This window comes from Talpa occidentalis, unplaced genomic scaffold (assembly GCF_014898055.3).
Source record: "Talpa occidentalis isolate TD23 unplaced genomic scaffold, MPIMG_talOcc4v2.1 talOcc4.18, whole genome shotgun sequence".
Taxonomy (NCBI): domain Eukaryota; kingdom Metazoa; phylum Chordata; class Mammalia; order Eulipotyphla; family Talpidae; genus Talpa; species Talpa occidentalis.
In genome coordinates this window covers 15282352-15354440 of record NW_023601851.1, presented here as the reverse complement: position 1 = coordinate 15354440, position 72089 = coordinate 15282352, and the positions used below count along the sequence as shown (strand labels likewise).

Genomic DNA, 72089 nt, shown 5'->3' with positions numbered 1-72089 from the left:
CAATGTTTTCTCAAATCTACATGCCCTAGCGTGGCTCTTTCGGGATGTGCAAGGGGCCCTACATGCTTAAAATGCATTCAGCTTTAAATGAGGACTGCACCAGAGATGGTGATTATATAACCCTACCCAGTCCAGCAACCATTAATTCAGGGCTAATTAGCACACTTCCGTTTCCAGCTGTGCCCTCAATAACATTAGTGCTGACCCACTGTCACCTACAGATGCAAGATAACAGACCTCATCTCTTCTACAACACGATGGGTTTCCTGAAGGAATTGAATCATTTCCCAGGACTGCCTTGGGCAAAGTGGGACACAGAAATGGGGGCTGAATTAGAATGGGGGTGAGGAAGGGGAAGCTGGGCTGCAGGTGAAACATCCAGCACAAGACTTTGATAGACAACTTCATGCTTCCAAGGAGAGCCTGCCCCGGGTGGACTCAGGACACCAAACACTCAGTAGATAATGAATGTCCCTCCACCAAAACATCTGTGCTCTCTAGGTCTAGACCCACCCGTTGAGACTCTCACCTTTTTGTGTCTGCATTATGTTCTGTGACTGACACCACATGGTCACCCTGCTTGCAGTTTTATTATACTAAGAAATCACAGCCTTCCATTGCATAACATTGAATTTATTGAAGAACAAATCTGCCCTGTTTGTTTACATTCTGGACACTGATAAAATAGAATGATTTCAGGTGGTATCTTGAGTGAGTCAAATTTATAATTTATCCCAACTTGATATGCTCCAAAAATGAAAGAAGTGGAAGATTGTGGACAGTATGAAATGACAGCTTAATTGTTAGGAAATGAAAACCCAGATCCATAGAGTTAAAGGTTTTCTTACTGATGTTAAAATTGTTTTCAGAGAGGACAGACATGCAGCATTTGATGCCGAGGAAGACAAGTTTCCTTTGGTGAATAGGGCAGAGAAATAGCCTTTATATGTACATTTAGAACAATTTAAAAAGTGCCCGTTATTTCTGTAAAGGGCTAATACAAGTAGTACAGACTTGAGTGGGGTAGTGCAAATCCAGGAATCAAGGGTCCCTGTATATTAATCTATGACTCACTCCTGATGCTTTATATGAGTTTCACCAAAGCACTTTGGATTTCAAACCATCTCTGCCTTGTACTCTGGGGTCTGTTTTTCTCTCTTGCATGATACATGTGTTAGATTGATACTGATCAGTATGGATGGGATGAGTGAATGGGATATAATGCACTTAACAAACATGTATGATTCCTTCTGCAAGCCCAGCACAGCAGGTGCTCAGTACAGGAGACAAAACCTGGAAGACATGGCCTTGCCTTGTACATATTAGAGTCCAGGGAGGGTAAAGAGAAATCTGCCCCTTAGATGCAGACAGCAAGCATAAATGTCACCCAGAGGATAGAAATTGTCTACCAGGACAGGTTCTGACCTCAAGTCAGTATCGTTTGTGGTCTTACAGGTTTTGTTTAAAAAAAAAATATTTGTTTATTTATGCATACAAGAGCTGGGGTACAGGCCAGCGATGCAGGGATTGTGGGTGGTGAGAGGATCCACCAAAGACAGTGAGAAACAGAACAGGTGGATTGACTGAAATACACCACTCAGGGAAGCAGTTTTGTGTGAGACAGGAGAGGTCTGTTGCACCGTGTGGATATCTCCCTGGTGGGGATTGAACCTGGGCTGCAGTGGCTGAAGACAGTTTCATAGGTTGCATCTAACTCCTTGTGCCACCAGGGAAGCCCCCTTACAGGGTTTTTAAAATTGAATTTAAATGCCCATGGAAGCAATCTCTTCATTTATTTTATTTTTTTTTTAAGATTTTCTTTTTTTTTTTTTCATTTATAAAAGAGCTGGGGTACAGGGCAGATGCACAGGAGGCTGAGAGTATTCACCAGAGACAGAGCAGGGAACAGAACTGTCAGAATGACAAAATAAAATGCTGAGGGGAGAATCAGGGAGACAGGAGAGGTCGGCTGAGCCATGTGGGACCCTTGCTGGCAAGCCAGGATTGAACCCGCACTGCAGAGGCTGAAAACATTTTCACAGTGCAGCACTCAACCACCTGTGCCACCAGGGAGCCCCTCCTCAATAATTAATTAATTTGTTTTCTAAAAAAAAATATTTATTTATTCATTCATTCATTCAAGCACTGGGTACAGTCAGAAGTGTGGGGAGGGTGAGAGAATTCACCAGAGCCAGAGTGGGGAGCAGAGCAGGCAGAGGCATGAAGTACATTGCTGAGGGGAGCAGCAGACAGCAGGAGAGGACTGCGCACCATGTGGTACCCTCTTCTGGTGGCCAGGGAGCAGCCAGGGATCGAACTGGCACTGCAGAGGCTGCGGGCAGCTTCAAAACCTAGTGCTCACCCGCTGAGCCACCAGGGAGGCCCTCTTCCTTTAATTTAAATATCAACTAGTACACTTATATTCATAGACCAAAAATTCCCCTTTTTAAAGTGTACAATTCAGTGGGTTTTAGAAACTCATAGTTGTAGAACTGTCACAACTTAATGTTAGGACATATTCATGAACTTCTGAGGTAATGAAATTTAACCCATTAACAAATCCTCCCTGTGTCCCTACCTCTCTAGTATAGAAAAATCGCCCATCTGTTTTCTGTATGTGTGGATTTATTTATCTACTACAGACAATTCATGTAAATGCAATCACACAATAGGTATAATTTGTGACTGGCTGCTTTCACTTATTCTATTTTCAAGGTTCATGCATGTTGTACAATGTTTGTATCAGCACTTCATTCATTTTCCTTGCTAGATAATATTCCATGGCATAAGTTAGCATGTATTTGTTCTGCATCCCATTTGCAGCACAGATCTTCCAAAACCATGGCAATTTCCTAAGTGATGAGCATGACATTAAGGCATAAAATGCATAAGAGAAAAGAGGCAATGTGCTCACAGATCTCAACCCTTGATCACTTTGATTTTATTCTACCCTTCAAGTTTTCTAGAGGGTACACAGCTCTCTCATATGATGAACACATCATCAGTGTACTCACATCCCCGATCCTTGGCAGGGGGAAAGGAACCAGTAACATGACGATTACTGTAAATCATTCCATTGTGGTCATAGAAGAACTTTTCATAAGGATGAAAATGCGGCCTTTCTGCTAGTCAGGAAGGCACAGGCAGAGTGGCTTCATGTAGAGAGAGTCAAGCTCACCTCAACTATTTCAGTGAAAGGGTTTGTGTTTCTGGCCTGAACCTAGACTCCTGCTCATCTGTTAATACCAATAAATGCATTTTGCCATTTTTTTTAGTTTAATTTCTAAAATTTTAAGTTTATTCTGTTTCACCCAGAAGCTTCATGTTGATTTGATTTGGTTTAAAAAAAAAGTGAAATAAGACACTCTTTCAAAGTCCAGACCCACCCAATTTTCAGACGCAATAGTTGTGAAAGTTGTGCAAGTACATGCCAGTGGAAACGAAAAATGCAAAATGGTGAGTGGAGCCACAACATTTCTTAACACAAAATTTGAAATGACAGGAAGATCCTTGCTCTGACCTGTTCATTGCCTTTATCAAAACACAAACCAGATAAATAGGACAGAATAGAATGAAATTCCTGTTTTCCCAATGAACTCACCCCACGGTGAAAGCCATCCCAGTGTCCTCCCAGACGGCACCCTGTCATTTTCTGTCTCCCCCTAGAGCTGAGATCCTGAGGGCAGCAGAGGGTCCACAGTCAACAACAAAGACGGTGGCGGCAGAACAGAGAGCTCCACTATGCTGAAGTGCAGCGTGGGCTGACTTCCAGGCAGGCTTGCCACCCTACGAGCCCAGAACACCTTCAATAATTTGGGTGCTAAGACACCAATAAGGAAATGAGGAAGGAAAAAAAAAAAAAAAACTCTGCAAATGAGCAGAGCCATGTCAAGGGACCAGAAGTGCACCAACAATATCTAAAGTCCCTTTTTTAAAAAGGAATTGTATCTTTACCTGAAAATATTTAACTCTAAACGAACTGACATCAGCCGACCTCAAAAGAACATCACGAAGACACTGGCAAAGCCTCAGGCGATGTCTGCCCATGCCCTGAATTGTATTTGACATGGAGATTTTTCAAAAATGGCAATGAATGTTCTAATCTAAAGCTCAAACCATCTGAGCAAAATTGAAATGGAACTGTGTACAGATGCCATAAAATGGACATCCTCACCCACATCTCCACCCAAGGACACTTGAGCCTTCCTCATGGATCTTAGAGTGTTGAGACCGTCAGCATCTCTGGAGGAAACGTGGGCTACTTGTCTTCACTTCACTTGGAACGTCCACACCGCCTTGATGCAGCAGGACAATGTGCAGGTGTCGCCACCGTAAGTGAGTCCTGTCATCCCCTTTCAGGGATCCCCCAAGAATTGGAGTGAAGTCACGGTCTGGGCTGTGGACCTGGAGTGGGGGAGGAGAGGAACCTGGTCCTGCAGAACCCAGTGAGGCAGCACCCACTGTGCTTTCATCTGGGCAGAAGGTGAGCCCAGAGGGAGGGTGAGGAGCATCTCCCTGTGGGTAGCTGAAGGCAGAGTGGGGGTGGGTGGGGCAACAGTCTGGAGGACCCAGGGGAGGGAGGGCTGGATGTGGAAAACCACCAGGCTCTGGCAGATTGCATTTTGGGCACGGAGGAGCACAGAGGTCTGGATTCATTCCTGAGCACCCAACTGGGTCAGAACCCACACTGTGAGGGGATCCCCAGGAGACCCACGGGCATGGGAAAGTCTGAAAACTGCTGTTCTCTGAGTGCTCGGAGCAGAGGATACAATGGAACAAGGTAAAAGTGCACCGCGGTCCACCCAGGAGCCTCACCCTGCAGCTGTGTCCACCACACCCCGGGTCCCACTGGAGCTGGTCGCTGCATGGGATGGAAGCTGCACAGACTCTCTGAGCACCTTCGTCCTCCCTGTGGCTGGAAGCCCCTCCCTGGTGATGCGACAACTGCACCCTCCCCTCTGTCCATAAGTGATTAGTGCCCACCTGGCAGGGTCATTCCTGGCATCGAGGACCCTGACAGTTGAGAGAGAGTTGGGCAGGGCTGCACCAGCACTTCCCCCCCAGGGATGCACTTCCACCTGCATTGAGTAAGGGCAGAGAGGAAATGACTGGCAAGAGCGCCAAGAAAACAATCTCTGCCAAAATAGAAGGTTCTAGGCTCAGGAAGGCCCGGGGTGGGGGATATAGGTTTTTCCTCCTATTCCTGAGCCTCGGTTTCCAGTATCCCCTGACTCAAGAGGTAGACACGACCCCTTCACCTGTTGTTGCCAAGCACCCACTGTCTGCTAGATGCCAAGGACACGAGCTGAGCTGAGCCTACATCTCAGAGCACCCTCAGGAGGAATCAGGGCACAGGGAACTTCAACAGATGGTGCAAGAGTTGTGACAAGGAGCTTGAGATGCCACAGTTTTCCCTAGAAGGGGCACCTGACACAGGAGGTTGTCAGAGAGGGGTCGCAGGCCTGAGACAGCAGGAGCCAATGACAAGACTCTCACAAGCTTGTCTGGAGGCTTGGACTTTAGCCTGAGTGTGGTCAGGGGGAGCCACTGAAGAGCTTTTTGAGACTGTAAATAAATGACATGACACAACAGGTTGTCTTTTGTGAGGGAGCGAGGACCGAGGTAATGACTGAAGACAGCCCTCAGAAACATCTGGTTCCTCCCTTTCCTCTCCCCAGGAGGCAAAGAAAGGAGGACATGAACCAGCCTGCCCAGGTCAGCAGCGACATGACCTTGCTTGCCAGGTACAAATTCAGACCCCAGGCCCAGCTTCAGAAAGGACAGTCCACGGATGTGTGGGTCTGGCCCTGCCTTGTTCAGTGGCTGGTGACCAGCCTGCAATCGAGGATCGTGGATTTCACAGACACAGGTGACCAGAGACATGGCTCTAAGTTCATTATCAATTTCCTGTTTTCCGGTTGCATGTTTTGAATTTCCTGAATTAATTCCTCTCTTTGATTCCTTTATAAAGCACACTGGCACTATCCTGCAATTATGTCACCTGAGTGCAACATTTTCTCTGGTGGCACATAAAGCAGATGACAAAAGGACGGACTTACTTACAGTTCCATCAGCAGAAAAGTGGAAGAATATACTAATATATGATCAGAAACTTGTCATCCATTATGATAAAATGCCTTTGCCATTCAATCTGAAACATTCTTTCTTCATCTCTAGAGAACAGACCTACTTTGTGTGTTTTAGAATTTATAGAAAATAACACCTTTTTAGAAATTATAGAAAAAATAGAACCTACTTTTTTATTAACACTCTGTTTTATGAATGTTTCACAATTGGGAAAACATAACAAACCTAGGTGGGACTTCCCATTTTTTGCAATTTAGAGATTCAATGCAATTCCAGTACAAATTACAGTGGTCTTCTTCAATGAAATGGGACCAAAATTGTTCAAATTCACATGGGATCACAAAAAACTCTAGTAGCAATAGTTCTGATAAAAGGGGTATAGAAAGGAGGTATTACACTCCCAGACATCAAACAATATTACAAAGCTATTGAAATGAAAACTTTATTGTAACAAAACCAGACACAGAGAACAATGAGGAACTAACCTATGACACAGGAGCAAAGAATATACATTGGAAAAAGAATTGCCTTTTCCATAAATGGTGCTGGGGAAACTGGATTGCAACATGCAAAAGAATGGAACTAGACCACTACCTCACACTATACACAAACCAACTCAAGTGGATGAAAGACTTACATGTAAAACCTGGCACCATAGAATACACAGAAGGGAACACAGCCAAACACTCCATGACACAATCCTCAGGAACGTCTTTGAGGATTCTTCTCCAGAAGCAAAGAAAACAAAGGAGACTGTAAACAGTTGGGGCTCCATAAACATAAAAATCTTCAGAACAGCAAGAGACAATGATCAAAACAAAGAGACACCCCGCTGAATGGGAGAAAATATTTACAAACCATATGACAGATGAGGGACTGATATCAAAGATCTACAAAGAGCTTACACAACTCAAAAAAACAAATAATCCAGTCCAAAAAATGAGCAGAAATAAAAGGACTCTTCTCCAAAGAAGAAATGCAAGTGGCCAACAGGTACAGAAAAAAGGTTCAGCATCACTAGTATCAATTAAATGCAAATCAAAACCACAGAGATGCCACCTCACTCCAGTAAAAATGCTCCACATTAAAAAAAAAAAAAAAACAAACAAAAAAAAAAAAAACAACAACAACCTGGAAACAACAAATGCTGGAGGAGCAGTGGAGAAAAGGGAGCCTCCTACCCTGCTGGTGGGAAGGCAAACTGGTCTTGCCACTATGGACGGCTGTGTGGAGGTTCCTCAGAACACTGAAAATGGGTCTACACATGATCCAGTGAGTCCACTCCTAGGAATCTACCGAAGGGACAAAAAAACCCCAGGAAACCTGAACTCCTTTGTTTACTGCAGCACTATTTTCAATAGCCATGGCATGGAAACAACTCAAATGGCACAAGACAGATGAATTGGTCAAAATGGTGTGGCGTAGATACACAAGGCAATATTACTCAGCAATGAAAACAGACAAATTCATGCCACAGTTGGTGATATGGATGGAGCTGGACGGGATTGTGCTGGCCACAATAATCAGGAGAAGCAATATCAGATGTGAAATACGGAGAAACTGAACAAAATGTAAAGAAAAAGACAACCCTAGCAGGCTGACCAAGAGCTGAGGCATCTAGCAGGGAGCTGGAGGGAGGGGGCTAAACAGAGGGGAGGGAAGAGCATAAGTGATTGAGGTGATGGTCACAGCTGCTATGGTGGTGGGAGCAATATGGAGACCACCCCTGGGGGAGAAAACAGTAACTAGACAAAAATGAACAAGGATGTAAGAAAGGAAGGAAAAAAAGTGATGGTCTTTAAGGACAGGGGAAACCCTATAACAACATAAAAAAATGAATGCTCTTAAAGGGTTGTGACATCCTGAACAATACTGCAGGCACTACAGAGTGATCCCCTCCTCACCAGATCTAGAATAGTTCTCCAGGAACTTTCTCTGGTAGGTGCAGCAATTAATCCTGCTGTGTTAGAGAAACAGAGAAAAGGCTTTTTTTAAAAGATTGATTTATTTTTATACAAGAGCTGGGGTGCAGGCCAGAGACACTGCAGGGTGAGAAGATTCACCAAAGACCGAGTGGGGATCAGAACAGGCAGACAGACAGAAATACACTGTTGTGGGGGAGTAGCAGGGAGATAGGAGAGGTCTTCCGTGCCATGTGGGTATCTCCCTGGCCGGCTGGAATTGAAGCCACACTTCAGAGGCTATGGACAACTTCACAGCATTGTGCTCAAACCGCTGTGCCATTGGGGAGGCCCGAAAGGGCTATTTTTTTAAAATTTATTTATTTATACAAGCACTGGGTACAGCAGAAGCGTGGAAGGATGAGAGAATTTACCAGTGTCAGAACGGGGAACAGAACAGGCAGACTGACGTAGGACACTGCTGAGGGGAGCAGCAGGTGCGGCAGGAGAGGTCTGTAAGCCCTGTGGGACCCTCGCCAGCGGCCGGGGATGGAACCAGTGATGCAGAGGCAGCAGGCAGCTTCGCAGCCCAGTGCACAACTGCTGCACCACTGGGAGGCCCACTGAAAGGGCTATTTTTAATTGCAGTCTCTCATGACTAGCAATCATGTTTGGGATGAGAGCCATTCTAAAACTTTTAAGTAATTCATGATCAATATTAATGACAGCATCCTCACATGCTAAAATGATACTTGAAAGTTTTGGTCTGTCTCGTTTTAGCCCAAGCTCCTTCCTTATGGAGGAGGACGCCCAGCACCCACAGACCTGTTCTGAGGATGGACGAAAATTGCTTCCCTCCCCCGGTCTCCAAGAGGGTTACAATTTGCCTTCGTTTTAAAACCTGTGGTTCAGTACAAAATACAAAAATTCGGGAGTCCAAAAATAACTGGCCCTTGTGTTCATTTTTTGATCTCAGAGAAGTTACTGATCCCTTTTGGACCACAAGGTCCACAACTACAGTGTAGGAATAATATCTCTATAGCGTCATTAACAGAGATCATGCAACTAAAGCACTGAACTTGTTACACAGGTTCAGATAATCTCCATCAGATGCTCAATAAAGGCTGATTCCTTTCTGCTTTCTAGAGAAATTCAACTTTTCTCCAAAGCAAGCATAACAGAGTAAGTGGCAACACGTTTAAAAGTAAAGTGCAGCGTCCCCCCCACCCCCCGCCGGCGGGTTAGGGGTTAAATCCCAGTGCTGTCACCATGACAGCCTGAGTTCAATCCTAAGCCAGGAGTTGACCCACTAGGTGCAGCAGACCTCCTCTGTCTCACCCGCTGCTCCCCTCAGCAGTGTATCTCAGAAGATCCTCCTGTTCTGCCCCCTACTCTGTCTCTGGTGGATCCTCTCACCCTCCCACACATCTGGACTGCGCGCCAGATTTTGTATGCAATTTAAAAAAAAAAATCTATAAAAAAGGGCCTCCCCTAGTGGGACAACAGTTGAGCGCTGGGCTGCGAAGCTGTCTGCAGCCTCTGCAGCACCAGTTTGATCCCTGGCCGCCAGTGAGGGTCCCACATGGCACAACAGACCTCTCCTGCCATGCCCGCTGCTCCCCTCAGCAGTGTATTTCGTCAGTCTGCCTGTTCTGTTTCCCGCTCTGGCTCTGGTTAATTCTATCACCCTCCCACGCTTCTGACTGTACCCCAGTGCTTGCATAAATAAATATCTTTAAAAATATCTTTAAAAAAGACACATAAAGGGGGTTTTCTCCAAAATATCCTGTTCCCATGAGTCATTGTGGTTTACTCAATCCCTGAAATAGGAGGGATCCTTTTAGCACCATCTATAGAGAAAAAATCTCAAGATCTTAGAAAAGAACCCTTCAGTGTCAAAGATGCTCCGCATTTAGAAAGTTTCCTTCCCTGTAAGTGACAGCGCCCGCTGACCCTGCTGAAAGGTTTCTTGGGTGTGTCCTTTAATGACGCAGAGAGGGTCACTGCTTTCACTGCATGGAGTCGGTTGATAATAACCCATTTAAAAAACCAAACACTGTAGCCAGCGTGAGGCAGGCTGTGTGGCTCCTGGTCACTCAAGATTCAGGGAAGCCTGGATTCTCTTCAAGGGAGAGTGTAAAGTCGCCTCTGGAGGCAGTGGCCAGGGGTCCAAGGTCCCTCTTCCAGGCTCTGAAGTACAACGTCAGCTGCACAACAGGGAAGCAACGCTGCAGACTTCACATGTGGGCCCAAGACCAGCAGGGGCAGCATCTCAGACCGTTTGTGAGAAATGCAGATCCACAGGCAGCAGCAATCCCCTGGGTCAGAACTTGTGCCCCCAGGAGACTGGGACATGACTCTGCACTCCTGCCTGCTGGACCTGGGGTTGGGAGGGGGTGTCAGCCCCAGAGAAGATTACAACATGTAAACTTATAATTCCCCAAATTATATTCCAAGTTCACAGAAATTAAACACACAAATCAGTGGGACACAGCGGGGAGCCCGGCAAACCCACCCCACGGGTGATCAGTGCAGCAGGGAGTCGCTGGGAACAAACACGGGGACGCGCTTTCCGTCAGGGGCGCTGGCCACCCACGGGATCAAACTCAGGAAAGACCTGACCCCCACGTTCCTCCAGGACCCAAAATGACCCGCGCAGAGCTCTGCACCCCCAGCCCGCCCCACCCCGGGTCCCCTGACTGGCCCGCTCTGCACCAGCCACCGGCAGCGACTTGTCCTCACCTCCCTCTTGCTCCGGGTGGTTCCTGAAGAAACTGGGCTCCCGCAGGCAAGAGCTTCACCCCGAGTCTGGAGCAGCGAGTGCCAAGGAGACCCCAGCAGCGGGGGAGGCGGGAGCGGGCACAGGGCCAGGGCTGCAGGGGGCGAGAGTCCGGTCCTGGGGTGTCTGCGATGGTCTGAGGCATCCAGCGGGACCGGGGTGGCTGATGTGCGATTCCCGGGGTCTCTAAACAGCGACCACAGTGGCTGCGGCACCTGCCCGTGCCCTGCAAAGGGGGGAAGCGGGTGGGGCTCGGTCTCCCCCCTCAGACCCTCCCCTCCCCCTCCATCGCCGCCAGGGGGCGCTGCCCCTCCCCCAGGCCGGCCCCCGGCCCCCTCCCACCGCCCCCCTACGTCGCCGCCAGGGGGCACTGCACCCCGCTAGGACTTGGCTCCCGCCCGGGCCTTCCCCGCCCTGGCGTCCCCACCGGCCGTGCCCTGGGCCTGGCGCTGAGATGGGGCGGCCATTGGGGGATCCGAGGGCGGGGCGGGGATCCATGGGCCCAGGAGAGAAGCCGCGGGGGGAGGAGCGAGGGGGGACTTGCGGGGGGAGGCGAGGGGGCTCGGACGCGCAACGGGGCCAACGCGGAGACTGAGGCCTGGGGGCGCCAAACATGCCCCTGGACACCCCGCCCCGCCCCAGGAGCTGACGGGCAGGCAGGACAGACCCGAGGGCACTGGGGTGTGGGGGGTGAGGGCTCAGGCAGGAGGCCCGGGAGGCCCAGCTGGGAGCGGGGGAACAGGTCGTGTGGAACCCGAAGACGCGGCTGGAGGGGGACATGCCGCGAGGAGGCGCTGACCCGGCGCCCCCGTCCCGAGGGCTTCGCGAGCGCCCTCCCGCGGGGCGGGCAGGGAGTCTGGCCTTGGGGCCAGCGTCGGCGGGGTTTGGGGGCGCGTGGAAGACGCTCCAACCCCTCCATGGGCGAGGCCTTCCCCGGCGCGTTATTCAGTCACCAGCGGTGGGAACCGCCTCAGCGACCAGCCAGGAACGCCCCCTCAGAGACACGCCCCGGGACCGCGTTCAGGAGGACGGGGAGTGTGTGTGGGCCGCGGCCGCCTCTGCGCGCCTCCTGCGTCCTGCGTGCGTGTGTGCGCGTGTGAGAGTGTGTGTGTGTGCATGTGAGAGTGTGTGTGCCTGTGTGTGCATGTGAGCGTGTGTGTGCGTGTGAGTGTGCATGTGCGAGTGTGTGCTTGTGGTGTGCATGTGAGAGTGTGTGTGTGTGCGTGTGCATGTGTGAGTGTGTGAGCGCGGTGATCGGGCGCTGAGGCGGGGACGCGCGTGCGGGTGCGGGCGGCTGGGGAGAGAAGTGACCTTGGGCGTCAGGGGATCAGGTGGGGAGTGTGAAGAAGTGGGGCGCAGGGAGCAGGCGGGGCCCCACTTCGTCCCCGCGCGCGCCTGGCTGGTGTGCAGCGGGGCCGAGGGTGTGTGAGGGTGTCTAGCGAGGGGAGGCGGTAACACATTCTCTGTGTGCGCGCAGGTGTGTGATGTAGTGGAAACACGAGGTCAGCACACGTTGGCGACCCCTGAGGCATGAAGTGCCGAGACAAGGACACACCCGGGCCGTGGCTGGAGACGGGACGGGTTGGAAGACCGGCCCCCGCGCAGATCTGGAACGTCTTTCCCGGGTCAGAGAAACGACGAGGCGGTCGCGGATGAGGGGTCTCTCCCATAAGCGGTAACAAGGTGGCCTCTCCCATATTTCTTCCCAGTCCGCCCGTGTTTGACAGGTTCCTTCTTGCATTCCAAGGAGCTGAGAAAAGCAAGCTGGTGCCCACCTGACTCGGGGTGGCCCTTCCTCCTCCCCTTTGCAGCCCCTCTCCCGTCTTCCCCTCTGTCCCCTGGTAGACACACCCCTGCCCTCTGCCCAAGAGCAAGACCTTGTCTTTCAGACATGAGTCTGTTGCCCTCCTTGCTTCTGGACAAATTCAACCACTTTCCTTGTATATGAGGCCGGCGTTCACTCACAATTGGGAGGGTCAGAGCCGGGAGCTGGATGCTACTTGGGCTCTGCCAGCCCAACTCTGACTCTCGGGGAGGGAGCAGTAGCCCATGGCAGTGTGCCAGGCCTTCCCCATCTGCATCAGAGCAGGGGCCTGGGCATCCCGGGTGGCATCCTGACCCCTGTGCTCAGAGGGAGTGCCCTCTCTCCAGGGGGAGGGAGAGTCCCAGCAGCTGTGGGGTATTTCCTCCAGGCAACCTCCCAAGGTCTCCCCAGGAGAGGCACATCATTCTCTGCCCCATGGATTCACTGTGCAGGAGATGGAACCTGGGGGAAGATGGTGGTCCCCAGGAGTGCACACCAATCCCCTGTCCTGCACGCATTTGTGAGGAATCAAAGTCCCCCTCGGAGAGGGATTCCAGTTTCCCTCAGTTTGGGAGGGAGTCTGTAAGTCTCTCCCAGCTGGGGCGCCTTTCCTGTGTCAGGCCCAGTTGAGTGGGAACTGGGGAACATTGGTAATTTTATTTTGGTGTCTGGTATTTGGAATTTCCCTTTTTTTTTTTTTTTCTGGAAGCCAGGGATGTGGTTAATATGGTGAGAGGTGCCGTATCTGTTTCATCTGAAAGCCTCTTGGGGACACTATTAAGTGAGTTGAGGACCTGTAGCTGCCAACCCATGTCTAAGAAGCAGCTCTTGTCACTGTTTCCCTGCAGGAGCCCAGGAGCAGCTGACAGTGGGGGACAGACTGACACTTTTCTAACACAAAGTCCAGGCAGCGTGCGCTCTTTGTCCACACTGGCTGGCTCAGGCATGAGTTCCTTGTGACTCTCCTCTTTTGCAGTCTTACCCTGACATCCAGGGTAAGCTCAGGCACTTTGGCCATGGGCAACCTAGGACAACCCGGACTCTCTGAACACTGGAAGGTGGCTGGGAGGGCTGGATTGTCCCAGTGAGAGCAGTGGGCCTGGACTGGGGCTTCTACTTACCTTACTTGGTCCTCACTTTGTGCAAGTAGTTTTGTGAATCTGAACATTGTGTCTGTGTAAGCAATTCAAGCAAGTCTCCTGAATCAGATCTTGGTTATTTAAAAATTTGGTATTTTTTCTTATTTTTATGTGTTTAGTCAGACAGCCAATTCAGTATCCATCTGTCACTGTGAAAATGGGATGGAAAGTAGGCTGAAGAGAGTGTTCTCCACTTGAAGGAGGCATTTTCTTCCTCTGGTTCCAATTGTGGGCTCTAGAGGTTTTAAAATGATTAAAATGTGACACTAATTAGAACATGTAAGAAATTCAGTTTTCATCTCAAATTAGAAACCTCCTTGATTACCAAAGGGGGAAAAAATAAAAAAGCTTAAATGGCTATATCGACTTAACCTGAAAAACTTAAGTTGTTTTAGGAAATAGTCTAGCTTTGTCTTGAAAAGGTATATAGTTCTGGTGAAACTGACCACCCATCCAAAATCTCTTCTAGGAATTTAAGGAAAAAGTGACCTTAAATGGGCCTCCCTGGTGGCGCAGCATTTGAGTGCTGGGTTGTGAAACTGCTGCGGCCTCTTCAGCACAGGTTCTATTCCCAGCTGCTCCCCGGCCACCAGAGGAGGGTCCCACATGGCACGCAGACCTCTCCTGCTGCCCGCTGCTCCCCTCAGCATTGTACTTCGGTCCTTCTGCTAGTTCTGCTCCCTGCTCTGACTCTGGTGAATTCTCTCACCCTCCCGTGCTTCTGACTGTACCCAGTGATTGAATAAATAATAAAATAAATAAATTAAATCTGAAAATAAATAAATAAATAGATAGATAAATAATTATGGGTTTATAAGATATTATTCTGTTAAAAAAAAGTGGCCTTAAAAAATCTCATAGGGAATATTCTGTCTCACATTCTTTAGAACCAAAGGGCATTCTTACAAATAAAACTTGAGAAATGTTTTCTTATCTGAAAGAATTAGTTAAAAATTATTATTTATGAAATGGTAATGAAAAACCTCCCCAAAAACAAAAGTCCAGGACCTGATGGATTTACAAATGAATTCTACCAAACTTTCAGAGACGAATTAGTGCCTATCCTTCACAAACTCTTCCAAAAAAGTGAGAAGGAAGGGACAATACCAAACACGTTCTATGAAGCCAATATTACACTAATACCAAAACCGAATAAGGAAAACACAAAAAAAAGGAAAACTACAGGACAATCTCCCTAATGAACACTGATGCAAAAATCCTCAATAAAATTTTAGCTATCAGAATCCAACAATGTATCCATAAGATAATTCACCACAACCAAGTTGGATTCATTCCAGGGACACAAGGATGGTTTAACATCCGAAAATCAATCAACGTTATCCAAGACATCAACAAAAAGAAATATAAAAACCATATGATAATATCAATAGATGCTGAGAAAGCTTTCGACAAAGTGCAACACACATTCATGATAAAAGCCCTTGAAATTCTTGGGATACAAGGAACATACCTCAAAATCATAAAGGCCATCTATGACAAGCCAACAGCCAGTATCATTCTCAATGGTGAAAAGCTGAAAGCAATTCCATTAAGATCTGGAACAAGACAAGGATGTCCACTCTCACCACTGCTTTTCAATATAATACTGGAAGTCCTAGCCAGAGCAATAAGACAAGAGAAAGACATCCAAGGAACCCAAATAGGAAAAGAAGAAGTCAAACTATCACTATTTGCAGATGATATGATAATATACATAGAGAACCCCAAAAACTCCACAGAAAAACTAATTCAACTCATCAATCAATTCAGTAAAGTGGCAGGATACAAAATCAACACGCAAAAGTCAGTAGCCTTCCTATACACAAACAATAAATCTGAAGAAGAAATAAAAAAAAAATCCCTTTTATTATCGAAACAAAAAAAATCACATATTTGGGAATAAATCTAACAAAAGAGGTAAAGGACCTATACAAAGACAACTATAAAACACTGTTAAAAGAAATAGAAGAAGACACAAAGAAATGGAAAGACATCCCCTGCTCATGGATTGGAAGAATAAACATTATTAAAATGGCCATCCTACCAAAAGCAATATACAGATTCAATGCTATTCCAATCAAAATTTCAATGTCATTCTTCAAAGAAATAGAACAATTATTGATGAAAATCATAGGGAATCACAAAAAAACCCCGAATAGCCAAAGCTCTACTGAAAAAAAAAAAAGAAGGAAATGATGGAGGCATCACACTCCCAGACTTCAAACTATACTACAAAGCCATAATCATCAAAACTGCATGGTATTGGAACAAGAACAGACATACAGACAATGGAATCGAATAGAAAATCCAGAAATAAACCCACAGATTTATGGTCAACTAATCTTTGACATTGGAGCAAAGAAAGTTTGTTCAATAAATGGTGCTGGGAAAACTGGGTCGCTACATGCAAAAGAATGAAGCTTGACCACTACCTCACACCATACACAAAAATCAACTCAAAATGGATTAAAGAACTAGACATAAGACCTGAAACCATAAAATACATAGAAGGAAATATAGGCGAAACACTACGGGACTTGCACATCAAAGACATCTTTACAGACACATCACCCAAAACAGTGATAGTGAAGGCAAAGATAAACAGCTGGGACTACATCAAATTAAAGAGCTTCTGCACAGCAAAAGAGACAATAACCAAAACAAAGAGAAACCCCACCAACTGGGAGAACATTTTTGCACCCAACACTAATGATAAAGGACTGATCACAAAAATCTGCAAAGAGCTGATGAGACTCAGCAACAACAAAGAAAATAATCCAGTCAAAAAATGGGCAGAAGAGCTAAAAAGAAACTTCTCTGAAGAGGAAATGCAAATGGCCAACAGACATATGAAAAAATGTTCAACATCACGTGTAATCAGGGAAATGCAAATCAAAACTACCCTGAGATACCATCTTACACCAGTGAGAATGGCACATATTACAAAAACTAGCAACAACAAATGTTGGCAAGGGTGTGGAGAAAAAGGAACTCTTCTGCACTGTTGGTGGGAGTGCAAACTGGTCCAACCACTATGGAGAGCTGTGTGGAGATTTCTGGACCTACTAAACATAGAGCTTCCATATGATCCAGCAATTCCACTCCTAGGTATTTACCCAAATGACACAGAAACATCAATTCCAAAGAACACCTGCACCCCTATGTTTATAGCAGCACTATTTACAATAGCTAAGCTTTGGAAACAGCCCAAATGCCCAAAAATATATGACTGGATCAAGAAGATGTGGTCCATATACACAATGGAATATTACTCAGCATTCAAAAAAGATAAACACATGCAATTTGCAGCAACATGGATGGCGTTGGAAGGGATCATGCTCAGCGAAATAAGCCAAAAAGAAAAAGAAAAATACCGGATGGTCTCACTCATAGCAGGAATCTAGAAAACTTAAATAAGGGACCAGGAAAATGAATATAAGAAAGTGAAAATCAAAATCAACAAAAAACTATGAACCAGAGACACTTTTTGGGGGGTGGGGGGCGGGAGGGGAGGGATTGGGGTCAGAATGGGGGGGTTGCAATTGTATGGGGGAATATAAAAATAAAATTTATTATTTAAATAAAAAATAAATAAAATATATCATAAAAAAATATTATTTAATGGCCTCCCCTGGTGGTGCATCGGTTGAGCGCTGGGCTGCGAGTCTGCCCGCAGCCTCTGCAGCGCCAGTTCGTTCCCAGCCACCAGCGAGGGTCCCACCGAAAAAAAAAATAAAAACATTTAAAAATAAATTAGTAATTGTTGTCAGTCTTGTCATAAATACTGGTAAAATAACTTTCTCTAAAAATTAGTGCAATGGTCCAAAATCTAAATGAGAGATCTGTGTGTGTGTTTTCACCTTTGTGTCTTTTGTCTCCAGAGGGTTGCCGGGTTAAAATGGTGCCATTATATATTCTAAGATTTATTTATTGATGCATACAAGAGCTGGCATACAGGCCAGAGATGCGGGGAGTGAGAGGATTCACCAGAGACAGAGCAGGGAGCAGAACAGGTAGATTGACTGAAGTACACTGCTGAGGTGAGCTGCAGGTGAGACAGGAGAGGTCTGCCTCGCCATGTGGGTCTCTCCCTGGCTGGCTGGGTATCGAACTCGTGCGGCAGAGGCTGTAGATTGCTTCATAGTGCGGTGCTTAACCCCTTGCACCACCAGGGATTCCACCACAAAAACGATTTCAAAATGCAATGGTTTAATTAAAGCACTGGTGAGCACCTTCATTGATATTTCCTCCCCTTGTCCTAGCAAAAAAAATAAAATAAACAAAAATCCTCTGGCATATGAATTTGTTTCATTTGTAATGCTGCATTTTGAACTTCGCATCCTAAGAAAAACTAGAGCTTCTTCTGGTTTCTCTATCTTAAATTTGTTCTATCATTATTTACGTGGTGGTATATTTCTCCTATAAAACTAAGGATCTCCTAAGTTCAATAAAATGAAAATTTGACTACTTAATGAGCTTTTGGTTTATATTTTGCTTCTTAATATAGGAAATCTAAACTTTGTTTATCATTTTATGTAAAAAAATAAATAAATAAGAAGTATTTATATATGAGTTACCCAGTAGAAAGGAATAACAGCATAACAACTCTTACAATGTCCTGAGGTGAAAAATGTGAGCCTGAGTTGTTCATTACCCAAAGTTATGTTGGACAAGGCCTGGGTGTGGACAAAAATTTTGGGGATTGACTGACGGAATTTCTCTGGCCAGGCGCCTAACTTGTGGCAGGGCAGCGCCCCCTGGCGGCAAAGGAGGGGGCGGCGGGAGGGAGGTGGGGCCAGGCTGGGGGAGCATGGCCAGGTGCCTCAGCCACTGAGGTCGCTGCTCAGAGAACCCGGGGACCCCACATTGGCTGCCCTGGGCCCCTGGATACCTCGGACCATCGCGGACACAGAGGGTCGGACTCCGAGGTCAGGTCTGCGCGGGGGTCTCAGGCTCGTCCCCCAGGGAGTTGCTGCTAAGGGGCCGAGAGTCTGCGAGCAAGGGGCGCTGGCACGACACAATCCTGATGCCCTGGGGATGCCTGTGTTGTCCCAGGAATATTCTCTCTCCGCCTAGAGTGCAGGAGGCAGACTTGTCAGAGGCAAGAGTTCAGGGTGCTCCTCTGGGGTGCGCCAGGAGAGACCTGTCCCCGCCCCTGTCCGCCTCTCTGCAGGCGGCTGCCCTGTGTGTGGACAGTGTCCACGTCTCCAGGTCCATCCACAATGTCACGTGTGGTCTTTTATTCCCGTCCGTGTTTTCACGGACCTTTTTAAAAATAGCAGATACACGTCCGTGTGTAAACTCTATCCCCTCTTCATGAAATACAGCCCCTGCCCCCATTCTGGAGAGGCTGTGGCCTGAGAAGATCAGAGTGAATGACCTATACTGTGGAGCACTCCCTGGGACACCCCGCAGGGCATCGGACCGGATTCGGGTTGGGAGGGGTGGCGCTCAGGTGAGAGTAGCTTTAGATTTCCTGTGGGGGAGTCTCTGCTCTGTGCAGCAGGGTGGGGGTACACACTGGACAGTGAGCACGAGCGACCAGAGACTCAGGATTGTAAAAACTAAAGAGGAAGAGCAGCTGGGACAGTGCTCACTAAGCACTAACTGAAGAACCAGAGAGTCGATCACAGAACTTGGGAAAAAGTTGCCTTTGATGCAAATAAACTATGTTTTCTCCAGAGTAGATTTACACCTTAACGTACCATCGACTGGCAGACACCCCAGCTCGGGTGCACGTCCTCTGTGAGGATCAGGCCCTGCTGTCCCTTTGTCCCAATGCGGCCCAAGTGACCCTTGTCCCTAGTTCCCGTGCACACATGGAGGCTCCCAGCAACATCAGGAATTCCCCACTTACCAATGATCAGGGCTGAGGACTGACAACTTGGGAGGTGTGACAAAACCATCAGGCTAGATTTGGAAAAAAGTTACTTTTTGGTTTCCCATTCAATTTTAAAAATGTATGCTCGGGCCTCCTGGGTGGTGCAAGTGGTTAAGCATCAGCACTATGATGTAATCCGTAGCTACTACATCAGGGATTCGATCCCCGGCCAGGGAGGTGACCCACATGGCAGAGCAGACCTCTCCTCTCCCCCACTGCTGCCCTCAGCAGTGTATTTCTGTCAGTCACCTATTCTGCTCCCTGCTCTCTCTGCTGAATCCTCTCAGCCCACCACCTCTGGCCTGTACCCCAGTTCTTGCATGCACAAATAAATAAGAATTAAAAAAATAAAACAGTAAGCTCTTTGTCTATTGGTAGGAGACAGTGACTCTGCAAGTGGATATTGGAATCAGTCACCCTGTGTGTATATACAATTATTCCCCATATATATCCTTGTTTATTCCTTTTTGTAATTTCAGAAAAAGAAAAGAGATTCATTAATGTATCTTTAAATTTCTGAAGATTACAAACTATAGGGTCCCCCCTGGTGATAGAGGGGTTAAGTCTCAGTACTATAAAGCTATCCATGGCTACTGGAGGACGAGTTTGACCTTTCCAGGGAGCTGACCCACATGGCTCATGGGGGAGGGGCAGCTGCCCTCAGCAGTGTATTTTAGTGGATCTGCCAGTTCTGCTCCCAACTCTGTCTCTGGTGAATTTTTCTCACTCCCTGTAATGCTGTCCTACATCCCAGTTCTTGTAGCATAAATAAATAAAATAAATCTTTTAAAAAGATTATAAATTATAGCTTAGCACAAAGGATAAATAAAATATAATTTTATAACAAAATAAACTCCAAAATCCTGCTAGCTCTCTCTTTTGTTAAATCATATTTTAGAGTGTGTTTAGGGAAAAAGAAATCACCAGAATGGATCTATAATCATCACACACTTGAACATAACCTGATTCCAGTAAGGTTGTAACAGGCCATCCATCACTTTCAGTGTTTCTGTGGCATCCTATTTGTGGGTGTCTGTGTCACATGTGGTAATATCCTCTATTCCTATGGGGTGATCACAAGATTTCCATGGAACAAGGGCAGGTGGTTGATCTCAGTGAAGAAAGGAACACATATTCTAGGTTTGCTCTGGGTGCTGTATCTGTTGTGTGCAACTGGGTAAAGAGCACATTAAACGGGATATCACTGATGGCTGAGAGTCACTCGGACAGTTGAGGTAACGAGAGTAATTAGAAGAGGTGAGCTGCCCTTCCTGGGTTAAGGGAAGACTCACTGTTGAAACACCTGTGTGCAAGGGTCCTGGATAGTATAAACGTGAAATTTCAGAATTACCACATGACTCCATTAACTGGGTGAAGAAACACAAGGCCACACTATCATAATCTTCATCTCCGAGTAATCACAAATGTGTGGCTGTCATTACAAGTATTCCCCCTGCCTTTCATGACAATTCATCACCTAAGTGTGTCACTGACACACATGATTAACACGATTTCAATTTTGTCTGGTATCTAAAATTTAAATCAGTCATGATATGTTCATTTTATATCTTGACTGTTTCACTCAACAACATGTAGGCAAGGTGACCCACATACTGTGTTTTCACTATTGTATATTATTCCACCAAATGCAAAGTAACATCTCTCTTCTGTTCTACATGCACAGTATATTATTTCATAAAAATTTTATATCCATGCTGGAATAACACTATATTTGCAATTTTGTATAGTTTTTTCATTAAATGTTATAACATAAGTGTTTTGCAAGTCATTGATAACTATTCAGAATGACGATACCTAATTGCTACTTTTATTGTCACATATTTGACAGTTTCCTCGAGTTCTGATGGAGATCGTTTCCTGTATTTGTTAGTACAAGCAAGTGCTGGTTAGCATTTTGACGGACATACATTTTTATTTGTGTTCACCACATTTCCTGAGGTCATTTCTCAAAAAAGCATTACTATATCTTTTAAAGCACACGCATATATATAATATTCCAAATTCCAATAGCTGAAGTCAAAGTTCCCCACAGAAGGGTGATACGAGAGTTTTCTGAATGAGCAAGAAAACTGTTTCAGCGGGTTCTTGCCTCCACGTCATTCTATCTCCCCACCTTGAAAGCTCTGACGTCACACACTCCCTCTACCTGCCCCCCCTCTGCGTGGGCGTCCCCCCTCCAGGACTCTCCATGGCGGTGTGTCCCTTTGGCGGGGCTGACCCGCCCCTCGGCCCCGGCTCCATCCCCCCTGCATCCCCTGGCCAGGCCTGGGGCCTCTGGCCCCCTTATCCCACCTGGGCAACACCGCCCCGCCCCAGCCACCAGGCGGCGCGCGCCGCACCTCTGTGCCTGGTTCCCCCGCGAGCCTGTCAGTCCTCGGCCACGCCCCGCCCCCTGCGTGTTGACGTCACTCACCTGCGCGCAGACGCTGGAGCGGAAGTGGTGGAGACCCGGAGCCGGAAGCGCCCGCCCTGGCGGAGCAGGGCTGCGGGCCGAGGAGGGAGCAGCCCCGGGGGCAGCGCGCAGGCGGGGAGCGCGCCGGCTGGGGGCGGGGCGGGGCGAGGCAGGGAATAATGGGGGGCGGGACGCCCCGTCTCTCCCGGTGGCGGCAGCGGGTTCGGGCCTGTGGGGTCGCGGGTGAACGATCCTCGCGTGTTTTCAGTCACGGGCGCGACTTGCTGTGGAGTCGCGTGGAAATTCTACGTTAACGGCGTCGTGGAGACGCGAGGTGTTCGCCTCCGTGTAGTTGGGTTTTCTGAGCTTCGGCGCAGCAGGACGGGCGGGGGCGCCCCGTGAGCCCCCGGGTTCTCCCGCTGGCCCGGCCCTGGGCCCGCCCCTGCCGCCCTGGCCCTGCGCCCGCTCCCGCCTCCCCCGCTGCTGGGGTCTCCTCGGCACTCGCTGCTCCAGACTCGGGGTGAAGCTCTTGCGTGCGGGAGCCCAGTTTCTTCAGGAACCACCCGGAGCAAGAGGGAGGTGAGGACAAGTCGCTGCCGGTGGCTGGTGCAGGGGGGCCAGTCAGGGGACCCGGGGCGGGGCGGGTTGGGGGTGCAGAGCTCTGCGCGGGTCATTTTGGGTCATTTGGGGAGGAACATGGGGGTCAGGTCGTTCCTGAGTGTGACCCCGTGGGTGGCCAGCGCCCCTGACGGAAAGCACGTCCCCTGTGTTTGCTCCCAGCGCCTCCCTGCTGCACTGATTACCCATGGGGTGGGATTTCCGGGCACCCAGCTGTGTTCCAATGATTTTTGTGTTTTATTTCTGTGAACTTACAATATAATTTGGGGAATTATAAGTTTACATGTTGTAAACTTCTCTGGGGCTGACACCGCCTACCAACCCCAGGTCCAGCAGGCAGGAGGGCAGAGTCGATTCCCGAGTCCCCGGGGCACAGGTTCTGACCCACGGGGTTGCTGGCGCCTGGGGCTCTGCATTTCTCACAAGGGGTCTGAGATGCTGCCCCTGCTGGTCTTGGGCCCGCATGTGAGGGCTGCGGCACAGCTTCCAGGTTGTGCAGCTGACGTGGTCATTCAGAGCCTGGAAGAGGGACCTTGGCCCCCTGGACACTGCCTCAGGAGGCGACTTTACACTCTCCCTTGAAGAGAATCCAGGCTTCTCTGAGTCTTGAGTGACCAAGAGCCGCACAGCCCGCCACACAGTGGCTACAAGTGTTTAGTTTTCTAAAATGGGTTATTATTAACCAACTCCTTGCAGTGAAAGCAGTGGCCCTCTCTGCATCACTAAAGGACACACCCAAAAATCCTTTCAGCAGGGTCTCCTGGGCGCTGTCACTAACAGGGAGGGAAACTTTCTCAATGGGGAGCATCTTCGACACTGAATGGTTCTTTTCTAAGCTCTTGAGATCTTTTCTCTATAATGGTGCTAAAAGGATCCCTCCTATTTCAGGGATTGAGTAAACCACAATGACTCATGGGAACTGGATATTTTGGAGAAAATCCCCTTTATGAGTCTATTTTAAAGATTTTTTTAAAGATATATTTAATAATTTATGAAAGCACTGGGGTACAATCAGAAGCGTGGGAGGGTGAGAGAATTCACCAGAGCCAGAGCGGAAAACAAAACAGGCAGACTGGTGAAGTACACTGCTGAGGAGAGCAGCGGGCATGGCAGGAGAGGCCTGTTGTGCCATGTGGGACCCTCCCCGGTGGCCGTGGAACAAACTTGTGCTGCAGAGGCTGCAGGCAGCTTCACAGCCCAGCACTCAACTGCTGTGCCACTAGGGGAGGCCCTTTTTTTAAAGCTTTTTAAAAAATGCATAGAAAAACTGGAATGCAGGCCAGAACTGTGGGAGGGTGAGAGGATTTACCAGAGACAGAGTATGTAGCAGAACAGGAGGATCTTCTGATATATACTTCTGAGGGGAACAGCAGGTGAGACAGGAGATGTCTGCTGCACTTAGTGGGTCAACTCCCACCTGAGGATTGAACTCAGGCCATCATGGTGACAGCACTGGGATTTAACCCCTAGCCCACCGGCGGGGCGTGGGGAGGAAAGATGCACTTTACTTTTAAATGTGTTACCACTTCCTCTGTTATGCTTGCTTTGGAGAGAAGTTGAATTTCTCTAGAAAGGAGAAAGGAATCGGCCTTTATTGAGCATCTGATGGAGATTACCTGAACCAGTGCAACATGTTCATTGCTTTAGTTCCGTGATCTACATTAATGACGCTAAAGAGATATTATTCCTACATTGTAGTTGTGGACACTGTGGTCCAAAAGGGATCACAGTGGTCCAAAAGGGATCAGTAACTTCTCTGAAATAAAAAAAAATAAGCACAAGGGCCAGATATTTTTGGACCCCCCAAATTTTTGTATTTTGTTCTGAACCAGTTTTATAATGATGGTAAATTATAACCCTCGTGGAGGCCGGGTGAGGGAAGGAGTTTGTGTCCATCCTCAGAACAGGTCTGTGGGTGTTGGGCGTACTCCTCCATAAGGAAGGAGCTTGGGCTAAAATGAGACAGAAGAAAACTTTCAAGTATCATTTTAGCATGTGAAGATGCTGTCATTAATATTGAACATGAATTACTTAATAGTTTTAGAATGGCTCTCATCCCAAACATGATTGCTAGTCATAAGAGACTGCAGTTAAAAATAGCCCTTTCGGTGGGCCTCCTTGTGGCGCAGTGGTTGAGCGCTGGGCTGCGAAGCTGCCCGCAGCCTCCGCAGCACCGTTTCGATCCCCGGCCGCAGGCGAAGATCCCACAGGGTGCACAGACCTCTCCTGCCGTGCCCGCTGCTCCCCTCAGCAGTGTACTTCATCAATCTGCCTGTTCTGTTCCCCGTTCTGACACTGGTAAATTCTCTCATCCTCCCGCGCTTCTGACTGTACCCAGTGCTTGTATAAATAAATAAATCTTTTTTTTTAAATAGCCCTTTCAGGCCTCCCCAGTGTCACAGTGGGTTGACCACAATGCTGTGAAGCTGTCCACAGCCTCTGAGGTGCGGGTTCAATTCCCAGCCATCCAGGTAGATACCCACATGGCACGGCAGACCTCTCCTATTTCCCTGCTGCTCCCCCCCAGCAGTGTATTTCAGTCCGTATGCCTACTCAGCTCCCCACTCTGCCTCTGGTGATTATTCTCACCCTGCAGCACCTCTGGCCTGCACCCCAGCTCTTGTATAAATATAAATTAATCTTTAAAAAAAGCATTTTCTCTAACTTTCTCTAACACAGCAGGCTTAATTGCTGCACCTACCAGAGAAAATTCCTGGAGATCTGTTCTCGATCTGGTGAGCAGTGAATGCCTCTGCATTGCCTGCAGTATTGTTCAGGATGAGACCCCTCCCGCCTGCCTTTAAGTGCATTTATTTGCTTATTATTTTTTAGGATCTTCCCTGTCCTTAAAGACCATCTCTCTCTTTTTTTTTCTTCTTTTCTTATATCCTTGTTCATTTTTGTCTAGTTTCTGGTTTCTCCCCCAGGGGTGGTCCCCATAATGCTCCCACCACATAGCAGCTGTGACCCATCACCACAATCCCTTGTGCTCTTCCCTCCCCTCTGTTGATCCCCTCGCTCCTTCTTCCTGCTGGATACCTCAGCTCTTTGTCAGCCTGCTAGAGATGTCTTTTTCTTTACATTTTGTTCAGTTTCTCTGTATTTCACATCTGATATTTCTTCTCCTGATTTATTGTGGTCAGCATAATCCCTTCCACCTCCATCCACATCACCACAAGTGGCATGAATGTGTCTGTTTTCATTGATGAGTAATATTGCCTTGTATATCTACACCACACCATTTTAACCCATTCGTCTGTTGTGTGGCATTTGAGTTGTTTCCGTGTCATGGCTATTGAAAATAGTGCTGCAGTAAACAAAGGAGTTCAGGTTTCCTGAGTTTTTTTTTGTCCCTTGGGTAGATTCCTAGGAGTGGACTCACTGGATCATGTCCAGAGCCATTTTCAGTATTCTGAGGAACTTCCACACAGCCGTCCATAGTAGCTAGACCAATTTGCCTTCCCACCAGCAGGGTAGGAGGCTCCCTTTTCTCCACTGCTCCTCCAGCATTTGTTGTTTCCAGGTTTTTGTTGTTGTTGTTGTTTGTTTGTTTGTTTTCTAATAGAGGCATGTTTTATTTATTTATTTGTTTGTTTGTTTTTTTGTTTATACATGCACTGGGTACAGTCAGAAGCGCGGGAGGGTGAGAGAATTCACCAGAGCCAGAGCGGGGAGCAGAGCAGGCAGAAGGACCGAAGCACACTGCTGAGGGGAGCAGCGGGCGGCAGGAGAGGTCTGCACACCATGTGGGACCCTCCTCCGGTGGCCGGGGAGAGCCGGGGATCGAACCGGCGCTGCAGAGGCTGCGGGCAGCTTCGCAACCCAGCGCTCAACCGCTGCGCCACCGGGGAGGCCCTGTTTGTTTGTTTTTTTTTAATGTGGAGCATTCTTACTGTTGTGAGATGGCATCTCTGTGGTTTTGATTTGCATTTCCTTGATACTAGTGATGCTTAACCTTTTTTCTGTGCGTGTTGGCCATTTGCATTTCTTTGGAGAAGAGTCCATTTACTTCTGCCTACTATTTGGACTAGATTGTTTGGTTTTTGTTTTTTTTTTTTGAGTTGTGTAAGCTCTTTGTAGGTGTTTGATATTAGTCCCTCATCTATCATATGGTTTGCAAATATTTTCTCCCATTCAGCAGGGTGTCTCTTTGTTTTCATCATTGACTCTTGCTGTTCTGAAGATTTTTAGGTTTATGGAGCCCCAACTGTTTACATTTTCCTTTGTTTTCTTTGCTTCTGGAGAAGAATCCTCAAAGACATTCCTGAGGATTGTGTCAGGGAGTGTTTGACTGTGTTCCCTTCTGTGTATTCTATGGTGCCAGGTTCCACAAACAAGTCTTTCATCCACTTGAGTTGGTTTGTGTATAGTGTGAGGTAGTGGTCTAGCTCCATTCTTTTGCATGTTGCAATCTAGTTTCCCCAGCACCATTTATGGAAGAGGCAATTCTTTTTCCAATGTATATTCTTTGCTCCTGTGTCATAGGTTAGTTCCTCATTGTTATCTCTGTCTGTTCATGTTCCAATAAAGTTTTCATTATAACAGCTTTGTAATATTGTTTGATGTCTGGGAATGTAATACCATCTTTCTCCACCCCTTTTAGTCAGAACTATCGCTACTAGAGGTTTTTGTGATCCCATGTGAATTTGAACCATTTTGGTTCCATTTCATTGAAGAACACCACTGTAATTTGGTATTGGAATTGCACTGAATTTGTAAATTGCATACAAATGGGAAGTCCCTCCTAGGTTTGCTACGATTTTCCAATTATGGAACATTCATAAAACAGAGTGTTAATAAAAAAGTAGGTATTATTTTCTATAATTTCTAAAAAGGTGTTATTTTCTATAAGTTCTGAAACAGACAAAGTAGGTCTGTTCTCTAGAGATGAAAGAATATTTCAGATTGAATGGCAAAGGCTTTTAATCATATAATAGATGACAATTTGCTGATCATATAATATTAGGATATTCTTCCACTTTTCCGTGGATGAAACTGTAAGTAAGTCCGACATTTTCACATCTGCTTTATGTGCCACCAGTGAAAATGTTGCACTCAAGTGACATAATTGCAGGATAGTGCCAGTGTGCTTTATAAAGGAATCCAACAGAGGAATTAATTCAGGAAATTCAAAACATGCAACTAGAAAACAGGAAATTGATAATGAACTTAGAGCCACGTCTCTGGTCACCTGTGTCTGTGAAATCAACAATCCTCGATTGCAGGCTGGTCACCAGCCGCTGGACAAGGCAGGGCCAGACCCACTCATCCGTTGACTGTCCTTTCTGAAGCTGGGCTTGGTGTCTGAAATTGTACCTGGCAAGAAATTGTACCTGCTGTGCTGGGTGGGCTGGATCACGTCCTCCTTTCTTTGCCTCCTGGGGAGAGGAAAGGGAGGAACCAGATGTTTCCCAAAGGCTGTCTTCAGTCCTTCCCTCAGTCCTCGCTCCCTCACAAAAGACAACCTGTTGTGTCATGTCATTTATTTACAGCCTCTAAAAGCTCTTCAGTGGCTCCCACTGTCCGCACTCAGGCTAAAGTCCAAGCCTCCAGACAAGCTTGCAATAGTCTTGCCATCGGCTCCTACTGTCTCAGGCCTGCGGCCCCTCTCTGACAACCTCCTGTGTCAGGTGCTCCTTCCAGGGAAAACCGGTGACATCTCAAGCTCCCTGTCACAAATCTTGCAGCATCTGTTGAAGTTCCCTGTGTCCCTGATGCCTCCTGAGGGTGCTCAGAGCTGTGGGCTCAGCTCAGCTCTTGTCCTTGGCATCTAGCAGACAGTGGTTGCTTGGCAACAACAGGTGAAGGGATCGTGTCTACCTCTTGGGTCAGGGGATACTTGAAACTGAGGCTCAGATATAGGAGGAAAAACCTATATCCCCCACCCCGGGCCTACCTGATCCTAGAACCTTCTATTTTGGCTGAGAGGGTCTTCTCGGTGCTCTTGTCAGTTAATTCCTCTCTCTCCTTATTCAGTGCAGGTGGAAGCACAGTCCTGGGGGGGTGGGAATTGCTGGTGCAGTCCTGCTCATCTCTCCCTCAACTGTCAGGGTCCTCAATGCCAGCAGTGACCCTCCAGGCAGGCACTAATCCCTCATGGACAGAGGGGAGGTGGCAGTTGTTGCATTCCCAGGGTGGGGCTTCTGGCCACAGGGAAGATGAAGGTGCTCAGAGAGTCTGTGCAGCTTCCATCCCAGGCAGTGACCAGCTCCAGTGGGAGCTGGGGTGTGGTGGACACAGCTGGAGGGCGAGGCTCCTGGGTGGACCATGGTGCATTTTTACCTTGTTCCATTGTATCCTCTGCTCATAGCACTCAGAGCACAGCAGTGATCAGAACTTCCCATGCCTGTGGGTATCCTGGGGATCCCCTCACAGTGTGGGTTCTGACCCAAGGGGTGCTCAGGAATGAATCTGGACCTCTATGCTCCTCCATGCCCAAAATGCAACCTGCCAGAGCCTGGTGGTTTTCCACATTCAGCTCTCCCTCCCCTGGGTCCTCCTGACCGTTGCACCCCTCCCACCCACTCTGTCTTCAGCTACCCACAGGGAGATGCTCCTCACCCTCCCTCTGGGCTCACCTTCTGCCCAGATGAAAGCACAGTGGGTGCTTCCCCTACTGGGTTCTGCAGGACCAGGTTGCTCCCCTCCCCCACTCCAGGTCCACAGCCTAGACACAACTTCTCTCCAAGTCTTGGGGGAACCCTGACAGGGGAAGATGGGATCTCTCATGGTGGTGACACCCGCACACAGTCCTGCTGCATCAAGGCAGTGTGGACGTTCCAAGTGAAGTAGAGACACATAGCCCACGTTTCCTCCAGAGATGGTGATGGTCTCAACACTCTAAGATCCATGAGGAAGCTCAAGTGTCCTTGGGTGGAGATGCAGGTGAGGATGTCCATTTTATGGCATCTGTACGCAGTTCCATTTCAATTTTGCTCAGATGGGTTGAGCTTTAGACTAGAACATTCATTGCCATTGTTGAAAATCTCCATGTCAAATATAATACAGGGCATGGGCAGACATCACCCGAGTCTGTGGCACAGACATTGCCAGTGTCTTCATGACGTTCTTTTGCGGACGGCTGACGTCAGTTTGTTTAGAGTTAAATATTTTCAGGTAAAGATAAAATTCCTTTTTTAAAAAAGGGACTTTAGATATTGTTGGTGTGCTTATGGTCCCTTGACATGGCTCTGCTCATTTGCAGAGTTTTTTTTTTTGTTGTTTTTGTTTCCTTCCTCAGTTCCTCATTGGCGTCTTAGCACCCACATAATTGATGGTGATTCTGGCCTCGTAGGGTGGCAAGCCTTCCCGGAAGTCAGCCCATGGCAGCACTTCAGCAAAGTGGAACTCTCTGTTCTGCTGCCTCTGTCTTTGTTGTTGACTGTGGATCCTCTTCTGCCCTCAGGATCTGAGCTCTAGGGGGAGACAGAAAATGACAGGGTGCCATTTGGTAGGACACTGGGATGGCTTACAACGTGGTGCAAGTTCATGGGGAACACAGGAATTTCATTATATTCTGTCCTATTTTCTGGTTTGTGTTTTCGTAAAGGCAATGAACTAGTCAGAACAAGGATCTTCCCATCATTTCAAATTTTGTGTTATGAATTATCGTGGATCCACTCACCATTTTTCCTTTTTCCTTTCCACTGACATGTACGTGCACAGCTTTTATAACACTTGTATCTGAAAGCTGGATGGGTCTGGATTTTGAAAGTGTGTCTTATTTCACTTTTTTTAAAACCAAATCAAATCAATATGAAGCTTCTGGGTGAAACAATAAACTTAAAATTTTAGAAATTAAAAAAAAATAAAGGTAAAATGTGTCTATTGGTATTAACAGATGAGCAGGAGTCTAGGTTCAGGCCAGAAACACAAACCCCTTCAATGAAATAGTTGAGGTGAGCTTGACTCTCTCTCTACATGAAGCCACTCTGCCCGTGCCTGCCTAACTAGCAGGAAGGCAACATTTTTAGCCTTGTGAAAAGTTCTTGTATGACCACAATGGAATTATTTAGTTTAATCGTCATGTTACTGGTCCTTTTCCCCCTGTCAAGGATCGGGGATGTGAGTGCCCTGATGATGTGTTCATCCTAAGAGAGAGCTGTGTACCTTCTAGAAAACTTGAAGGGTAGAATAAAACCAAAGTGATCAAGGGTCAGCTATGATTTTTCATCCAAAGAGAAATGCTTTTTATGAGATTGCTGAATATCACCCTCGTCATTTTCAATACCTTGAATTGTGAACTGCAACACCCGTGTATAAGGGCAGGTAGGATACATGTAGAATTTCAGAATCACAAAATGAACTCCCCTTCACTGGATGAAGGAACACAACATCACATACCATCCTCTGCTTCTCTGAGTCTGCACGATAGGAGACCCTCTCAATCACTGTTTCCTTTGCTCACCATGGCACGTTCCCACAAAATCATGTATTATTGAATGTATAATAAAAACAGGCTTTTTATTTTGTCTGGTGTTTAAAATTTAAATAAATCATATTATGTTCATTTTCCTCTCTAGGGTCTTTCACCCAACAGTACGTGGGTGAGGCGATCCACAGGCTTGGCTGTGGCCAGAGGCTGGTGATTTCACTGCATAGAGTATTCCACTCAATGCCAAGTAAGTGTCCTTTTCTATGGCACAGGAACACTGGATCATTTCATTCATATTTTCTATCCAAGCTGGAATAGCACCACCTCACGAACCGTGCACGCCCATTTCTTTAGGGATCACGGTGGCAGTTTATGTATACGGAACTCTTGGACTGCTCCTGGGGTTTTCAGTGAGGTTGTTTCCCAGCATTTGTTCCTGTAGATAAATGAAGTGCCAGGGACATCTCCACAAGTACAGATTTTTCCTTTTCCAAAGTCCTTTCCCAAACACTGAACAGCTCTTTCTCCATGGCTGATTCTCAGGCCCCAGCACCACGGGAGGATGGCAGGGACTGCTCTCAGGAGTGAGGGGAGCCCCGCATCCGTGCTTCCCAGCACCGCTTCATCCTCGCTCTTAAGGCTTTGGCACCATCTGTCCCCCATCTGTCACCCACCACCAACCCCACCCTTCTCCCCAGTTCCCACCCCTCCCTGCTGGTCCTCCGGGCACTCCTTGCTCATGGTAGACCTTGGGCACCATGCGTTTTGGGTCCGGGTCCTCTCCTTCTCCGACAGCTGTGGGGGGCTGGGGGCCTGGGGGGGGCGAGGGTGGATTTCAGCTCCCGGGAGCCCTGTTCTTGTTCACTTTGGCCTCGAGCCCTTAGGCAGGGGCAGCTCAGCACACCTGCTCCCCACCATCTCCGTCCACGCTGCTCTCCGTGTTCCTCGGCCTTTCGGGCCACAGGAAGTTCCCTGAAGATGTGGGGGGTGTCTTCCCCACACCCCTATGGCCACTCAGGGCCTGGTGGGTCTGCTGGGAATGTCTGGGCTAGGAAAGGGTTGGGCGGGCAGCACCGCTCCCTGGTGGCCACAGGTTGTGCCCCAGGAGGAGACAAGGGGGTGCAGGTGAAGTCTGAGGGTCTCAGGGCAGCCCCGCTCTAAAGCGGGTTGCTGGACTGTGGTCCTCACCCACCCGCTTCTAAGGGACTCACACTGCAGGCACCCACAAAAGGTTAACAAAGGTTTATTTACAAGGGAAGGGGAATGAGGAAATTAATGACTCAGGGAGAAAAGGGAGATAAAGTCTTAAATGCGTCCTACCCGTTCCTCCGACTTGGAATCCCAATGACCCTCCGAGACCAAATCTGCCTGGACGAGAGCACGAGCCAAGTCCCCAAAACCCCCTAACAGGGCTGATTTTATTTACAAACAGAGAATGTGGCCGCTTAACTCTGCCCTTAGGTCCACACAACTTCCCTTTGGGGATCATGGGACTTGTAGTTCCCAGTGACTTGATGGACTGGGGTTGGCATCCACAAAGCCTGTATGAGGTTGCACAGGACATCCTTTCCCCCTTTAGGGGCAGGAAGGGCACAGAGCAGGTTTTCTATGATCAGAGCAGACCAGGTAAAGGAGAGCCCTGGATCCCTCAGTGGGTTTCTCAGTCTTTTATTGAGCATTTACATGTAATGCAGCTACCAGATACATGGCAGGCAGGGGTGATGGAGGGGCCAGGAGGTCACAGGCCTCCAAGCCCCTGGCAAGTCTTCACTCTGGCTGGGTTCTCTGGTGTTCTTTCTCCCCTTTTCTCTCCTGTGTCTCTCCTGCTTCTTCCTCCTGCCTCTGCTTTTGCTTCCCTTGGTGACTATCTATGTACTCCTCCCATGGCCCACAGAAATAAACAGCACAACAATGTAAGAACTGCAGGTGCCCATCAGGCAGGGCAATCCTAATGGTGGGAGGGCAGAAAACTATACACCCTACATTCCACCGCCTCAGGGTTTTCTGCCATACAATCTATATACAAGTATATACAAGTTTCCTTTAACAAACACAAACACAGCAACCATGGTCCACAAAAGAAAGTGCAACAGAATGCAAATAATTCCAGGCAGGACACCAACCCAGTGGCAAAAGGTGATTATTGGCACGAGCAAATGAGCCACCATGTCTGCTGCTGAAGGCACTGCTCATGCAAGGGAGCAAAACTCTCAGGCATCTGCCTTCACCCACCAGGAGCGGTCAGTATTCCTGGCCTTCTCCGGCTGTGGTCTCGGCCACAAGCTGTACACCTCAACCACCCTCAGCATGCACTCACTCTTGGATTGGCAATACTGACTCTTTGGGGGTAATTGTCCATTCCTCAGGGTTTACTGTCTGTGGTGATTCTAACTCTCAGCTTTCATAGACACCAATGTGACACGCAGAACCCCTGCCCTCAGGCCAACCCATTGCACAAGCACATTGGTCAGGGATCCATGGATACAAGCTCTCACACATGGCCTCTCGTTCCCCTATTTGGCTGTGGGCTGCACCAGAAGCCACGTTCCCCAACCTTCCCCCAAGGACGGGTTCCTCAGCTCCTCATCCTCCCTCAACAATGAGCAGGGCATCCACCACAGGTGATTTTCAGAGACTCACTGGCCTTCTTAGCATACTCAGGCTGCTGAACAGCTGCTCAGGGCTTCCCAATCTCAGCACCAGATTCCCATCATGTGGGATGTACAAACAATACCATTATCCTAATGGTGGGATGGCAGAAAAGCCTGAAAACCATTTACCCTACACCCCCCAATAAGGGAAAGGGGGAGCCAAGTGAAGACCTGAGCCCGACACTGCTTCCCACTTCTGCAGGGTGCGAGGATGGTGCCCTCAGCCTGCTGGGGTGGCTGCCCAGGAGCCAGTGAAGCATCCCCCCTGAAGCTCTAGGCCCCCCCGGGAATGGAGGCCCAATCAACAGGAGTGACCCTGGGCACGCGGAACATTTGAGCCAGATCCCAAGGCTGGCTGAGTCCTGCTGCTCTTCCACCCTATTCTGTCATTTTTTTATTTCTTGGTTCTCTCAGAGTCCTCTCCCCATCCCCGCTTCCCCAGCCAGTCTCGGGCAAGTGGCGCCCAAACAGGGGCCTGAGGTGAGGACAGGCTCCTGCCCCCACAGTGGGGGATACAAGGGCGAAAAAGCCTCAAAGGTTGATAGGCACAGGCCTGAGGCCCGGCAGGGTGGGGAGGACTGGGGGCTCCTGGGGAGCAGATGAGACAAACTGAGAGTGAGAAGCCTGAGTCTGTGAAGCTTCTTGAAAGTTTGCTGAGGACCTCCCCTGGCGGTGTGGCACTTGAGCACTGGGCTGCGAAGCTGCCCACAGCCTCTGCAGTGCCGGTTCGAACCCCGGCCACCAGGGAGGGTCCTACATGTTGTGCAGACATCTCTTGTTGTGCCTGCTGCTCCCCTCAGAAGTGTACTTTGTTGATCTGCCTGTTCTGCTCTCCACTCTGGCTCTAGTGAATTCTCTCTGGCTTCTGTTCAGGTAATCTAAAAATCGTGATGCCACTTTACCCTCAGGGTACTTAGGTGATTCTTGTCAGAGGAAGAGATCTATTCTTAAATCACTCTGAATTTTATCCATTGACGGACTGATGTTGACCGCACAGCTGCCAAAAGATGTCGGCATTCAGGGGCAGCTGTGGTCAGAGCACCGGTTCGGTGCATCACGTAACTCTACCGGGTTTTTCTTCCCTGTGTGGTTGCCATTTGTCCTGAGGGGGAGGCGTCATCTGTAATTTGATGTAGAATTTGCTCTTTGAGCTGCTGTCCAGGGCACCCCAGGACTGACTTCTAACATGAAGGCTTGACCACAATCAACCCTAAAGTGATACATGAGGCCATGTGACTCCTCTGTAATTGCTCTCACTAAACTTACCTTGTTTTCAAAGCCTTAGGCTTGTAGGGTGACAACTGGAACCTGTGATTTCTGCCAACAACACTCCGCACTTTTGGAGTTTGAGATTTTTTTTTTCCCCTAAGCCTATGGAGAAAAAACTGCAGTTGTGCAAATTATCCCTCCTGGCATAACTAAGAAAACGGCCTGTGTCTGCATGTTGTGTCTGCAGGGCCTTTCCTCGTGCCTGTCTTGGCTTCTAAAAGGCTGTCAACATTCTGAACGGAGAAATGTGATAAAACTAGCACAAGTGGTATGTTCCTTAATCCCCTTCCTCCCCGTCAGGACTGCACCTGGACACCCCACAGTAGCTGCCCCCCTCACTCCCCCTGGCCTGGAGCCTGTGACCTAGGCCTTGGGGCCTGCGGACCCGTTTTCTGCCACTGGGTTATGGCAAGTGGGTCCTGCTACCCACTCCTGAGTGACAGTCACCTGTTTTCTTTGTTGTCCTCAGGGGCCACTGGCCTTCAACACCTTCATCACTCTGAGCGCATTCCCCCAACCCTGCCCGTGGTCCCCCGTGTCCAACCCCGACCTTGCCCTGTGCTGTCCCCTTTCCAGCTGGGGTCCTCAGGCCGTGCTATGGGCAGGTGTGGGCACCTCCCCAGCACATCTCTCATGCCCAGGCTCCCGGCAGCAGGCCCCCCGTCCGGCCAAGCCAGGGCAGGCCATCTTTCTCCGGCCCAGAGCCCGGGCGCAGCTGGGGCCGGGCCTGTGTCCCCGGCACCATGTCCCGGCCGCCTCTCCAGCAAGGCCCATGCGCGGTGGTGACAGGCCTTCCCCTCCCCTCCAGACAGGCGATGCCCTGTGCGTCTACTGACCCATCTGAGTCCACGAGGTCAGGCTGCCGGTCAGTCTCAGGCGCCGACCCCGAGGGGCCTTCCAAGTCAGCCGGGAACCCCGTCTGGGTGGCCGGGCAGGGCGGGCATCAGGGGCGAGGAGGCCCTGGAGCTGCGCAGTGGACGCCTGGGATAAGATGGGAGCCAGGCGCGCCGGGTGCGGCCTCGGTCACGGCGGCGACGCCTCAAGCGGAGCCGACGGGATTGGGGCCGGCGCTGACCCGACCTGCGGACGAGCGCCCGGTCTCCCTCCCTCTTCCCTGCCTCCTCCCTCGCGCCGCAGCGGGGACTGTCCTGCCCGCGAAGGGCCGGGCCTCGCGCCTCAGCAGCCTCCCGCGTCCTGTAGTCGGGTCACCCAGCAGCAAGGCCCGAGGCTTCTGTGTGTTGGGTCTTCCCGAGGCCCGTGGGGATGGGGGGGCCGAAGACCCCAGCAGTGGGAGCCGGGCAGGACCCGGGTGGACACGGGGAAGGACGCGGGGACACGGGGTGGGCCGGGCGGCTCCGCCCCATGGAGCCCCCACGCACTCGGGGGAGGCCCCGCCTGAACAGTGCCCTCCCGGCCCCCCAGGAGGCGGGGGCCAGTCCTGTCCGGCTCCGGCCGCCCGCCAAGGCCACCTGGCAGCTGGACGGGGCGGCTCAGGCTCGGCCGCGCCCGAGGAAGGCGTCCTGGGTCTCAGACCAGGCTCGGTGGAGGGAGACGCGCACCCGCGGTGGTCGGCGCACCTCGGGGAGCGGCAGGAGGCGACCGGCCCGCGGGCTCGCGCCGCGCTGGACCGGGCCGAGCGGACAGTCCCCGCACCCCGGCAGGAGCCTCGGCCCCGCGGAGCCCTGGCCTCCAGCCGCTCAGGGGGCACCGGCGCTGGAGAGACGAGCAGACCCCGGGGTGAGTGTGCGCCGTCCCGGCCCCCAGCGCATGATACGCGACTCTCTCATGGCCCATCCAGGGGCAGCCACTTCAGCCACGGCGGCCCGCTGTGGTGGGGGTGGCTGGGACGAGCCACGGCGGCCCGCGGGGGGCTGGGAGGAGCCACTGTGGCCCACGGAGGGGGTCTGAGATGAGCCACAGTGACCAGCGGGGGGCTGGGAGGAGCCATGTCTTTCCGCTGGGCATCTCGGAAGAGTGTGGATCGGGCAGGCGGGGCGTGGGGGCTTGGAAGAGGCTGGCAAGGCGTGGGGGTTTGGCCAGGGCAGGCGGGTGTGAGGGTACTGCCGGGGCAGGCGGGTCGAGGGGGCGCGGCCAGGGCTGGCAGGGCGAGGGGGCATGGCCAGGTCTGGAGGGGCATGGAGCGTGGCCGGTGCTGGCAGGGTGTGGGGCGCGGCCAGGGCTGGCGAAGCACGGACTGCGTGGGCCTGGCTACTCTTCCAGGCCATAATTTTCCGACGTGTCACCTTCAGGTTCGCTCTCTGGCCCCCTCAGGCTGAGCTGGGGTGCACCGATGAGGCCCCACCTGGGGGCGGAGCTGGGGATCCCCGCTCTGTTCAGCCAGACACCTAGAAGTCCTTGGAGTCTGGGGGCGAACAGCAGGGACGCCACGTCCTCGCCCCGCCCGCCTTCCCGGCGCGCCCGGGCCCTCCTGGTGGCCTGGCCAGTCCTCCCCGGCGACCTGGGGTGGCAGCCACGCGGGCGGGATCCGCAGCTGGGCACGTTCCCGGGGGCACGCCGCGGTGCCCACCCTGTGCTCCCCCGGAGGGTCACACCGGCTCCCGTGGGCCGGGCCTCCAGGCCTGCTCCAGCTTCCCACGTGGTCAGGCGCCCCAGTGCCCCATAGCCCATAGTCCCGCGGCGCGTCTCCAGCGCGGGGGGTGGGGCACCTCTGGGGCCTGGTTTAGGGGGACCTCCCTGGGGCTGCTGGGACGGTGCGGGGCGCTGGGTGTGGAGCCACAGCAGCAGCAACACGCCTGCTCAGCAGGATGCGGTGTTTTGGTGCCCTCAGCAGCTGGACCCTTGATACACGATTCGGGGGTGGACTGTGCTGAGAAACAGAAGCGGAGCCACGGACTAGGACCACGTGCACGCAGCCCTGCCCCCGCAGCGCCCCCCGCCCCCCTCACTATAAAAAGGCAGCTGGAACTGGAATGTTAAGGCGGTTTCTTTAGGGTGTCCGTTCCCGAGTTCCAGATTGCAGCTGCCTCATTGAAGCACAGTTTAAAGACTCCGCTCCTGGCTCTGCTTTACTAGCATTCGCTGGTGACAGGTCCCTGAACCCCAGGCTGCCGGTGCAACCCTCCTCGTGGACTTGTCCTCTGCGGCTCTTTTTATAGTAAGTTGTGTGCCTTGTACACTCAGTTTGCCAAGGGTTTCATCATACATGGATGCTGAATGTGGCACATGTTTTCTCAGCATCAGTTGATAGGACGGCATGGTTTTCACTTTCCTTTTTATCGATTGGGTGAGTTTCATTGATGGATTTCCAGATCCTGAGCAATTCTCGGGTACTGGTTTAAATCCCACTTGGTCATGTTGTGTCATCTTTTCATTGCATTGTTGGATTTGGTTCATTAAGCTTTCATTGAGGATTTCAGCATCTGCATTTATTAGGTGCTCTGTCTGTACTTTTCTTTCTTTGTGTTCATGTTTGCTTTTGGTATTAGTATCATGTGGACCTCATAAAATCTATCTGGAAATGTTCCTTCTTTCTCAATTTTTGGAAGAATTTTAGCAGTACAGGAATTAGTTCGTCTTTGAACATTTAGTAGAACTCACTGGTGAAGTCTTTAGGTCCTGGACTTTTGTTTTCTGGGACGATTTGGTGACTTTTTCAATTTCCTTGCTTGTGATTGATTTGTTTCGGTTTTCTATTTCTTCCCTATGTAGTCATGGATAATTATCTAATATCTAAAAATCTGTCCATCTAATTTAGATTGTTGAATTTATACATTTTTTCAAAGAACCAGTTAATGTTCATATTGATCTTTTAAACTGTATTTTCCCTTTCTATTTTATTTCTGCTCTGAATTTTATTATTTCCTTCCTTCTACTGACTTTTGAAATATGTTGCTCTTCTTTTTCAAGTTCCTTGAGATTAGACACAAGTTCTTTAGTTTGGGCTCTTTGTTGTTTCTTGATGTGGGCCTGTATTGCTATAGAATTCCCTCTTGGTACTGCTTTTGAGGTGTCCCACATATTCTGGAAGGTTGTGGCCTCATTATTATTTATCTTAAATTAAGTTTTAATTTCTTTCTTGATTTTCTCATTAATCCAGTGACTTCTCAGTAGTGTGTTTTCAGCTCCTTGTATTAGAGACTTTGTTTTCTTTTTGTAGTTGATTTCTAATTCAATACCTTTATGGTCAGAGTAGATACTTGGTATGGTTGAATCTCCATAAATTCATTGACATTTGTCATGCCACTCAGTATGTGGGCAGTCATGAAGAATGATCCTTGCACAGGGCCTCCCTGGTGGCACAGGTGGTTGAGCTCCACACAGTGAAGCTATCTGCAGCCTCTGCAGTACAGGTTCAATCGTCGCTGGCCGGCAAGAATCCCACATGGCGCAGCAGACCTCTCCTGTCGTGCCTGCTGCTCCCCTCAGCAGTGTATTTCGTTGTTCTGCCTGTTCTGTTCCCCACTTTTGCTCTGGTGAATTCTCTCACCCTCCCGCACTTCTGACTGTACCCAGTGCTTGTATAAAAAAACAAACAAAAAAAAGAATGATCCTCGTACACTTGAGATAAATGTGTATTTGGCTTTTGTGTATGTGTGTGTGGGGGTGCAGTTCCCTATATATGTCTATTAATTCCATGTGGTCTAATCCTCTGTTTAGGACAATTGTGTCCTTATATATTTTCTATCTAATTGTTTTGTCCATTGGTGAGTGTGGGGTGTTGGAGTCTGCAAGGTCATATGTATTTTCTCCAATGTCTGTTTTCAGATTAGAAATTAGTTGTCTACAAAAAAACTATGAACCAGAGACACTTTTTGGGGGGTGGGGGGGCGGGAGGGGAAGGATTGGGGTCAGAATGGGGCGTTTGCAATTGTATGGGGGAATATAAAAATAAAATTTAATATTTAAAAAAAAAGAATAGGACAATTAAAATATAATAGGAAATAAAAGAAATATTGACAAAGAAAAAAAAAAAAAAAAGGGCCTCCCCGGTGGCGCAGCGGTTGAGCGCTGGGTTGCGAAGCTGCCCGCGGCCTCTGCGGCGCCGGTTCGATCCCCGGCTGCTCCCCGGCCACCGGAGGAGGGTCCCACATGGCGCGCAGACCTCTCCTGCCGCCCGCTGCTCCCCCCAGCAGTGTACTTCGGTCCTTCTGCCTGCTCTGCTCCCCGCTCTGGCTCTGGTGAATTCTCTCACCCTCCCGCGCTTCTGACTGTACCCAGTGCTTGTATAAACAAAACAAACAAATAAATAAATAAAAACAAAACAAACAAACAAAAAAATACACTTTAAAAAAAAAAAAAAGAAATTAGTTGTCTAATATATTTTGGTGCTCTTCTGTTGAGTATATATTGATGAATGTTATATTTTCCTGTTGTATTGTTTCTTTAGTCATTATTGTCCATTTCTGCCTCTTGCTACCTTTTAAAGTTGGAAGCCTATTTGATTTCATATATCTGTCCTAGCTTTACTTAGTATGTATTCTACAAGCCATTTGCTTGTAGAATATTTTCTTTCCCTTGTCTTTCAGTCTGTGTTTATCATTGGGATTTAGGTGTGTTAGCAGCAGAAGGTTGGATTCTGTTTCCAGTTCCAACTTCATACTGTATAGCTTTTATTTTGCCAGTTCAGTGCATTGATATTTGATATAGCCGTCATACTTAATTTTTTGTTTTATTTTAATTCTATTTAATTGCTTTTCAGTTTTTGTTCATCTTTCTTTTTTTTATTTTTTAAGATTTATTTATTCATGCATACAAGAACTGTGGTGCAGGCCTGATGCACGGGAGTGTGAGAGGATTCACCAGAGACAGAGTGTGGAACAGAACAGGCAGATCTACTAAAATACACTGCTGAGAGGACGTCAGCACTGCTGAGTGAGACAGGAGAGATCTGCCGCACCATGTGGGTATCTACCTGGCTGGCCAGGATTAAAGCCACACTGCAGAGGCTGTGGACTGCTTCACAGCACTGCACTTAACTATCTGTGCCACCCCCGAGGCCCCATCTCTTTCATTTAAACACAAAAATTCCTTTTAATACTTCTTGGAGAAGGGGAGGTAACAACTACAAACTCCTTGAGATTGTGTTTGTCTGAGACAGTCTTTATTTCTCTCTCTATCTTTGCAGGAGGGAGTTTTCTTCTTGGCAAATTTTATCCAGGTGTATTTTGAATATCTCACTCCATTCTCTTGTTGCCTACAGTGTTTTTCTGGAGAGTCTGGTCTTAGTCTACTCAGGTTTCCTTTATATCTCTTTCTTCTCCCTTGTCAGCTTAACTATTTTTTCTTTACCTTGAACTCTGCTAAGTTATACTACTCTGTCTGGCTATAGGTTTCCTTTCCTCTAGTAGCTTGATTTTCTTTCATCTTCTTGGATTTGCATGTTCAATTCACTCTTCAAGTTGATGAAGTGTTCTGTTATTTCTTTAAATAATTTTTCAGTTCTTTGCTCTCTCTCTTCTCCTGTTATGCCTATCATTTTGATGTTTCTTTTCTTTGAATTCTCATTTTTTCTCTTTTATTTCTCTTTTTCTATTTTGTTCTTTCCCCATTTGCATCTTTGAACTCACTGATTCATTCTTTCATTTGCTTTGTCATTTTTCCTTGGTTTCTCCTGAATTTTTTACCTCCCCCATTGATCTCTCTACTTTTTGCATTTCTATTATTTTATTTTTAGAGTTTTAATTTTGATCTTCTGTTCATTGTGTTTCTCATGACATTAATTGACTTTTCTGGGTTTTCTTAAATATCTAAACTGTTTTTCTGAGTTTCCCTTTTATTGTTCCAATTCTTTAATTTTCTTATTGCAGTTTTAAATTCTGTGTCTGATAGGAAGAAAAGCTCTTCCATCTCCTGTGCCTTGGCTCTGGAGATTTGTTTTCCTTCTGTGATGCAGTTTTCCCCTGAAGACTTGCATAGCCATTTGTATTTTCCTTTCTCCCCATTATATGCTTTAGATTGGCTCTGCTGTAGTGGAACATTTGCTGTGTGAAGGTCTTCCTCTCCCAATGCTCTGGCATTTACTGTTTGGTGAGCATGGAAGCTGAGTCCTTGTGGGGTTTAGTTTGATGCTGGGAATTCGCTTTGAGTGTCATTGGGGCCAGGATCTGGGAGTGATAGCATATGGGGCTGGGAAGGCATGGGGCCTCCGCTAGGGTCAGTTGTATTCCCCAGTCCAAAGATGGAATAATGAAACTAAAAAGGTACAATATTCAGCACTAAAATGTACAGTATTCAACAACAACAAAATTACAGACAAAAAGAAAGTATGACCCAAAGCCATGGAAAAAAGAAATGAAGAGAAATTTTCTGTGAGGAAGTGCAGACATTGTTCTTACTAGAAACATCCTTTAAATTAACTATTTTAAATATTTCAAAGTCCTAAAAAATCATATCTACAGAGTAAAGGGAAAGTGAGTAAGTTATATCTTAACAGAGAATATAAAGAAAGAAACATGAATTATACAATGGACATTTTGGAGTTGAATACAATATCAGACTTGTATAAAAATACAAAAGAGAGGGTCCTCCCTGGTGGCACAAGGGGTTAAGATGCAACCTATGAAGCTATCCACAGCCTCTGCTGCAGGAGTTAGATCCCTGTCCAGGTAGTTACCCATATGGTACAGCAGACCTCTCCTGTCTTGCCCGCTGCTCCCCTCCGCAGTGTATTTCAGTCAATCTGCCTGTTCTGCTCCCTACTCTGTCTCTGGTGAATCCTCTCACCCTCCCACAAATCTGGCCTGTACCCTGGGTCTTGTATAAATAAATAAATAAATCTTCAAAAAAAAATTACTGAAGGGAGTCTTTTAGGTTCAAATGAAAGTACACCAGCCAATACCTTCTGTCCACATGAACTGATGGTGGGAATATGATGGTGACTACATATGAGAGGAGAAAGCCTACACTGTACAAAAATGAACAGTGATGTAAACTATATATTATTATATTATTGTGTATGTAAAATAGAAATTAATTACAAAAAGAAATAAAGACCTCCATAAAGGGATATACACAGCAAACTAAAAGGCATTATTAATATTTATTTTTGTATTTTAAAATTAGATGATTCTGACTTATGTGAACAGGCGCAAAATTGTATAAAGTTGTTTTTGTGAGACTCTATAAAAGGGTAGAGGGGAACTATATTAGAATGAGGTTTTTGTGTACTATTGAAATTAAATTGGTAGCAACTTCAATTACTACCAATTATATATTTATAATTACTAATTATAAATTAATATTAATTGTAATCCCCAAATCAATCAATAAAAATATCCAAAATATGTAATAAAAAACAAAGGAATTAAAATGGTACACTGGATGGCTAATATAACAAAGAAGCATGCAATAATGGACAAATGAAGGAAGAAAAAAATACATGACATATAGGAAATATTTAAATGTCAGATGCCAATTCTACTTTTTCAGTTATATTATTGAATAAAAATGGGTTAAATGCACCAATGAAAAGAGACAAACATTTAAAATGGGTAAAACATGATGAACTACATACTGTCTACAAGGCCCACACTTTAGTTGCAAAGACACAAATAGGTTTCAAGTAAAAGTCAACAGTCACATCATCTAAACAATAAATGAAAGAGCCCGAGTGGATAAGTTAATACTATCAAAATATATTAAAGATCAAAAATCTTACTAAGACAACAAGAACATTTTAGAAAAAAAAAGAATCAATGTATCAAAAATACAAAATGATTAAAAGCATAATATATCATATACCTAACAACAGTGCCTCAAAGAACATGAAACAAAAACTGACAGAATTTGACAGAAGTTAATAATTTAACAACAACTGTTGACAACTTCAATAATATAGTAATTCATTTCTATATATAATGAATAGATAATATAGATAAAAAGTTATAAAAGATAGCCTAAGACCACCCCACCAAACAAGAATAGAATGTGCATTCTTTTCAAGTTCACATGAAGCATTCTCTAGACTAGATCAAATGATAGGCAATAAAACAAAGGTCCATAAAAGTAAAAGAACCACACTGGAATAAAAGTAGAAAACAATAAATGGAGAAGATTAGGAATTTGTAATTTAGTTTGTATAATTTATGTAATTTGTAAATTTGATCTACCATTTATGTAAATAAATGTAAATACATAACTATAAAATTTCAGGAATTCAGCTTTATACCTAGACATATGCACATTTGCACACGAACAGCCCCAGCCCCAGTGCCACAACCACATCAGTTCATGCCATCTACCTTTCTCCCCTCCCCTGCCCTCTCCCCTCTGGTAACCACCATAGTTTTCACAGTCTAAGATTATTTTTGTGTCTTTTGCCCATTTATTTTCTTGGTTACTTTGCATTCCACAAATGAGTGAAACTATTTAGTAATTGTCTTTTTTGACTTATTTCCCTTAGCATAGTCACCTCAAGTTCCATTCACATGTCTCAAAAGACAATGATTCATCTTTTATAATAGCTGATTAGTTTTCAACTGCACATATAAACCATAGTTTCTTTATCTAGTTATCTGTCAATGGATATTTAGGTTGAGTCCATTATTAGGTTATTGAGTAATGCCCCCATGAACATTGAAGTGAATAAATATTTTCATTTTAGTGTTTATATATTCTCTGGAAAAATTCATAGAAGTGGTATTTCTGGATCTTATGGGATTTATTTTTATTTTTTAAGGAAACTTAAGACCTGCATTTTTCATAGAGGATGTAATAATTCACATGCCCTGGAGGATTGAGGGAGTGTTCCCCTTTCTCCACAACCTTGCTGACTCTTTGTTCCAGTCTTTTGAATAGAATTCATTCTCACAGGTGTGAAGTGATACCACACTGTGGTTCAGATTTCATTTCCCTAAATGAGTAATGAACATTTTTTTCATATGGCATGGACCACATGTGTTCTCTTGGAGAAACGTTTTTTTTGCTCTTTAGCCATTTTTAACTGTTTTTTAAAGTTGTTCAGTTGGATGAAATCTTTATATATTTTGGGATTTAACTCTTTTTTGGATATGTGCTGGGCAAATATTTTCTAACAGTCACTAGTTGTTCTGTGGATATTTCTTTACCTGTGCAAAGGTTTTTCAGTTTGTATCTTTAAAGATGTATTTATTTATGCATACAAGAACTGGGGTACAGGCCAGAGGTGTGGGAGGTGACAGGTTCACCAAAGACAGAGTGGGGAACAGAACAGGCAGACTAACAAAACATACTGCTGAGGGGATCAGCAGGTGAGGCAGGAGAGGTGCTGTGCCATGTAGGTAGCTCCCTGGCTGGCAGGAATCAAACTCCTGCTGCAGAGGCTACAGACAGCTTCATAGTGCTGTGCATAACCCCTTGTGCCAGAATTAATCCACTTGTTTATTTTTGTTTTTATTTCTTTGCCATTAGAGTGAGTCCCTGAATGCATCTCTGAGGTTGAGATCTGTGAGCACATTGCCTCTTTTCTTTTATGTATTGTATGCCTAAAGGTCATGCTCATCACTTAGGAAATTTCCAGGGTTTTGGAAGATCTGTGCTGCAAATGGTATGCAGAACAAATATATGCTAAATTATGCCATGGAATATTATCTAGCAAGGAAAGGGAGTGAAGTACCAATACATATATTGTACAGCATGCATGGACCTTGAAAATAGAATAATTGAAAGCAGCCAGTCACAAATAATACCTATTGTGTGATTGCATTTACCTGAATTGTCTGTAGTAGACACAGAACTCCACAAATACAGAAAATAGATGTGCAATTTTTCCTGTACTAGAGAGGGAGGGACACAGGTAGGATTTGTTAATGGGTTGTTTCATTACCTTAGAATTTAATGAATATGTCCTAACATTAAGTTGTGGTGACAATTCTACAGCTATGAGTTCCTAAAACCCACAAATTGTACACTTTAAAAAGGGGAATTTTTGGTCTATGAATATAGTTGATATTTAAATTAAATGAAGAGGACCTCCCTGGTGGCATAGGCAGTTGAGTGCTGCATTGTGAATCTGTCCGCAGCCTCTGCAGTGCCAGGTTCCATCCTGGCTGGCCAGCAAGGGTCCCATATGCCTCAGCAGACCTCTCCTTTCACCCCACTGCTCCCCTCAGCAGTGTTTTTTGTCAGTCTGCCTGTTCTGTTCCCCGCTCTGTCTCTGGTGAATCCTCTCAGCCTCCTGTGCATCTGGCCTGTACCCCAGCTTTTGTATAAAAGAAAAAAAAAACTTAAAAAAATGGAAAATAAAATAAATGAAGAGATTGCTTACTTGGACATTTAAATTCAATTTTAAAAACCCTGTAAGGGGGCCTCCCTGGTGGCACAAGGGGTTAGATGCAACCTATGAAGCTATCTACAGCCACTGCAGCTCAGTTTCAATCCCTGCCAGGGAGATACCACTTTGTGCGGCAGACCTCTCCTGTCTCAGACTGAGCTGTTCCCCTCAGTGGTGTATTTCAGTCAAACCACCTGTTCTGTTTCTCACTCTCTCTCTGTTGGATCCTCTCACTGCCCACAACCCCTGCATCGCTGGCCTGTACCACAACTCTTGTCCACATAAATAAATAAATCATTTAAAAAAAAAACTCTGTAAGACCACAAACGATACTGACTTATGGTCAGATCCTGTCCTGGTAGACAATTTCTATCCTCTGGGTGACATTTATGCTTGCTCTCTGCATCTCAGGGGCAGATTACTCTTTGCCCTCCCTGGACTCTAATATGTACAAGGCAAGGCCATGTCTTCCAGGTTTTGTCTCCTGTACTGAGCACCTGCTGTGCTGGGCTTGCAGAAGGAATCATACATGTTTGTTTAGTGCATTATAACCCATTCACTCATCCCATCCATACTGATCAGTATCAATCTAACACATGTATCATGCAAGAGAGAAAAACAGACCCCAGAGTACAAGGCAGAGATGGTTTGAAATCCAAAGTGCTTTGGTGAACCTCATATAAAAGCATCAGGAGTGAGTGACAGATGAATTTCCAGGGACCCTTGATTCCTGGATTTGCATTACCCCACTCAAGTCTATACTACTTGTATTAGCCCTTTATAGAAATAACGGGCACATTTTAAATTGTTCTAAATGTACATATAAAGGCTATTTCTCTGCCCTATTCACCAAAGCGAACTTACTTGTCTTCCTCGGCATAAAATGCTACATGTCCGTCCTCTTTGAAAACATTTTTAACATCCTTAGGAAAACCTTTAACTCTCTGGCTCTGGGTTTTATTTTCCTAAAAATTAAGCTGCCATTTCATACTGTCCACAGTCTTCTACTTCTTTCATTTTTGGACTATATCAAGTTGGGATAAATTATAAATTTGACTCACTCAAGATACCAACTGAAATCATTATTCTATTTATCAGTGTCCAGAATGTAAACAAACAGGGCAGATTTGTTCTTCAATAAAGTCAGTTTCATGCAATGGAAGGCTGCTATTGCTTAGTATAATAAAACTGCAAGGAGGGTGACCATGTGGTGTCAGTCACAAAATATAATGCAGACACAAAAAGGTGAGAGTCTCAACGGGTGGGTCTAGACCTAGAGAGCACAGATATTTTGGTGGAGGGACATTCGTTATCTATTGAGCGTTTGGTGTCCTGAGTCCACCTGGGGCAGGCTCTCCTTGGAAGCATGAAGTTGTCTATCAAAGTCTTGCTCTGGATGTTTCACCTGCAGCCCAGCTTCCCCTTCCTCACCCCCATTCTAATTCAGGCCCCATTTCTGTGTCCCACTTTGCCCAAGGCAGTCCTGGGAAATGATTCAATTCCTTCAGGAAACCCATCGTGTTGTAGAAGAGATGAGGTCTATTACCTTGAATCTGTAGGTGACAGTGGGTGCCAGCACTTGATGTTAATGGAATTTTGAGGGCACAGCTGGAAAAGGAAGTGTGCTAATTAGCCCTGACTTAAAGGATGCTGGACTGGGTTATATAATCACCATCTCTGGTGCAGTCCTCAATTAAAGCTGAATGCATTTTAAGCTCTTAGTGCCCCTCACACATCCCAAAAGAGCCATGCCAGGGCCTGTAGATTTGAGACAACATTGCTCTTCATGACATAGTACTGCCCCTCAAAGACTGCAAGCACACTACCACCCAAGGCTTGCCCCTGCTGGTCCTCCTGCTTGTCCTTCCTTGCTTTCTGAGAGGCTTTACCTGAAGTTTTCGTTTAAGACAATACGGCCTTTCTTCTTCCTTGCTTATTTCTTCTCCATAGTGTTAATCGTCACGCTATACACCATACTGCCAGCTTAGTGATGCTGATGATGTGTCATCTTTTTAATTTTTATTATAGAAGCACCATTGGTTTACATTTTGGTAGTGTTTTGGGAGTATAGAATTTCCCCCCTCAGGTGCAAAAACCTATACTTGTCTGCTTAGCAGAGATGCATGGACTTCCTCCCCCAAATGGAGTTTTTTTTAAAATGAATAGAGGAATCAAATGAAATAATTTTCAGTGGCCATATGGAAGAGATAATGTGGTATATATACATATACAAACAATGGAATGCTACTCTGCAGTCAAAAAAGATAAATTGACACCATTTATGGCAACATGAATGGAATTGGAAGCTATTATGCCAAGCAAAATAAGCCATAAGGGCAAAGATAAATACTGGATGATGTTACTTTTCTGTGGAATATCAAGAAACCAAACAAAATTTGTCCCTTTTTAGATTCAATCCTTGATGATGTGTCTTCTTACTTAGGACACCAGCACCTAGAGGGCAGGGGACAGCAGAGTCCTTGTACCTCTAGTTGTCTGGGTTAACAGTTTAACCAATCAACTCAATGCCTTCCAGGGATGGATCATATTGCACAGGTTATGTTAGACATGTAGTAATGTTCTGACAGGTCTATGACTCCAACCCCCAATTTAAAAACCAATAGCAAGTCCAGATTTGATTTTACAAAGTCGAGACAGTAAGAGTTACTGTGTGGGGGAAGATGTAAGGAACAAATGTTATTGGAATCTCTTATTTTGACAAGTGCCCTCATAGAAACACTCGTCCCTCAGGCCAATAGCTCTTGTTCCTTAGTCTAGCAACTTATAAACACGGTAGGACTGTGGACTTTCTGGACATTTTCTTTGCTTCTCACCAGAGGAACTCTTCAAAGCAAACAAAGTTATTGTCTTGCTGACTTTATTGCCCAGGCAGCCTTGCCAGGGTGTAAAGGATATTTCCAGCAGAGCAAACCATAGAATTCTTTCCTTCTTTTTGAGTCTACATTATCTTTTCCAAAATCTCTTTCTGTAAGCATGTGTCATACAATGTAATACAGTTACATTCTATTGTCATCATCTGTGTCACATTCTGGGATACCCGGACTTGCAAAATGATTCTTTAAAATTTTGGTAGACCAAGGGTCATTCTTAGTGCTGTGAGTTCTATGGGTTTTGACAAATGCATGTTGGTAAATGCATCTATCTTCATAGTATTTTCCCAATAAGTTACTTGTGTTTTTAACATCATTTTTGCAGAGCATAAACTTTTAATAAAGTGCAAAGGTCTGCTTATTATTTCATAGGTCATGCTTCTAGTGTTTTATCTAAAAAGTTATTAGCAAATCCAAAGTCACATCTATTTGTATTATTATGTCTTATTCGAGAAGTTTTATAGTATTGCATTTTACATTCATGTTTATGACTCAATTTGCGTTTGTTCATTTTTTAATAAGGTTTAGGTCTGTATCTAGGTCCATCTTATTACTGTTGTTGGCTTTCTGTGTATAGGTCTCCTGCAAATTTTGTTAGATTTATGCTTACATATTTATTTTTTCTCTTTTTTTTCAGTTTTTATTATTTATTTTAAAAGATTTATCTATTTATTTATTTATTTATGCAAGCACTGGGTACATTCAGAAGCATGGGAGGATGAGAGAATTCACCAGAGACAGAGCAGGGAACAGAACAGGCAGACTGACAAAGTACACTGCTGAGGGGAGCAGCTGTCAGAAGGAGAGGTCTGTGTGCTTTGTGGGAACCTTGTTGGTGGCCGGGGATGGAACCAGTGCTGCAGAGGCTATGGGCAGCTTCACAGCCCAGCGCTCAACCACTGCACCACCAGGGAAGGCCCTGCTTAGGTATCTCATTTGGGGTAGTATTTTTATAAAAGATGATGTTTCTTTAATTTTATATCCCAGTTATTTGTGTTGCTTATGGAGAAACTTATAAAATTTTGTATATTGACTACATACCCTGCAACCTTCCTATAGTTGCTAATTATTTCTGAGATTTTTTAAGCTTTGTAGTGGTTTTCTACCTGGGATATATAATTGAGTGTTTCATATCAATATGTATTCCCTTTATAGCTTTTCCTTTCTTTTACTTATTATATTAGTAAGGACAGCCCAACAGTTCTGAATTGGTATAGTGGCAGAGGACAAAATGGCCTTTTTCTCCATCTGAAGAGGAAATCTATTTGGTGGCTCATCTTTAAGTGTAATGTTAGTTACATGTTTTCTTTTATACATTTAATTAGTTTAAGGAAAGACCTTTTAATCCTGGGTTTTTGAATTTACTCTTTTTTTTTTAATTTTGAATGTGTGTTGAAATATATTGAGTGTTTTTATGTCTGTTGATACAGTAATAATTTTTTTCTTATTCACTCTTAATGTAAACTGTTATATTACTTGATATGTAAGTGTTGAACTGGTCTTGTATTACAGGAATGAACCACACTTAACCATGATGTATATAATTTTTCAATAATTTCAATACAAGTCACTGGATGTGATTTTTTTAACATCTCTAGTTTTTCAGTTTTATTGTTTTTTTTTATTATATTTAGTTGTTTTGGTTTACAAAGTAATTATGGTCTCAAAAAATAATTGGGTTATGCATGAGGCGCAATATGGAGGCAGAGTGAAGACACTGGGCTCACCGCCGCCATAAACTCACAACACTGTGCAGGACAACATTGATGCCCCTGAAAGAGAAATGGGTGACCAGGGCACACACCATGAGCAGGGACCAATGGCAAGAAACCAGGGACACTTTAACTGACCTGCAAATACAGTTATACTGGAGCAGAATTAAACCCCCTACAGATGTGGACTCGGAGAAATAAGCCACATTGGGGACTTTGGAGATTTAGCACTTCCCTCAGCTCTGGGCTCAACCCGCTGGCCATCCGGGAGCCCTATTTTTGAAGACATCGTACCAATTCTCTATAGCTGGGAGTGTTTTTCTGATGGTAGAAAGTATATAAATACTTCATACCTATAGAAGCAAACACAAGCCACACTCATGTAGACTCACATGCACACACTTGCACATAGTGCAAGACATGCACATACACCTAAAGAAAATAGTGCAAATACCTAATTCCATACTCACAGCTAGCTCTGCTTCACACTCCTGTCTCACTGTCTTATTACCACGTGACCCCTCTGACTTTTCTAAAATTTTCTAAATGCTTTCCAAAATTTTCTAAATTTTCTAAACTTTTCACTGCTGATACAAGAATGTTAAAGGAAATTTAGATCTCTGGCATCCTACGTGTTGGAAATGTGGGTGCAGTCATAAGCGGGAAGCAAACGCGGTCAGTTTCATACACCATTTTAATGTGTCCTGGGGTAGATATTGTAACTAAACAATCCATTTCAGACTGTCTCCTCCAGGCGGAGAAAGAGCATCTAGATGCCTCCATGCCCCAGGGCCACGCAGGCAGAGCGGGTCACCTGGAGGTGCCCCTGCAGTGGGAACCAGTATGTCCAGAGCGGCTGCCTCCTCACGCCCTCTGGGACCTGCGTGGGAAGAGCAGAGCCATTGAAGCCCAAGCACGGAGGAGGCTCTTTCCTTAGTGACACCCCCCAGGGAGTGCTGCACGGACTCAGATGTGACAAAGTGCAGATGGAAACCAGGAGGCCCTACCGAGGCGCCACTCACTGGTGGGTAAGCAATTCTCAATGTTGGAATCACCGTTGTGAAAAGGGGCTCAGTAGAAGGGGACTTCCTACCATGTATGTCAGTCCCTGACAGTGCCAGTCAGCTTGAAGAGCTCCTGTATCTTCTGCGCCGTCCGGGTGCCCAAGGGCCACCAGCAGGGCCCTCACGGGATAGAGCATAAGATAGGGAAGCAAGGCCCTGGGGTCCCAGCCCCTGGCCCTGGGGCTTCTGGAGGTTCAGAATGTACAGCTCCACTCCCATCCCGGGCCCTGCACCTGCTCAGCTGCCCTAAGCCCACCTCTCCCCCCTTCCTCTGCTCTGTTCCCCTCCAGGTGCTTCAACAGATCTGTTGCCCTCCCTGCCCTTTACCTGCTGCGCTCCTGGGACTGCTGTGCTTGTGGACATCTGTGCTCCACGCCTATGTTCTCATGCTGCTCCTGGCCCCTCTGGCTGGGCACAGCCCCTAACCCCTCTCCAGGGCCTCGGCCTCCACTGGTGTACTCCTTTCACTATGGCCACTGAGTGGCTGCCCTGGAGCAGGGAAATGAATTCTAGGGAGGTGCTGGTGACCATCTAATCCCCGGCAGGGTGAACTCTGCTCTTGTGTTTTCTTCCAAAGGGTGGACAGAAAAGGCAACATTTTAAAATCCTATTAAGGATTCAATGAGCTCTGGCCTTATAGCCTCTGCTGGACTGAAGGGTGAAATGGGAATGGTGTTCATGGCCCAGTGTCTCTGCAGGGGGTGGGCTGAACAGGAGGCGCCTTCTTGGGGTTATTCGGGTGGTGCTGGAGAGCTGCGGGGCAGGGCTGGAGGTCTTCCTAATGCTTTCCTGGACCCCTCCAGCTGGGGGCCTAGCAAGGTGGTGCTGGGCGGCAGGGCTTCCTCCTTTAGGGGTCCTGGCAGTGATGTGGTGTTGGGCCCCCAGGCCTCCTGCAGTACAGGCCCTGACCTGGAGGCCATGCTGGGCTTCCAGGCGTCCGGCAGCAGGGGCCCTGAGCCGGAGACAGAGCTCTGTATGCTGGCGTCCTTCTGCGGGATGCCTGGCCTGGAGGTGGTGGGGGGCTTCTGGGCGTTCCCGTTCGGGGACAGTCCCACCTGCAAGATTTCATGCCCGAGACCTCAGGCTGCCGGTGGTCCTCTGGTATCGGGGCGCAGTGGGCCCCATTGGGACTGAGGAGCTTGGGGGAGATGGTAGGGTCTGGCCCCTCCTCGTCCACCCGCTGCCTGGAAAGTAGCGTGAGGTAGGTCCCCATCACAGGGTCATACCTGCACTCCAAAAGCGCCCTCTCGATGACCTCTTTCCGGAACCCCAGGGGGACCATGGCTTAAATTGCGGCCTTGTGCTGGCCCAGGGACAGCTCGAAGCAGGGCAGGAGTCCGTTTGTCAGCCCCACCCAGGGGTGCTGGATGATGCTGTCCAGGTTTCTACGACTCTGTGGATCGAGCGTCATCATCTTCCTCAGCAGGTCCCGGCACTGCTGGGAGAGGTAGTGTGGCTCGTGGTAGACGCCGCTCAGCACCCTGGCCTGCACCTCCCCGAGGCTGGTGCCCTCGAAGGGCAGCTCCCCGGTGACCATGTCATAGAGGACCACCCCCAGGCTCCAGATGTCTGCCGTGGGGCCACTGTACTCCTGGCAACGGAGGATCTCGGGGGCCATGAACTGTGGGCTGCCACAGGGGGTCTTGAGCAGCGCCACCCCGTAGAACTGGGCACTGAGCCTGAAGTCTGCCAGTTTTATGTTTCGGTGCTAGTGCAGGAGTGGGTTCTCCGGCTTCAGGTCCCGGTGTGCCACGGCCCGGGCATGGCAGTGGCTGAGTGTGGGAAGGATCTGCTGGAAGAGGCGGCGCGCCTCCATCTCCCCCAGGCGCCCATGCTTCAACAGGTAGTGCTGCAGGTCACCCCCCTGCGCATGCTCTAGGACCAACAGCCCCTCATCCTTGGTGTCCACCACCTGGAAGAGCTAGAGAATGTTCGGGTGCTGAAGGACTTTCATGCAGGCCACCTCGCGGTCCAGGAACCTCTGAGGCGTGCCGGACTTTGGGATGACCTTTATGGCCACCTCCGTGCCCGTCGGCAGGTGCCGCGCCAGCTTGACCTTGGCGGGTGTGCCCTCCCCCAGCGTGTGGAGCATCACATACATTCTCTGTGCCATTCCCTTGGCAGACAGGTACATCAGGGCAGTGAGGGCGGACCCGCTCCTACACTCGCAGGCCCTGGCTGTCTAGAGCCCTCGGCACTAGCTCCGCTACCTGATTAACAAGTGCACTATTAGCCTAGAGCTAGTAGTACATGAAAAGGATCCCCGAAACTAACTAAATGCTACCTGTGCTGACTACTCTACCGAAACACTAAGGACGCTAACTTACCTCTACCAGAAATACTAACTATGTTAACCTAACTAGAATACTAATACTAATTAACTATGCACTCAAAAATAAAAACACACAACCAAAAAATTAACAAAGATAAATATTTAAAAATATAATTAAAAAATCTATAACAAACTAACCACTAAAGTTAACAAGAACACAGACAAAACAAACCACAAGCAAACAAACAATTACAAACTAACAACTAAAATGAAAAAAATCAGACAAACCACAAAGGGGTGAAAACACACACAAAAATAACAGCACGAGGGAAAACGGGGGAAATGAAAAAATAAAAATGAAAAACAAAAACAAATAAAAAGAAAAAGAAAAAATAAGCAAATCAAACAATAAAAGTAAATAAAAACAAATAAATAAAAATAAAATAAATTAAATAAAAATAGCTAAAATAAATAACTGAATAAGAAATAAACAAACAAAGCAAAAGCAATCCAATCCACCAACACGCACTCTCTCTCCCACCGAGTCTGGGCTGCGCGGGGGCTTAAGTAGGCTCCGCGGGTGACGTCACAGAGCTCTTTGTGGCGTCAGAGCAGAGGCCACGCCCCCGGCAGAGGGCACCCGGGGGCCATTCAGCCTTCACGGGACAGCACCCGCCAAGAGGTGTGTGGACAGACGCCCTGGAGACTGGAGTCCACCCCGTTCCAGAAGCCCGCGGGGCGCTGGCGAGGCCGTGTCCTCTGTCGCGAGCACCTGTCCCAGGTTTCGGCTTTTAGGGTCTCTCCGCACAGTCCCCCTCAAACCCTGATGCGTCTCACATGACACGACACATCCACGGGCACAATAAACGACACCATGTTGGGAGCATGAGACGCGGCAGAGTCCGCTCTTCACACCCCGACACTGAAAACTCTCTGGGACATGGTCCCCCCGTTTGGCCCTCGAGCTGCGTGTGCCCCTCGGCGTCCTCGCAGGCCGGAGGCCGGGGCGGCGCCCAGGGCGGCAGAGGCTGTAAAGCGGCCCTGAGGGGGTGTCCGCCCCGCCCCCAGCGCTGTGGGGACACCCGCTGACCTGACTCAGCCGGGGCTGGGGGCAGCTGGGGCTTGTCAGCTCCCCCCGAGATTTCTGGCTTGGAAATATCTGCGTCTCGGGCTCCCGTTGGCGCAGCGGGTTGAGCACAAAGCTGTGGAGCTGTCCGCACCTCTGCAGCACCGGTTCGATTCCCGGCCCGCCAGGGAGGCGAGCAGACCTCTCCTTTCCCGCCCGCCGCGCCCCTCAGCAGTGTATTTCGTCAGTCTGCCTGTTCTGCTCCCTGCTCTGTCTCTGGGGAATCCTCTCACCCTCACACTTCTGGCCTGTACCTCGCTTCTTGTATAAATATATCTTTAAAAAAAAAAAGACTATTAAAAAAAAAAAACTGCTTTTTGCTCGAACTTGGGGTCGGGGAGCTGAGGTTGGCAAAGGCCAGGTCCAGATGCTGTGGCCCTGCGCCCCGCGGGGAACGGCCTGGCTTCTGGAAGTGGTGGGTTGGCGTGAGCAGTGGGGTCCGCTGCTGCTCAGGCTGCAGGTTCCCCACGCCAGGCCAACCCTGATCACTCACGCACAGCATCCGCTGAGGACCAGGTCTCCCCTGAGCAGCCTGGGGCGCGGCCAGAGCCCCGAGGCTCAGAGCCTGGGCTCAGGGGTCAGTCGGTGGCCCCAGTGCCATGTGTCCCAGGCCTGGAGGGTGGAGGGTGTCAACCTCTCGGGGGACAGGACGCCCAGGGCAGGTTCTCTTGGTCCCGCCCCCCGGGGACCTGACCCAGCAGCGGCCGGGAGAGGCCGAGCTGCTCCTGCTGCGACTGCGGCTGCTCCCGGCTGCCGCACAGAGAGGTCGCGTCCTCTCCCGTGTTCGAGGGCAGACTCGCAGGCCTGTTCCCATCGTTCCCCCCAACCTCCACGGCCGCCTCGGGGGAGTCCGCGCTCTGTGGCCGCCTGTGTCCACGCCCGCATCAGCCTCAGGGGCTGCAAACCCCATGGAGGCTCCGCATCCCTCTCGCCTCTGAGAACCCACGATGCCCCCACCAGCCTGGGATGCTGCGCGTCACGGGCCAGGGCTGCGGCCCGGCACTGGTTCCCCCCCTTCCTTCAACCTCCCCCACACCCAGGGAAGAGCGAGAGCATCAATCAGATGATCCGCTCGCTGGCCTCAAGCCTTCCTGTGGCCCTACTGGCTTGACACTTCCCCAAAACCCCTTTGCACAGGCTTCCCTGCCCCGCTGGCCTCAGACCTGCCCCCACCCACCTCCCCTCCCTGTCCAGCCCTGCTGGGTGAGCTGCCCTTCTTTTTTGTTTTTAATTTTATGTATTTTTACATCCTTTTTCATTTTTGCCAATGTGTGCATTTTCACCTTGGTTATAGTCCCCATATAATTTCCACCCCCCTTGTGTGATCCTACTCCCTCATCCCCCGCATGGTAGTGTGTCTCTGGCTTGTAGTTGCTGTTGATTGTGATTTTTACTTAATTATAATTAGTATTTCCTGGTCCCTTATTTAGGTTTTATAAATTTCTGCTATGCGTGAGATCATCTGGTATTTTTCTTTTTCTTTCTGGCTTATTTTGCCCAAGCATGACCCCTTCCAGCTCCATCCGTGTTGCTGCAAATTGCATGAGTTTATCTTATTTGATAGCTGAGTCATTTTCCATTGTGTATATGCACTGCATCTTCTTGATCCTGTCATCTATTTTGGGATATTTGGGTGTCATTTCTGCCACATCCTGTTACCACCTGGGGTATTTGCTCTTGTTCTTGCAGAATCCCCAGATGCGCCTACCAGGTCTCTGACCTTGCTTTCCTCCAACCCACATGTCACTTCTGACCGCCTTGCAGGCAGGTGCTGCACATTTCTTCCTGAACCACATCCTCTCCTCCCCTCACAGTGTCACTGCACCTAAATCATACTAACATGTTTTCAGAATTTCATGCTAGAATGTAATTCCCTCCTGTGTCTTGAGCTCCTGACACAGTTTTGCTTATGGCAAGAATGCTGTTGACTTACCCAAACCAGTCCTAAAACAAGAACATTCTAAAGAACAGTACATGTTGACTGTCCCCTTGCCTTTTTACATGGGAACATTTTCTCACTCTCCATCAGGAAATAGATGCAAACAGTTTGACTAGGGAAACTTTGTTTTAAACAATATTTCAAAATACTTCAAATGACAAATGTCACGTGCGATGTCATAAATGTTTACATCATCAACCACATTGAGTTTTTTTTTTTTTTTTGCTGTATTTTAATCTGTTGGCTTAATTTTAAAAGTGCCCCACAGTCCAAATCAGTGTCAATACCTATGTCTAAACATACAAGGAATGCAGATGGGGAAAGAAGAAGCAAAACTATCACTATTTGCAGACAATATGATAATAAACACCGAGAGCCCTAAAAAATCCACAGAAAAACTACTCAAAATAATCAACCAGTTCAGTAAAGTGGCAGGATTCCAAATCAACACTCAAAAATCAGTAGCCTTCCTATACACAATCAATCTGCAGAAGAAGAAATCAAGAAAACCATCCCTTATGTAATTGAAACAAAAAAAAATGAAATACTTGGGAATGAACCTAATAAAAGAAGTTAAAGATCTATGCAGGGACTCTATGGTGGTGAAGCCAGTTGAGCGCAGCGCTGTGAAGCTGTCCACAGCCTCTGCAGTGCCTGTTCGATCCCTGCCAGCCTCGGAGCTTCCCACATGGCACGGCAGACCTCTCCTGTCTCACCCGCTGCTCCCCTTAGTGGTATATTTTGTCAGTCTGCTTGTTTTGCTCCCCATTCTGTCTCTGGTGAATCCTCTCACCCTCCTCTGCCTCTGGCCTGTACCCCAGTTCTTGTAAGCATAAATAAATAAATCTTTGGAGAAAAAGAAAAAAAAAGATTATTGAATTTGCTAGCATAGTCAGTCACAGTGCTCTAAGGACCTTTGTATTTCTCTGCTTTGTATTCTTCTTTGTATTCTTCTTCTGCTGTAGTAATTTCCATTTTTTTCTAATTCTATTCATACATTTTCTCTTGCTTCCATTGTTAGCCTAGCTAAAGATTTATCAGTGCTGACACAGCCCCGGCCGCCCGGTAAGCCTGCGCGGAAGCGGCGCGCCGGAAAAACAGACGCGGAGCGGGATTGTGCGGGGAAAGCGGCGCGGATTGCGTGGATCGGATCGCAGCTGCCCAGGTCCCCGCGCCTGCGACCTAGGCTTGCGGGGAGACGACCTAGGCTTGCGGGGAGACGCGCGGAGGCCCTCCCGGAGTGAGCAGGAACCAGGCGCCCAGGCAGGGGAGCGGGATTCAAAAGGCGCCATTCCCGCGCCACTGATCTGAGCTACAGCCCGCGTCCTGGAACTGAGGGCTTTGGAACTGAGACCCGGGGCACGAAATTAGGGGTGTGGGTTCCCCACGACGGTGGGGCACAAGGCAGACACAGCACCCCAAAGCCGTTGAGGTGTACCCTACCATCCCCGCTCTGCTCCCTGTCCCACGGGGTGGAAAATCAGCTCCCCAAGGGCTCTAGGAGAGATCTCTGGCGCCACCTAGCGACTTGAAGCCAGCAGAGGCTCCTGAAGGAGATAGTGGCCAGCAGGGGAGTTAGCCCACGCCGGGCCCCTTCCGACCAGTAGTCTGAGCCCACAGGGGGAGCGAGCACCCACAGCCGGGCAGACCAGGCACGCAGAAGAGTGTGCCTGACACCGTACGCGCAGGGAGTGTGTCCCACATCACCATTTTAGAACAGGGACATTTCTTCAGTAAAGACTACCTGCAGAAGGCTTCCTCAGGAGCCAGAAGTGAGCGGGGGAAGTTCGCCCATGCCAGACCCCCTCTGGCCTGCAGTCCAAGCCCAGAGGGGGAGCAGGAACCCACCGCCGGGGCAGACCAGGCGCACAGGGGAGTGTGTCCCCACATCGGCATTTTATGACAGGTACCTTTCTCCAATAAAGACTGCTTGAAACTGACAGATGACTCCTGGAGGAACCAGGGGGGAGCAGAGAAGCCCACCCAAGATGCCGGCCAGTCCCAACTACACAGTGTCCCAACGCATACGGCAAATTAGAAAACAGACTGTAGGGAGGAGAAGAACCACACACAACCTAGCAACTCTCCAGAGAAAAAGCACACCACAAAAAGAAAACCAGCCCCCAGATGGCAACGACAGTAACTTGGAAGAACTTCTGAGCCTTCCAGAAAGAGAATTTAAAATTGCTGTGATTAAAAAACTGACAGAAGTCATAAAGGAAAACAATGATAAGGGAAAAATAATCAACGATCAGAAGAATGAAATTGAGTCCCTAAAGAGGGAAGTAAAAGAAATGCAGGAGATCAAAGAATTAATGGAAGAACTAAAGAATTCTGGGAAAAGCAATGAAAGCAGAATTGATGAAATGGAACAACGAATAAGTACTCTTGAAGACACAGAAATAAAAAGAACCAAAACAGAAAAGGAAAGAGAAGTACGAAGGAAAAAGAATGAAGAAAGACTTCGGGAACTATCTGACTCCGTGAGGAAAGGAAATATAAGAGTTATAGGAATACCAGAAGGAGAGGAGAGAGAAGTAGGAACAGAGAAAATATTCAAAGAAATAATTGAAGAGAACTTCCCAAATGTGAAGGAGGAGCTGAAAATTGATATACAAGAAGCAAGAAGAACACCAAACTTCCACGACGAAAGGAAAAATACAGCAAGACACATAATAGTAAAGCTCCCAAGAATCCAGGACAAGGAAAAAATAATGAAGCTGGCAAGAGGGAAGAAACAGATAACATTCAAAGGAAAGCCAATCAGGCTGACATCAGACTTCTCTGAAGAAACACTACGGGCAAGGAGAGAGTGGAGGGACATAGTCAACAGACTCCAAGAAAACAGATGCCAACCAAGAATACTCTATCCCGCAAAGCTCTCCTTCCTCTTTGAAGAAAGAATATGGACTTTCCCAGACAAACAGAAACTCCGGAATTTCATTGCAACTAAACCCACACTCCAAAAAATACTACAAGGAGTCCTAAAGCCAGAACCTCAGAGGGACGAATAACAATGAAAGAAGGCCAAAAAAAAAAAAAGTTATTAAAAGAATAAATAAATAAAATCAAAGGAAAGACAAACACAATGGCAAATACAGATGTTAACATATCAATATTAACTCTAAATGTAAATGGACTAAATTCTTCAATAAAAAGACACAGAGTTGCAGCCTGGATTAAGAAACAAAACCCAACCTTTTGCTGTCTCCAGGAAACACATTTAGCTACAAAAGATAAAAATAGGCTCAAAGTTAAAGGATGGAAAACAATCCTTCAAGCAAATGGACCAAAAAAGAAAGCAGGAACAGCTATACTTATATCAGATAAAACAGATTTCAAACTCAAAAAGATAAAAAGAGACCCCAATGGTCACTACATTATGATCAAGGGGACAATACTTCAAGAAGAAATAACACTCATTAACATATACTCACCAAACGAAGGAGCACCAAAATATATCAGACAACTGTTGTCCTCTCTGAAAACAGACATCAGAGAAAACACTTACGTAGTGGGAGACTTCAACACACCACTATCAACAATGGATAGATCAACAAGACAAAAAATAAGTAAAGAAACCAAAGCTCTAAATAAGGACCTAGAGCAATTGGGCTTAACAGTCATCTATAGAACACTAAACCCCAAAAAAACGGAGTACACATTTTTCTCAAGCGCACACGGATCATTCTCCAGGATCGATCACATACTGGGGCACAAGACAAACATCAACAGATACACCAAGAATGAAATCATATCAACCATCTTTTCTGACCATGAAGGCATCAAACTAGAACTAAACCATAAAAAGAAGGCAAGGAACTTTCCTACCTCATGGAGATTAAAAACCACACTACTGGAAGACCACTGGACTAATGAGGAGATCAAAGAAGAAATTAAAAAATTCTTTGAATTGAATGACAAGGAGGACACCAGTATCCTAAATGTATGGGATGCAGCAAAAGCAGTAATAATAAGATGTAAATATATAGCAATAGAAGCTCACATCAAGAAACAAGAAAGAAATCAAAGAAACAACCTAATCTCGAAGCTCAAAGATCTAGAAAAAGAACAACAAAAAAACCCCAAAACCAGTAGAAGAAAAGAAATAATAAAAACCAAAGCAGAAATAAATGAAATTGAAACTAAAAAAACAATCCAAAAGATCAATGAAACCAAGAGCTGGTTCTTTGAAAAAATCAATAAAATAGACAAACCCCTAGCCAGGCTCACAAAGGAAAAAAGGGAGAAAGCACAAATAAACAGGATCATCAATGAAAGAGGAGAAATCACAACGGACACAGCAGAAATCAAAAGAATAATCAGTAACTACTATGAACAGTTATATGGAAACAAGTTCAACAATCTAGAGGAGATGGAAAAATTCCTACAACTCTACAATCACCCAAAGCTAGATAAAGAAGAAATAGAACACCTAAACAGACCAATTACAATTAGCGAAATTGAAATGGTAATCAAAAACCTCCCCAAAAACAAAAGCCCAGGACCTGATGGATTTACAAATGAATTCTACCAAACATTCAGAGACGAATTAGTGCCTATCCTTCACAAACTCTTCCAAAAAATTGAGAAGGAAGGGACAATACCAAACACGTTCTATGAAGCCAACATTACACTAATACCAAAACCGAACAAGGACAACACAAAAAAGGAAAACTACAGGCCAATCTCCCTAATGAACACTGATGCAAAAATCCTCAATAAAATTTTAGCCATCAGAATCCAACAATGTATCCATAAGATAATTCACCACGACCAAGTAGGATTCATTCCAGGGACACAAGGATGGTTTAACATCCGAAAATCAATCAACGTTATCCAACACATCAACAAAAAGAAATATAAAAACCATATGATAATATCAATAGATGCTGAGAAAGCTTTCGACAAAGTGCAACACCCATTCATGATAAAAGCCCTGGAAATTCTTGGGATACAAGGAACATACCTTAACATCATAAAGGCCATCTATGACAAGCCAACAGCCAGTATCATTCTCAATGGTGAAAAGCTGAAAGCAATTCCATTAAGATCTGGAACAAGACAAGGATGTCCACTCTCACCACTGCTTTTCAATATAATACTGGAAGTCCTAGCCAGGGCAATAAGACAAGAGAAAGACATCCAAGGAATCCAAATAGGAAAAGAAGAAGTCAAACTATCACTATTTGCAGACGATATGATATTATACATAGAGAACCCCAAAAACTCCACAGAAAAGCTAATTCAACTCATCAATCAGTTCAGTAAAGTGGCAGGATACAAAATCAACACGCAAAAGTCAGTAGCCTTCCTATACACAAACAATAAATCTGAAGAAGAAGAAATCAAAAAAACCATCCCTTTCGTTATTGAAACAAAAAAAATCAAATATTTGGGAATAAATCTAACAAAAGAGGTAAAGGACCTATACAAAGAAAACTATAAAACACTGTTAAAAGAAATAGAAGAAGACACAAAGAAATGGAGAGATATCCCCTGCTCATGGATTGGAAGAATAAACATTATTAAAATGGCCATCCTTCCAAAAGCAATATACAGATTCAATGCTATTCCAATCAAAATTTCAATGTCATTCTTCAAAGAAATAGAACAATTATTGATGAAATTCATATGGAATCACAAAAAACCCCGAATAGCCAAAGCTCTCCTGAAAAAAAAAGAAGGGAATGGAGGCATCACACTCCCAGACTTCAAACTATACTACAAAGCCATAATCATCAAAACTGCATGGTATTGGAACAAGAACAGACATACAGACCAATGGAATCGAATAGAAAATCCAGAGATAAACCCACAGATTTATGGTCAACTAATCTTCGACAAAGGAGCAAAGACTATGCATTGGAGCAAAGAAAGTTTGTTCAATAAATGGTGCTGGGAAAACTGGGTCGCTACATGCAAAAGAATGAAGCTTGACCACTACCTCACACCATACACAAAAATCAACTCAAAATGGATTAAAGAATTAGACATAAGACCTGAAACCATAAAATACATAGAAGGAAATGTGGGCGAAACACTACGTGATTTGCACATCAAAGACATCTTTACAGACACATCACCCAAAGCAGTGATAGTGAAGGCGAAGATAAACAGCTGGGACTACATCAAATTAAAGAGCTTCTGCACAGCAAAAGAGACAATAACAAAAACAAAGAGAAACCCCACCAACTGGGAGAACATTTTTGCACCCAACACTAATGATAAAGGACTGATCACAAAAATCTGCAAAGAGCTGATGAGACTCAACAACAACAAAGAAAATAATCCAGTCAAAAAATGGGCAGAAGAGCTAAAAAGAAACTTCTCTGAAGAGGAAATGCAAATGGCCAACAGGCATATGAAAAAATGTTCAACATCACTTGTCATCAGGGAAATGCAAATCAAAACTACCATGAGATACCATCTTACACCAGTGAGAATGGCTCATATTAAAAAAACTAGCAACAACAAATGTTGGCGAGGGTGTGGAGAAAAAGGAACTCTTCTGCACTGTTGGTGGGAGTGCAAACTGGTCCAACCACTGTGGAAAGCTGTGTGGAGATTTCTGGACCTACTAAACATAGAGCTTCCATATGATCCAGCAATTCCACTCCTAGGTATTTACCCAAAGGACACAGAAACATCAATTCCAAAGAACACCTGCACCCCTATGTTTATAGCAGCACTGTCTACAATAGCTAAGCTTTGGAAACAACCCAAATGCCCAAAAATCGATGACTGGATCAAGAAGATGTGGTACATATATAGCATGGAATATTACTCAGCATTCAAAAAAGATAAACACATGCAATTTGCAGCAACATGGATGGCGCTGGAAGGGATCATGCTCAGCGAAATAAGCCAAAAAGAAAAAGAAAAATACCGGATGGTCTCACTCATAGCAGGAATCTAGAAAACTTAAATAAGGGACCAGGAAAATGAATAACTATAAGAAAGTGAAAATCAAAATCAACAAAAAACTATGAACCAGAGACACTTTTTGGGGGGTGAGGGGCGGTAGGGGAGGGATTGGGGTCAGAATGGGGGGGCTGCAATTGTATGTGGAATATAAAAATAAAATTTATTATTAAAAAAAAAAAAAAGATTTATCAGTGCTATTTATTGAAGAAGTAACTCTTAGTTCATGGATCTTTGTTTTGGCTTTTTGACTTGTGTTTCATTTATTTCTGTTCCAATTTAAATAATTCCCTTCTTTTATTTATTTTAGTTATTCTCTGTTTTATTTCTCAAGTTGCTCGAGGTGTACTGTTTAATTATTTATTTGGGATTTATGTTACTTCTGGGTGTAGGACCCTTCTGCAATTCCCACTCAAAATCCTTTCTCCCTTACCCCATATGTTATTTTTGTTCAAGGAGTCAAATAAAAAATAATATTTTAAAATCTAATTGAGTAAGATGTGTTACCACCAGTGTTAGTATTTTGTAAGGTCTCTGTGCCCTATGTGCAGTCACCAAAGTGCACCCACTGCAAAAACGCCCGCAGTCTGTCCCCATAGCCATTGTGCTTTCTCCCGCATCTCTCTCACCCCTCTCTATTCTTCTTCCCCTTGGGGACCTCAGTTCTGTGAGCAGGGGCAAGGATTATTTTTAAAGTTTGAGGTTCCTTTATTTGCTTTCTTTATAGTCCACGTACAAGTGATGCTACCTGGTATTGTCTTTTACCTAGTGACTTATTTCACTCCGCATAATGCCTTTTAGTTCCATCCATGTTGCTTAAAATGGCATGAGTTTATATTTTTTTCATTGCTGAGTAGTAGTCCATTGTGTATACACATCACATATTCTTGATCCATTTATCTGATCGGGCACTCAATTTGTCCCCACATCTTGGTTATTGTAAATAGTGCAGCAATAAACATGGGAGAGCAAGTTTCCTTTCAAATTAGTGTTTTTGTATTTCAGCAGTAGAAACCTAGGAGTAGGATTGCTGGGTCACGTGGCAGATCAACTTTATGTCTTTTGAGAAATCTCCATACTGTTTTCCATAGGAGCGACACCAGACTACCAACACCAACAGTGAAAAAGTGTTCTTTTGACTCCATATCCCCATCAACACTTGTTGCTTCTTGCTTTTTGATATATATACCTTATGGATATTTTTTGTCAAAATTATGCACATAGTGTTCTCTTATTTTTTTAAGATTTATGTATTTATGCATACAAGAGCTGGGGTACAAGCCCGAGGTGTGGGTGGTGAGAGGATTCACCAGGGACAGAGTCAGGAGCAGAACAGGCAGATTGACTGAAATACACTGCTGAGGGGAGCAGCGGGCGAGACAGGAGAGGTCTGTCGTGCCACGTGGGCAGCTCCCTGGCCAGGGATCTAACTCTGTGCTGCAAACAGCTTCATAATGCTGAGATTTAATCCTTTGTGCTGTGAGGGAAGGCCTCTTTCCTGCAATTGTGAAGATGATTTTATCTCGATTGAACTTTTGTTTGCTGTAAATTCTTGATAGTTTCCCAGAGTGCCTTCCAAGTTGGTAGAGATGCCTAGAAAAGAATTAGGCCAAGAATTGAACCAGCACTTAAGAGGCTGCGGGCAGCTTCGCAACCCATCGCTCAACCATTGCGCCATGGGGGAGGCCCCTCTTATTGTCTTTAGAAGCAGTCCCTGCGTCTTAGCCTGACATCAAGGGTTTTTCAGTCTGACTCTATTCTCTCCTAGCAATCTTACCTTCTCTGTAACTACTTACTCAGTTGTACTAAACTACATATTCCTTCAACTTTTTCCAGAATGTGCTACTTCTGTCTGGAATGTCCATATATTTCTCTTCAATTAACCTTGTGTCAGGAGTTAGTTTAGCTGTTTGTATCAGGAAACCTTTCCCAATGTTCTCTGCTGGGGGTTCATCAAGAACCATTGCCCTGATTTCTCAGCTCACACTGTGGAACAGGCCCTCCCAATTCTGATATTTCCAAGTTCCTGCTGAGCATCAGGGTGTTACACAGGGGTAGGCATCCTGACTAGAATTTTTACTTTCTGTGTTTTAGTTTTTGCCCCTCAGACACAAACCTGATAAGGCTTCTGTGAATCAAATACCTATAATAATTTATTAGCCACCAAGATGGCTTGAGTTCTTTAGTGCCAATGGGGGGTGGACCTCTCCACTAAGAGGACTCAGGAATCCCTTGGGAGCTTTCTGGGCTCAGAAGACCTGAAGACCTAATTCAGCCTTGGAAGAGACTTGGTTCAACCTGAAATTGAAGCCCTGGTGAGCAGTGCCTTAGAGGAGTCACTGGGAGCCCTGTGGAAGAGACATCTGGCCCTTGGAAGTGCTTCTGAGTTAAAGCATACACTGTCAGGGTGCTTCAAACAGGATGTGATTTTCAGTAAACACAGCTGGTACTTGATGTATACATCTACTGAGTGAATCAAATCACTCCCTAACTTAGAAGTGTAAACAATATCATTGCTTATTGCCATAATGAGTCAAGAATGGGAGTGTAGCTTTCCTCAGTCCTCCAAGTCAGTGTGGCTAAGCAGCTCTGGTCACAGCAGTCAAGACTGTGTGTCCATGTGAAACCATGTAAAGCTGAGGGGATGACACAGTCTGTGGGTCCTCATCTATGTGCTCACAACTGCAAGACACAGGTCAGGCTCAGGGTGCAATGAGGGGGAATTGGGGAAAAGGAAAGTTTCTAAGGCCACGGATGGTTGGCTGTCTTACCCCAAAGAGTGCCCACAGCGTCTAGTAGTCCAAACCAAAAGCTGCTTATGCAGGATGGCCCCGTCCTGTCGTCATCAGAGCCTGGAGGTAGTGCACACCAATAAGTGATGAACCAGGACCCGACTCACGGTGGCAGCTGGCGGTAGTCACAGTGCAACAGGGATGCAAGGTCCCTAACGTCAGAGGGGCCCTAGAGACTTTCCTGCAGCCTGCTGCTTAAGCAAAGGTGCCCGGAGACTGAGTGGCAGCAGTGATTTCCCACGCCACTATCCCAGTATGTGTAGCCTGCTCTGAAAGCAGCAGAGACCACAAGCTTTTCACTATTTGCCACTCCCAGTGCAAGCAGACACATTGTTTTAATAGGAGGTGCTGAGGCAGAAATCTGAAGGCTGGACTGGACAGTGTCAGATGCAAGTGCACCAAGATGTTGTGTCAGGAATTGTGGAGGAAGGGGCAGCAGTGAGCAGTGGTGCTGGAAGATCAGAAGCTGCTGATTAGAGGTGGTGGTGCACATGCCTGCAGTGCCAGTCAGCAGGCGGGGATGTGGAAGATCAGGCATCTGTGTTACACTCTTTAACGATGCCAAACATAGGCCGACAGGAGACAGCTCTTTTCACAAGTGGTGTTAGAGGACCAGGCACCAATTTACAGCTTTTCCAGAGATGCTACGCATAGGACAGGGACACCAGTCAACAGACAACGTGGGAGCAGTGTTAGAGGCGGAAGCAAATGTCAAGCAGTGTTTCCAAGGAGAGATCAGATGTAAAGGTCTGCAATGAATGAAGGTTTTGATGAATGAAGGTCTCAGTAAATGAGTGTCCAAATGGAGTCTCAAAATCAACACATGAAACCAGCTACTGTCCCAGCTTATACTTCCTTCAGTGTTACCCCCCTTTCATACTGGATTGGTGCATCTTCAAAACTGACACCATTTCATCATTTGATTGACTCCTGTGTGAGATAAAATCTGACTGCTCCTTTTACAATGTCACATCTTCTTTAAAACAGAACCCCTACCAGCATGTGAAACCCTATCTACCCTGAGGTTGCGTGGTCTTGTGCCAACAGTGGGCTCTGCAGAAGAGCCAGGCAGGCAGGCTGTGCTGCCTTTAAATAGCACTGGCCAGGTTCAAACCTGACTGGCATGTACCCAAAACCAGGACTAGACACCTAACTACAGGAGGTGTCACTGATGGTGTTTTTAGTCTGAGAATTCAGATGTCTCCAGACTGGGCTACCTGATTGGGTCTGATCTGACCATTGGTGCCATCTATCCAATGTGCCCCCAGATCCTTTTTTGTCTTGTCCTTGTTCGGTTTTGGTAATATTGTAATGTTGGCTTCATAGAACGTGTTTGGTATCGTCCCTTCTTTCTCAATTTTTTGGAAGATTTTGTGAAGGATAGGCACTAATTTGTCTCTGAATGTTTGGTAGAATTCATTTGTAAATTCATCAGGTCCTGGGCTTTTGTTTTTGGGGAGGTTTTTGATTATCATTTCAAATTTGCTGCTTGTAATTGGTCTGTTTACGTGTTCTACTTCTTTATCTAGCTTTGTGTGATTGTAGAGTTGTAGGAATTTGTCCATCTCCTCTAGATTGTTGAACTTGTTTCCATATAACTGTTCATAGTAGTTACTGATTATTCTTTTGATTTCTGCTGTGTCCGTTGTGATTTCTCCTCTTTCATTTATGATCCTGTTTATTGTGCTATCTCCCTTTTTTCCTTTGTGAGCCTGGCTAGGGTTTTGTCTATTTTATTGATATTTTCGAAGAACCAGCTCTTGGTTTCATTGATCTTTTGGATTGTCTTTTTAGTTTCAATTTCATTTGTTTCTGCTTTGGTTTTTATTATTTTGTTTCTTCTACTGGTTTTGGGGTTTTTTTGGTGTTCTTTTTCTAGATCTTTGAACTTCAAAATTAGGTTGTTTCTTTGTGTTTTTTCTTGTTTCTTGATGTGAGCCTCTATTGCTATATATTCTCCTCTTATCACTGCTTTTGCTGCATCCCATACATTTAGGAAATTGGTGTCCTCATTGTCATTCAATTCAAAGAATTTTTTAAAGACTTATTTTATTTATTCATTCATTTATTTATTTATTTATTTATTTATTTATACAAGCACTGGGTAGAGTCAGAAGTGTGGGAGGGTGAGAGAATTCACCAGAGCCAGATCGGGTAGCAGAGCAGGTAGAAGGACAGAAGTACACTGTTGAGGGGAGCAGCAGGCGGCAGGAGAGGTCTGTGCACCATGTGGGACCCTCCTCTGCTGGCCGGGGAGCAGCCGGGGATTGAACCAGCGCTGCAGAGGCCGCGGGATGCTTCATAACCCAGCGCTCAACCGCTGTGCCACTGGGGAGGCCCACTTCAAAGATTTTTTTTTTTAATTTCTTCTTTGATCGCCTCATTAGTCCAGTGGTCTTCCAGTAGAGTGGTTTAAAATCTCCAAGAGACAGGAGAGTTCCTTGCCTTCTTCTTATGATTTATTTCTAGTTTGATGCCTTTATGATCAGAAAAGTTGGTTGGTATGATTTCGATCTTGGTGTTGGTGTATCTGTTGATGTTTGTCTTGTGTCCCAGTATGTGATCGATCCTGGAGAATGATCCGTGTGCGCTTGAGGAAAATGTGTACACTGTTATTTTTGGGTTTAGTGTTCTATAGATGTCTGTTAAGCCAAAGCACTCTAGGTCCTTATTCAGAGCTTTAGTGTCTTTACTTATTTTTTGTCTCGTTGATCTATCCATTGTTGTTAGTGGTGTGTTGAAGTCTCCCATTATGTATGTGTTTTCTCTGATGTCTGTTTTCAGAGAGGACAATAATTGTCATCAATTATTGATGACAATAATTGATATATTTTGGTGCTCCTTTGTTTGGTCTATATATGTTAATGAGTGTTATTTCTTCTTGAAGTATTGTCCCCTTGATCATAATGTAGTGACCATTGGAGTCTCTTTTTACCTTTTTGAGTTTGAAATCTGTTTTATCTGATATAAGGGGAGCATCTGGTGAGACAGGAGAATCTGCTGAGCCCTAGGAGAGTCAGCTCCCTGAGCTGGGCTAGATTCAGGCCTCAGTGGTGACAGCGCTGAGGCTTCACCCCTAGGACACCAGGGAGGCCCAAAAAACCAAATTTGTGTTATACCTACCAGGTGTACTACCTCTGTTGTATACTTGGGAAGATCCAAGGTCACCATTTATTTGGTTCCTTCTCTGTAAAATGCCCAGGTAGAATTCAGAACAGAGGCAGCAGACATGTGTGGGAATCAGGGCCTGAGGGGCCTCGGCTGTGAATGGTTTGGGTAAAGGGTTTACTCTGGGTTGTAGATCTTCTGCAAGGCCATAGCGAGAAGGAGGCCAGCACTATGACAGAACTGGATGCTAAAGGAGTGAAAAAATTTGGGTGATACAAAACAAACTTTATTAGCATTTCTATAATGAACAAGAAACCCTGGAGGAAATAAAATGAAACAACTTGAAATCAATTAGGAAACAAAGATTTTGAACTACAAGAGGAGGGCCAGGTGTCTGTGGGTGGAGGGGTAGTAGAAGTTAAACGAGGATATGTGGCTAGAGAGGTGGATAAGGTTTGGGGTCAGCGGTGCTTAGTCTGCACCAGAGGTGGACAGGCAGGACAGGGGTCAGGGGATGGGACCTGGAGGAATGGTATCAGGTGAGCACCCTCTGCATATGTTGTTCCAGAGGAACAGGAGAGCCCAGCAGGCCTGCTGGGTCAGACAGATAATGCCCAGGATGCTGTAGGTGTTCCTGGGCACTCTGAGTTCACTAATCCCCTGCAGAGTCAGCTTGAAACTCCCCAGATTCCAGCAGGATGTCCCCAGGCTGCTGAGCCCTGCTAGGGAAACCAGGCCAGGACCTGCAACCGGTGGGACAACCTGCTGGGCACAAGCACACACCACCTGTTTTCAGGGAGCCAGGCTCTTGCCAGGCCCCAGCAGGGCATCCTGGCAGTGTTGTATTTAGACCAGCCCCACTGTGGGAGACAGGTATAGGCCAGGATGCTTCAGGAGCTGCCCAGTGTGGGCAGTTCAAACCTGCCCCTTCTGGGGAAGCTAAGACTGGAGCAGGATTCCGAAGACAACATTGAGGATTCTGAGATAAGAGGAGTGCTGCAGGAGGAACCAGATAATGACTAGGACACTGCACCCCATGGGGACAGTGCTGAGCTCACTCCACTCCTGCTGGAACAGCCAGACCCTGGCCAGGAGAATGCAGCCTATGCAAGAGCGTCCTGAGCTCAAACCACACCTGTGGGAGGAAGCCACCTCTGGCCAACATCCTGCAGGTTCAAGTGGGGTGCGAAGGAAACAGCAGCCCTGCCTGGGGAACCAGCCCCTGCAGGGATCCTGAAGCACAAGCAGAGACAACCCTGGTGTCTGTTTCTCTCCAATCAGCAAATTCTCTGGGCTTGTGGCCTGTCCCATGGGCTTCAGGGGAGCCCAGCTGTACTCCTTGAGAAGGCACTTGATATGCAAGAGGACAGGCCATCAGCCACATGCCAGATTGCCATTTGCCTTTTCAAACAGACCACATGCTAGAGCCCTGAGCAGAGACCAGCCTAAAATAGGGGGCCCTTGGTATTCTGTTCCCCAAATTTGTCAGCTACAGATGCCAGTTCATACTGCTTGTGGTCCAAATCTAGCCCTTGTGGTCTCCTCCAAGGGGCACCTGACCCTACCCATCCAGTCGGGCCCATGCACCAGCCTGGGCCGCTCACCCTTGGACAGCAACTCCAAGGGATTTTTGTACTCCAGCCAGTTCCTTTGGACATGTGCCCCAATCTCAAAGTTGTGGGTGCACTTCAACCTGGAAATGACAGATCCCACACTGGGCTGTGGGAGGACAGTCGGGGAAATGCACTCTTTGGGCCTCTTCACCTTCCTGAACAGAGAGCACCTTCTGGGAGCAAACAGACATACCTGCTGGGTGGCAACCAGCTGGGGCAAGAGGGAGCAGCCATGACTCTCTGGGTCCAACCACAAGCCAGGCTGGTTGTGGTGGAGACATGACCCGCCTCCTGGGTGCGCCAGACCCTCCTTCCTTGAGCACGCACACACTCACCCTCACAGCTCGCACACCCACACTCACAGGGGGAAAGGGAGGGGTGGGGGGCATCAGAGCCCTGGCTTGGCCTGACCTGTCCCCAGGGCCCCCCTAGTTACCTCAGGGGCAGTGCTGGTGTTGGCCTGAGACATACAAATAGGTTCCTCATGCCTTGCAGCAGAGGGAGACAAGAGTTTCGGGGATCT

The 72089-nt window shown here is 46.8% G+C and overlaps 2 long non-coding RNA genes across 3 annotated transcripts; one reads left to right on the top strand and one right to left on the bottom strand.

Moving 5' to 3' along the window:
• Nucleotides 1-12436: 12436 nt before the first annotated feature.
• LOC129146182 (uncharacterized) lies at nt 12437-22108 on the bottom strand. The gene is made up of 3 exons (XR_008552698.1): nt 22026-22108; nt 13693-13945; nt 12437-12517 (listed from the first exon to the last, which is right to left on the bottom strand). It is a non-coding gene; the product is annotated as an uncharacterized LOC129146182 (long non-coding RNA).
• Nucleotides 22109-22440: 332 nt separating this feature from the next.
• LOC119250724 (uncharacterized) lies at nt 22441-58268 on the top strand. Of its 2 annotated transcripts, none has more exons than XR_008552696.1 (4): nt 22441-22583; nt 31145-31243; nt 51469-51752; nt 58151-58268. It is a non-coding gene; the product is annotated as an uncharacterized LOC119250724 (long non-coding RNA). The 2 variants fall into 2 exon arrangements; XR_008552697.1 differs by having other exon boundaries at nt 51469-51756.
• The last annotated feature ends 13821 nt before the right edge of the window (nt 58269-72089 follow it).